Source organism: Eublepharis macularius, chromosome 5 (assembly GCF_028583425.1).
Source record: "Eublepharis macularius isolate TG4126 chromosome 5, MPM_Emac_v1.0, whole genome shotgun sequence".
Lineage (NCBI taxonomy): Eukaryota > Metazoa > Chordata > Lepidosauria > Squamata > Eublepharidae > Eublepharis > Eublepharis macularius.
In genome coordinates this window covers 11,697,004-11,757,951 of record NC_072794.1, presented here as the reverse complement: position 1 = coordinate 11,757,951, position 60,948 = coordinate 11,697,004, and the positions used below count along the sequence as shown (strand labels likewise).

Below are 60,948 nucleotides of genomic sequence, written 5' to 3'. Positions count from 1 at the left end.
TTGGGGGTGGGACCAGGGGAGGTTGGGGTTTGGGGAGGGGCCTCAGCAGGGGAAAATGCCGTAGAGACCACCCTCCAAAGCGGCATTTTCCCCGCCAGGGGAACTGATCGCTGTCACCTGGAGATCAGTTGTAATTCTGGGAATGTCCAGGCCCCACCTGGGGGTTGGCAATCCTTCCTCTTGGAGATGTCAAAAGTTCTATTGGAAAGGATACGCAGAGTTCACGCTGAGCACAACAGTCCGCTTGTTCAGATTTCACAAGCTGAGGAGGAAGTTGCGGCCTGCCAAAATCAACCTCTGGGACGGGCCATCTATTCCCACCCCTTGTTTGTGCTGAGAAATTCCAACCGATAAGACTTTTGCCTGGAAATCCAGCCCCTGCCCCAGTCCGCCACTGGCCTCCTTCTAAAGAGAGACTGTAGCTTCTGGGGAGCTCTGCAGAAGACCGAGGCACGGTTGAGATGGGGGGCTTTTCCTTCTGGCCACTGCTCCTCTGGGGGGGCGTCTTCTTCTCTCTATGCGGTAAGTCAGCAGATCCTCTGCAGATTTCTGCCTGGCTGGGCAATGGCGTCACCTGCCTCAGGGTCAATCCCCACCTGCGAGGACAGGCACCGAGTCCTGGCTGTGCCCCAGCTCCTTCTCCCCTCTTCTCCCCAGATGTGAGCTCGTCGTTGAGACCGGTCACTTCTCCCTAGACAACTCTGCAAACTTGCGGCCCTGCCCTTTCTGTCCCCCTGCAATGAAAAATTCAGCCAACCTCTGGCTCTCACTGCCTCATGGCCACCAACCCTTCCTCGCTGCTCTGCCAGCTTCCCGCCTCTCTCCAGCACTCCACCATCCAAATAGTTCCTTTCTTCCCCCTGAGGCTCCCCCACCCACCCACCAGCTGCCTGTCCTGTGCCAGGCTGGTGCTGGCACAAACTTCTCCCCCTGCCCTGATCCAGCCCTGCTTTTGGACTTTTGCTCTGCCCTCCCCCCCCAGTTGCCCTGGGGCCTTCTGGTTCCTGAAAGGGCTCCCTCCCCTCTGTCACTGTCCCTCATGCCCGGCATGCGGGCAGGATGCCCACCTTGGCTTCCCTCCTTGCAAAAGGCACTTTAATGATTTAAAACTGTGAGCACCCATCAATTTTCACAGCCAAAAAAGGGTTACCGTTAACCCGTGTAAGAGTCAGCCACCTGCTTTCAGAGCATGCCACCCTTTAGGGTCCTCTGAGTGAGTCCCTGTTCAGGGGAAGCGCTGCCCGATTCAAAATTACACAGAGATGCGTCAGGAGAGTTTGCTGCATCCTGATATCAGAGCACAGTGTCCCAGTCACTGCTAAGGTGACAGAGTGACTTCCTTCCAGGAGAACTTGACGGAAAGGAGGCCAAGGCCAGAGTCACAACAGGAAACCTCCCCTGCAGACTGGAGGTCACAGCATGTTTTTAAGGAATTTAATTAATGTATTTCTGCCTGTGCTCTAGTAACTGAGTGGGTATATTTGTGCTGCAAACGGATACTGGTTTTATATCTGTTTAATTGCCTTGGATTCCCCCCCCCCCCCGCCATCTCAATAAATCCTGAGAACTGTGTTGCTTGGTGCGGGTCTTCTGTTCTTCACCTTTCTTCTGCTGCCCTTACAGGGGCCCGGCCCAGAGGCCGCATTCTGCGGGGACAGGAGACACCCCCCCACCAAAGACCTTACATGGTATCACTGCAGGTGGGAGGGAAGCACCTCTGCGGGGGGGCCCTCATCGCCGACCAGTGGGTGCTGAGCGCCGCTCATTGCTTGGAGGAAGTGTGAGTATTGTGCATTTGTTCTCTGGCATGGGCAGAGGGTAGCCTCCCCCGAGCAGGGTGGTGGGCACAGAGTTGGGGAGGGGACTGAAGCCCCCGCTTGGGAGTGGGAGGCCCTGACATCTCAGGTGCTGGGAAAAGCTTTTCTCCGCCCAAGAGCAGCAGCTAGAGGGAGAAAGGTACGCTATGTTATTCTCTGGGGATTTGAGAAGGAAGCAAGGAAAGGGGGTGCGCTTTTTGCTCTGGATTTGGAATCCTTTTGGGTCTGGGGTGCAAAGAGGGTTACCATTAATCCACGTAAGAGTCAACCACCTATTTTCAGTGGCTAACCCCCCAGCACTGTTCACAGGGGCAACGAGACATTACAGGTCCTTGTGGGAGCCCATTCCCTCTCAGAGGCGGAACCAAACAAACGCCTGGTGGGAGTCCGGGCTCTCTTTCCCCACCCAAACAGCAGCGTGGAGAACAATCATGATGACCTCTTGCTTGTCCAGGTGAGTGTTCTTCAGGTTATCATTACTGAACAATAGCTCAGACCAGGGCTTTTTTTGTGGGAAAAGAAGTGGTGGAACTCAGTGGGTTGCCCTCGGAGAAAATGGTCACATGGCTGGTGGCCCTGCCCCCCCGATCTCCAGACAGAGGGGAGTTTAGATTGCCCTCTGCGCCGCTCAGCGGTGCGGAGAGCAATCTAAATGCTCCTCTGTCTGGAGATCAGGGGGCGGGGCCACCAGCCATGTGACCATTTTCAAGAGGTGCCGGAACTCCATTCCACCACATTCCAGCTGAAAAAAAGCCCTGTCTCAGACCCCAAAGAAGGACACATGTATGTTTCCATGTACTGTTCAGGTTGTGCGCATGGAGGCCTTGGCAGAATCTGACTAGGGGCCTGTCTAGCCCACTGTCTTGTTTTGAGCCTCTTGTCATCAACTGCGGCCCTGATCCTGCTCAGAAGCTCACAAAAGCAATTGATCTCCTTCTCCCACCCCAGGACTCTCCTCAGAGGTAGACTGCCCCTAAACATGGAGGTTCCATTCAGCTATCATAACAATGACAGACTTGTCTTCCACAAATTTTTCCAATTGTTTTTTATCAAAAAGGGGAAATAACAACTTACAAGAACATACTTACAAATATAGCTTCAGGTGGGTAGCCATGTTGGTCTGCGTAGAAGAGCAAGATTCGGGTCCAGTAGCACCTTAAAGACAAACTAGATTTCCAGGGTTTGAGCTTTTAAGAGTCGAAGTTTGATGAAGGGAACTTTGACTCTCAAAAAGCTCATACCCTGGAAATCTAGTTAGTTTTTACGGTGCTACTGGACCCAAATTTTGCTCTTCTACTGGGTTTGCGGTAGAAGAGCATGATTTTAGCCCAGTAGCTAGCCACCTGAAACTATTTTCATAGAAGGCGCCACATTCAGCTGAATGGAATGGAAATCCATTAACCTTGCCAAAAAAAAAAACACCTTGCACAGGTACAGACTGATGTCACTTGTCTTATCAAAGACTGGATATTATACCTAAGGGAATGAGAATTAAAAATCCAATACTTATGAACAGTAATGCAAAACTTCTTATTGAGTTAAATCATCTGGTTTAACAGTACATATATATTATTAAAGATCTGAGTCTTCTTAACAAAGCTTTTCATTATATTGAGCGTTAAGTTCCACCACCCATTTTTTTTAGTATCTTGAGATTTGCAAGCCTGTTTGTTTTAACAATACATAAGTCATCTTTGACCCAATAAATTGGTCCTGTTTCTGAGGTTGCAACTCAGATTTCCATATCTTGGCAAGTGTTAAACTAGCTGTTGTCAACAGATAAAGAGCTATACACTGATATTATCATGGGCCTGAAATTACATAAAATAAGCTAAACAAGTTCACTTGGTCCTTTAGCTCAATAGTGAAACCAATAGGCAACATACAATCATTCCCCCAAAACATTTAGCTCTTGTACAGTGCCACCACATATGTAGATAGTCAAGGCTTGCTTGACCATAATATCAGAATTGACTGATTTTTATAAATCCTGGGAAGTCTAAGGGGTTAAATGTGATCGACATTTTACATATGTTGTCTCTAAAAAGCATTCATAGAGAACAAAAACCCCTATGATAACAGTTAGGAATAAATCCATGGGTTTACGTCATAGCCTAAGAATTTCTTCCATTTTTTAATTTGTTTGAGGTTCTTGTTCCAATATTTCTCTAAAAGGAAAGTGCAAAAGGGTGACAAAGAGGCAATTATTGGTTGGGTGGGGATTGGTTGGTTGGTTGTGTGTGTACGTTTGCAAAATAATTCAAATTTACTCATCTCACTCCCCAACTCTCACATAACTTCCGGTCGATAAAAGTTTGTATATACAGAAACAGAGGGATGCTACATCATATTTCTTCGTCAGACATCATTCTGTTATCATTTATTAAATCACAGCAATGGTCACTTTTTAAAAAGCTGACTAAATTCACCATGTGGTTGTGAATTTTGCATGTTAATTACATGTTGTCCTTCTGCCCATATCAGACTCTTCTCCCCTTACCCCGTCCCCTGTAAGAAACAGGTGGGTGAGATGGAGGAATCTTTCATTTAGGTAATGAAGTCTGCAGCTTTACACATGGTTCTCTGTAAGAAAATTTACTGATTTTGAAAACTACAGAGGGGCTACTTGTGGGGGTGGCGGCAGCTCACCTTTATGGTAAGGCATCACGCTACCTTCTTCTTGTTTTCTCTTGTTCCTCCTCTCCAAATTAGCTTGAAGAGAGAGTGGCAACCAACCCACATGTGCAGGCCCTGGCTTTTCAGAGGAACGACAGAGATGTGCCAGCGGGAACCCAGTGCGAGGTGGCTGGTTGGGGTATCATCAGCAACACCGGCAAACTTCCAGATAAATTGCAGTACGTAGAGTTGGCCGTCATCAGCCGGACCATCTGCAATACACGAATCCACTATGATGGAGCCATTACAGAGAAACTGATGTGCACCGAATCCAAGAAGAAAGATTCCTGCAAGGTACTGGGGCTGTGTGACGACAGGAGGGCGTCCTGCCAGTTCTTTTGCCAGGGGCTTCCTGGAAGGATGTCAGAACTCAGAACGGCAATGCTGGATCAGATAAGATGTTCATACATTGAGTGTCCAGCACTGGCCAGCCAAACACTGCAGTTCACAACCAGGAAGTGAAAAATGTTGTCCTTTCCCTTTTAGTTGGTCCCCAAAGGTAGACTGCCAAAGCACGTGGAGGCTCCATTTAGCTTTCACAGCTGACAGCATAAGAAGAGCTCTGCCAGGGTTAGACCAAATAGTCCAGTATTCTGTTTCTTACGGAGGCCAGCCCCAACGCTTGCAAGTGGGCCGCTGGCTGCAATGGGTTTGCATGAATTAATGGAGGACCGGTCCATCGATACGCAGGCCTGGCGGTCCACTAATCAAACCTAGGGGGCCAGAGCTGGAGCAGGCCAAAAGATTTAGAGGACCACGGGCAGCCCCAGGGACCCAGCATGTGGGGCATAGAGGGAGCTGAACCAGCATTCCTCCTATGCATGTCTACCTTGCCTACTTAGAAGTAAGTCCCACTATGTTCAATGGGCTTTACTCCCAGGTAAGCCCTTGTATGCTGGAGAGGGGAGACCAAAGTCATAGTTCACCTAGGAAGCTGAAAAATTTCCGGCCAGTCCTGTCAATAACCACTTAGATGGCTAAATAGGCCTTACCCTCAGAGAGGCAGTGGGCGCTGGCGGCTTTGACTTTTGTGCCCTGCTTTCTGGGGCATCAGCTGGAGCACGGGGGAAATCCATTGGCCTAATCCAGTTGGTCTCGGTCGACATCCTTATCCTGACTGCTCAATTCCATCACTTGACCACTGGCCTGGAGGACGAACTGACCATGAAATCTGATCTTTGGAAACGAACTGGGGTGGAAAGTCTAAAATTCCCAAGGTTGCATTTTTCAAAGAAGAATGAAAGGTTAGCAAAATATAACCCAGAGCTCCCCAAAAGCTACCTGGCAGTGGCCACAAAGACAGCCACAGCTCTGAGATTCCTGGTGTGTGTGTGTGTGTGCGCGAGGCGGGCGGGGGGTGGGGGAGACAGATTTTGCAGGCTTACATCTTGGAATCGCTTTTCTTAAGAGCAGTCCTGCCCTCAGGTCTAGCACAATCTCGGGGAAGAAGCTTTGGGGAGCCAGCTCCCACTTCGTCAGCTCAACCTGAGCTGAAATCACGATGCAAAAGGGACTGGTAGCCTAATGGTTAGAGTTACAGCCAAATCCTTTTTTTTAAAAAAATTTTTTTTATTGGGTTAGAACATTAATATTTTTACATTGCATTACATTCAATTTTCCCCTAATTTTTCGTTTCTAACCCCCTCCCTTTCCCCCCCTTTTATTGACTTCCAACAGCTTTCCCACCCTCTGTCCCTTTTCCCTTACTTCTATTAACTTCCTCTATCTAAAACAAATATATATTCTCCATTATATTAAGCAGTACATCTTTAACTCTTTTACTTATTATGCATCCAAACTATACTTCTTTAGATAAACAATTTATCCCATTTTCCAGTTTTGAATATTTCTATATATCATAAACCATAAAAATTTCCCACATTTAAATCAAACAATTTGATTTATTCTCTATATATTAATCATTTTTTCTTTTTATAGCATTTCTATATAACTCATCACATAGTCAGTCGTTTTAACTCTTCTATACATTCAGTTTGGTGCATATAAGTCTTATCAAGTAAAAAAAAAATATTGTTAATTACTCAATCCTCATGTTTAAACCGTTAATTATTCTCTATCAATATTCTATCAATTAACCTTTACATATCTATATATATCTCAATCAATTAATTAATCTAACTGCTTATAAGTTCACATTTCTCTTCCTCCCCCGGTAAAGTCACCCCTCTCTTTTATACTTTTATTGTACTTCAGTAGTTCTCAAACTGCCACAGTTTTCCTCCCACCTCCCACTTCTTCTCCAGATATTGTTTCAGCTTCTCCCAGTCTGTGTTAAACTGCCCTGAGTCCAGATCTCTCAGTTTTCTTGTCATCTTATCCATTTCAGCCATATACAGCAATTTGTAGATCCAATCTTCAATAGTTGGCACTTCTTGTACTTTCCATTTCTGCGCATACAAAAGTCTAGCTGCTGCAGTCATATAAAATATCAACGTCCTATGATGGGCTGGAATTCCCTCCATTCCCAAGTTTAGCAGCAGGAGTTCTGGGTTCTTATTTATTTGAAACTGTAAAATTTCACTCATTTCTCTTATTATTTCCCCCCAGAACTGCCTAGCTACCTCACACGACCACCACATATGATAGAGGGAGCCCTCATGCTTCCTACATTTCCAGCATTTATTAGAAGTGTTCAAGTTCCCTAGCGCAATCTTCTTTGGTGTCATGTACCAACGATAAATCATTTTGAAAATGTTCTCTTTAATATTAATACATGTCGTTGTCTTCATTGTAGTTTTCCACAAGTATTCCCATGCCTCCATTGTTATTTCTTTATTAAAGTTTATAGCCCATTTCACCATTTGTGTTTTAACTATCTCATCCTCGGTATACCATTTCAACAGTACTTGGTATACCTTGGATATTCTTTTCTTATCTTCTTTAAAAAGGGTCTGCTCTAGTTCCGAGTTCTCTGTTCGTATGCCCCCTTTTGCAGAGTCCGAATTGTATAAGTCTCTAATCTGTCTGTACTGGAACCAATCATAGTTAGGTGATAGTTCCTCTTGCGTCTTTATTCTAAGTTTAGATGCTTCAGTTTTGGTTATTTCTTTGTACGTTAAACATTGTTGTTCATTATCAACAGCTCTCTGATCTATCACCTCGTATGGAACCACCCACCAGGGGGTTCCTTCTTGTAGGTAAATTCTGTACTTCTTCCAGATTGTATATAAACTTCTCCTTACAAAATGATGCAGGAACATCGAGTTGACCATTACTTTGTCATGCCATAGGTATGCGTGCCATCCAAAAAATTTTTTATATCCCTCTAGGGCTAATAGTTTCTTATTCTTTAATGTCATCCACTCTTTTAACCAAACTAGGCAGATTGCATCATGATAAAGTCTCAGGTTGGGCAGTTGCATTCCGCCTCTTTCCTTTGCATCTTGTAGAACTTTTACTTTCACTCGAGGCTTCTTGCCTGCCCAAACAAAATCTGATATTTTCCTCTGCCATTTTTCAAATTGTTTAGAGTCTCTGATGATTGGTATTGTCTGTAGCAAAAACATTACTCTTGGTAACACATTCATCTTAACTGCTGCAATCCTGCCCAACCATGACAAATTCAGTCTATTCCATTTGATCAAGTCTCTCTCTATCTGAGTCCATAATTTTTCATAATTGTTCTTGAACAAATCTATATTTTTTGCAGTCAGCTCAACTCCCAAATATTTCACCTTACTAGTTACTTCACAGTCCGTTATTTCCATTAACGATTGTTGTTTCTGCTTAGTCATGTTTTTGCATAATATCTTTGACTTCTTTTTGTTAATGAAGAAACCTGCCAGGTCACCAAACTCCTTGATCTTATCTATCACTTTTGGCATGTTCTCCAATGGATCTTCTACAATTAACATTATGTCATCTGCAAATGCTCTAACCTTGTATGAATAGTCCTTTATTTTTATTCCTCGTATTTCCTCATCTTGTCGTATTTGTATCATCAGAATCTCCAATACTAAAATGAACAACAATGGAGATAACGGGCAACCTTGTCTTGTTCCTTTACTAATCGTCAATTTCTTGGTCAGTTCATCATTCACTACAATTGCTGCAGTCTGGTCTCTATAAATTTCTTTAATTGCTCTGATGAATCTTTCTCCCAGTTGTAGCTTTTCCATCGTGGCAAACAAAAAATCCCAGTTTAAATTGTCAAACGCTTTTTCAGCGTCTACAAAGAAGAAACCAACCTCTTTATCACAACGCTTGTCATAATATTCAATAGCATTGATCACTGTCCTTAAATTGTCTCTTATTTGTCTGTCCGGCAAAAAGCCTGCTTGTTCTTCCTCTATGACTTCCGAGAGCCACCCCTTCAGTCTCTCCGCCAATATCTTCGCAAAAATTTTATAATCATTGTTAAGTAATGATATAGGCCTGTAATTTTTCACGTTAGTCAGATCTTGGCCCTCTTTTGGGATCAATGATATATTCGCTTCGCTCCAAGTGTCTGGAATTCTTTGATCCCTGAAAACTCCGTTCATCACCTCTTTTAGGAATGGTGCCAGTTCATTGGCCATTGTCTTATAAAATTTAGCCGTAAGTCCATCTGGCCCTGGCGCCTTTCCTAGATTTGCGGATTGTATTGCCTTACTTATTTCCTCATCAGTTACTTCACTGTTCAACTTATTTCTCCAGGCTTCCGAGATCTCTGGAAGTTTGGTTTTCTCCAAATATGATGCTATTGATTCTTTGGTTACTTCTTTTTTATTATACAGCTTAGCATAAAATTTATAAAAGGCTCTACTAATGGTAGTCTGCTCCAGGTACGTTTTATTTTCTTCACAGATTTTATTTATTATTTTCTTTTCCCTTTTCTTCTTCAATTGCCATGCCAAATATTTCCCAGGTTTATTAGCACCCTCAAAAGCTTTTTGATTCAGTCTTTTAAGGTTCCACTCCAATTCTTTATTACTCATTGCTGTTAACTGTTCTTGAAGAATTTTGATTTCCTGATGTATTTTCTTTTTCCCTGGTCTCTTTTTTAACTGTGCTTCTTTGGCCTTTATTTTCTCCTCAATCTCTTGTCTTTTCTCCTCTTTCTTTTTCCTTGCTCTGCCATTTAAGTCCATTAGTATGCCCCTTACAACCGCCTTGTACGCGTCCCAAACTTTACTGGTTGGTACTTCTTTATTCACGTTGTATTGTATAAAAAACTTTGTCTCTCTTCTCAATATTTCCATATTCTCACTTTCCTGTAACAAGTCCTCATTTATTCTCCAGGCTTTCCTTTTTCTCCTTTTTCCAAATTTCCACATAATTGGATTGTGATCTGAGCCTACCATCGGCATTATTTCTACCTCCTTAGTCCATAACGCTAAGTCCTTTGAGGCCCAGATCATATCAATTCTTGATAATGTAAGATGCCTTGCAGAATAAAAAGTAAACTGTTTGGTTTTAGGATATTCTCTCCTCCATACGTCTTCGAGAGTCTCTTGTTGAATCAACTCAAAAAAAAGCTTTGGCAATAGTCCTCTTTTCTTTTGTGCTGTTGTAGTCTTTTTGTCTAGTTCCAAATCTGTCACTCCATTGAAGTCTCCAGCAAGAATTATCTGGTCATATACAAGATCGTCTAAATGCTTCCTTAAATCCTCAAAGAAGCTTTCCTTTGCACCGTTAGGTGCATAAAGTCCGACTACCAACACTCTCTTTAAATTCCAATTACATTCCACTGCTACAAATCTAGCTTCAACATCTCTCATAACAAATTTTGGCTGCAGCTCCTCTTTTATGTACAACACCACTCCTCTTTTTTTCGTGTTTGAGGCCGCTACAAATTCTTTGCCCAATTTTCCAGATTTTAAATATTTTACATCCTGTTTTCTAATATGGGTCTCCTGCAAACAAACAATATCACATTTTTGTTTTAGTAGCCAATGAAAAATATTTTTCCTCTTATTCGGTGAGTTTAGTCCATTTACATTCCAAGATAATACTTTACACTCCATATTCATGGTTTTGTTGGTAAGTCTTTTTCATTGTCCTTGATAAATCTCTCCATCTCCCGCTCAGATCTGATGCGTTTTTTTGCCCCTCCAAACTCAAAGGACACTCCTTCCGGTAACTCCCATCTGTATCTAATATTCATGTCCTTCAAAGTCTGAATTAGCACTCTATATTTTTTCCTGTCCAGTAACACTGATCTGGGCAGTTCCTTCATTATGATAATCGTCTTGCCATCAATCTCCAATGGATCTTGAAATTGTTTTGTCACAATCCTCTCTTTCATGTTTCTAGTTGTAAACTGCACAATCACATCCCTTGGCAGTTTCCTCTGGGTTGCAATTCTCGAGTTCACACGGTACGCCACATCTAGGATAGCCACAATTTCCTCCTCCTCCTTCCCCAGGTAATCAGCCAACACCTCAGTCATCTGTTCTTGCGCTGACTTCCCTTCCACCTCTGGCAGACCACGAAAACGAAGCTGCTTCTCCATGTGTTTAGTTTCTGCAACTGACATCCTCCCCTTCACCAGTCTCATCTCTGTTTGTTGCGTGTCTATTAAATTCTCCATCGCGTCTTCTACTGTTTTAACTCTCTGCTGCGTTCCTTGTAATTCACTACTAATCGTTTCCACGCCTTTTTTCACTTCTGACAGCTCCGACTTTACTGTCTGTGTAACTTCTTTGACCTCTTTAATAAGCTCCAATTTCGTGTCCTTAAGTTCTTTCATCATGTCTATAAGTTTTTTGTCCAAATTTTCTATTGCCGATTGCCACTCTTTTTTCGACATCGTGGGGCTTGCTTTAGCTCGCTCCCACGAATCTGCTCTCTTCCTTAGCTCCGTGGCGTATATTTAAACGTTTTCCTTTTTTTCAAATGTCCCAATCTTTGCCAAAATTAATTTTTTTGTATCCAAAATGTCGGACGTCTTTTCTCTATGGTTTCTCTATGTTATTGTAATCCAAGATGGCCTACTTCCTCTTCCGCTGAAGCCGCGACCCTTCCCCTTTCAAAAATGGCGATTCCCTACTTCCTGTCCGTCGGCAAGGGCCGCTTCCCTCCAGCCACTCTATTGTTGTTACGCACTTCCTGTCTCCCGTCTTCCCACAGCAGGTCTCGCGATGGTGTCTTTTTCCCACAGCTCCAAAACCACAGGTATTCAAAACAATAGTCCGATTCTTGCAATAACTTCTTTAAATTTAGTCTCTTTTAAAATACAACTCCTGCCGAGTCTTCACCTCCTTTTCACTAGTCTGTTGCAGTTTAAAAATCTACTTTCTTTCCTCTCTGTTTTTATCAATCTGTCCCGTTTCAAGAGATAGCGATCTTTACCTTCTCTTCAACTTTCTCGGGTTGTAATCGCTGTTTCGATCTTAAATTCTCCTCTCGACTTCCCTCCCCGATCGAAGCTTGGGTATGTAGGTCTTATGCCAGCCGAATTGGCCCCAAAACTGCCGCAGAGATTATAGCCGACCCGTCGCAAGGTGGGACCTCAAGGATCGGGGGGGAGACTCCTTGAGTAGAGCCCCCCCTCGTCCGAGATCTAACTCACCCTAGGGTCTTGAGCGTTCTTTGCCTGCTCCCCACCTGAGAGCAGTCGGCCGCGGGTTATTTTCACCCCTCCGGCCGGTTAAAACGGCAGTCCGGTCAGCTCCGCAAATGGAGCTGCGTTAGACCTCCATGAATCCCAAACCGGAAGTCAGTTACAGCCAAATCCTGATGCAAGACTTGATTTCTGTGCTTGGAGCTAACCTGGAAGAGCGCCAACTTTCTCATTTGGTTTTTATCTTGCCCTTGCAGGGGGACTCTGGCGGACCCCTGGTTTGCAACGGAGTCGCTGAAGGCGTGGTGGCCACAGGCTCCCGCGTATGTGGCAACTGGAAAAAGCCTGGTATTTACACCCGGATTCCACCGTACGCCGCCTGGATCACCAGCATCTGGGATGCCGCTCGGCCTCAGCCCACTGATGGGCCACAGGCAGAAGCAGTAGCTTAAGAAGGGGCAGGGGGGGGGTCACTTGGGCACAGCACCCCAGGAAGCAAAAGGCACAGGTGAATTTGCTATCCTCTCTAGCATCAACAGGGAAGGGGGGCGCTTCCTTCCATCCCCTTCATTGGGCTTCGCAGCATTGTATTTTTATGGCAAACCAGCCTCCAATTCCAGGCAGCCTTTGGGAGTGGAAGCCCCCCACATGCCCCACAGAAAAAATAATCAGCCTGTAAATAAAAGTGGAAACACACGTAGGACTTGTCTCTGGTGGCGATCTGAACAAGGAGTCGAGGGGCACAGCCAGCCTGGAAGCAGGAAAGATCACCCACACCACCCTCAATTATCCTCTTAGAGCCACCGGTCCTTTATGCATGTCCAGAAGCAAGTTTAAGGGCAAAGTTGGTTAAGTTGCATATCAACACTCTGCCGGTTCGAATACCACGACTGCCATGAACTCAGCAGGTGGCCTTGGGGGAGCCACTCGTCTCAGCCCCTGCTCCTCAGCTGCGTTGTAGGGATAATAACAACACGGATTTCATTCACTGCTTTGAGTGGGGCACTCATCTGTCTAGAAGAGCTGTATATAAGGTCAGTTATTAGAGTTGGAGAGTGCCCTCTAGTGCCATTGCCTGCCTCTGCAACTCTGATCTTCACGGGAGGTCTCCCATCCAATTACTCACCAAGACTGGCCCTGCTTAGCTTCTAAGAGCTGATGAGCTCAGGCTCACTTGGGCTATCCGGCTCAGGGCATTATTAGGGTTAGGAAGAGGAAAATAGGATCGATAGGTTTAAATCTTGGCAAAGCCCTTTGAGTCTCCTGCTGTGTTGTGGAGACTTGCGTGAAGCCTTTCACCAGTTCTTTTTGGGTGTGTGTCCATGTGTCCGTTAAAACCCCTCCTCAGCAAGATTGCGTTGGGGTTTGACAGTATGTGGCCTGTCATTTCTAACAGTTCTTGTTCCATAAATGCAGCTGGAAAAGCCCAAAAACATAGTTTGCAGGATTCCCCCAGTGACTTGGGTGCGGCCAGAGCCAGTGACTTTTTCTTTCTTTTGGTTTTGAAGCAAAATTTCTATGAACTGGATTTTTGCCGCCCAACAGTGAGGCCCCCCCACTTCCCATCTCTGGTGCAGTTCAATGAGTCTGATACTACTGGCGAGAGATCGAGGCAAAGGGTTGCAAGTGCCCCCCCCCCTTGACAAGAAGGCTACACTTAGGAGGTTCAACAGATTTTTCTACTTCTCTGGGGACTTTTGTGACTTACATCAGAGACAGGGTTGCCAATCTCCAGCAGGGGCCTGGAGTTCTCCTGGAATTACAGCTGACCTCTGAGATCAGTTCCCCAGGAGGAAAAAGCAGCTTTGCAGGGGAAAATCTACGGTATGCTATAGAGTCTAGTTGAAATCTGTTCCCAGATTCCTGAGTCCACAGGCACTGCCTCCAAATCTCCAGGAATTTCCGAGGCAACCCTAAACAACAAGATCCAGGGCTGTATTATTCATAAGGCTGACTAGGCCGAAGCCTAGGGGCCCCACAGGGACTAGGGGCCCGTCAATTTTTTTTGGCGGAGGCACCCCCCCACATAAATTACATTTAATTGATTCTCTTATATAGCCTCTAGTAATAATTAACTGCTTCCTTATTGAAGTGAAACAAATGGTCTCTTATATGAAAACAATTATCCATAAATTATATACATTTAATAAATAATAAAAATTTTATTCACTTCAAAATATTACAGTATTGAACAATTATACCCCCGAAATGTGCTTTCCTGAAGAGTTCTACTCGTGCAATAAAAATATTTTTAAAATTGTGAATAGAATTCTTCAGGAGCCCCTCAAAATGGATATAGGGGTATGTACTGCGGTTTAGTACCTACAGTACCAGGATGAGGCTGTCAGTTGTAGAGGGGTGAAAGACTGAAGTGCCAAAGGGCCCCCGAAATACCTGAAAGCCTAGGGGCCCGGCCAGGGGTTAATATGGCCCTGACAGGACCCAACCAAGAGATGCAATAGAGTTTTGGGCCGATCAGCACACACAGCTCCCTAACATACACATGCAAGGTTCTCCCATCTTTAACTCTACAAATCTGGTTTTACAATTACTCTGACCTCCAGTGGCCAGACCAAGGAAGAACTCTGGGCCAAGCTACAAGTGACGAATGACACTTGAACGGCAAGTGGATTGAGTGGAGAGCAAGTGAACAGGGAGGAATACACGTGAGTCTGTTCACTTGCCGTTCAAGTGTCATTCGTCACTTGTAGCTTGGCCTTCTGTTGGCCCTTTTTGGAGTGGCTGTTTAGTTCCATGTGGAACCTGACAGCGCTTTGCCCCCATCCAGGCACCCCTCTCCTTGACTCAGACCATCTGTGGGACCCTCCAGAGCATGTCTCTTTCTGCCCGGGGCCTAGCCAAGCTCCTGAGTTATGATTCTAGCCCTATGTATATATAGTTGTATATATAACTATATAGGAGTTAAGCATACTTCTAGCATATCACTCACAAACCCATTTTTTGACCCAGAAAACATCTCACTATTAGGGTTGCCAACACTGGCTTGGTAAATTCCTGGAGATTTGGGGGTGGAGCCTAGGGACAGCAGGTTTGGAGGAGGGGAGGGACTTCACCATAGAATCTACGCCGTAAAGATGCCATGTCTCCAGGGGAACTGGTCTGTGCAGTCTGTTTTTGTCGTGATCCCCAATCGCCAGACTCCGGCTGGAGTTGGCAACCCCACATTAAAATTCTGTGAATGGCACGTCTGAGGACAACAGCGTCTATGCTTATAGCGGTCAACAGATGTTATTCCGGTAAATCATGATGATAATATATCTGGCATATCCCCCTTCTCATCATTGCTCTAATCTAATTCTTGCCTGCTAGGTCTTTAGAAAAATGAAATGAAATCCTGCCCTCGAGTCATAGTTGACTTAGGGTGACCCCAGCGGGGTTTTCATGGCCAGAGACTAACAGAGGTGGTTTGTCATTGTCTGCCTCTACAACACTCATCTTCGTTGGAGTCTCCCATCCAATTACTAACCGAGGCCGACCCCTCTTAGCTCCCGAGATTTGGCGTGATCAAGCTCTCCTGGGCTATCCAGGTCAGGGATCTTTAGAATAAAAACAATTAAAATTCCTTCCCACACTTTCTAGATCTTTCCCCCTATTGCTGGCCCACTCAGTCAGCCTGCCCTGAGCCAATGCAGGCTCAGGTGCTCACTTTCTCCAGTGCCTTGGGGACAGTAGGAACTGCATGTGGAACAGGAAGGCATGGGTTCAAGTCTCACCATGAAGTTCTCTGGATGTCCCGTTGTTAAATCTGAACTGCTGTATCTCTTAGGGATGTTGTGAGACCTTGTCAGGGTCAAACATGGAGACCGCCTTCAGCATGATAGAAATAAATGCGCGTGTGCAGACTCACACATATACAAATAAATAATTACAAATTAATTTGTGTTTTATGGAAAAAGTGGAAACGTGTGCGTCATGCTGGGGCCTGCACTTCTAAATGCAGAATTGGATTAAGAACCTAAAATGAGCCCAGCTGGATCAAACCAAGTTTGGCTTACTTAGTCCAGCATCCAGGTTGCCCGTAGTGGCCAACCAGATACTTCCAGGAGGCTTATAAAAAGGAGCAACTGGTATTCAACTAATGTATCCTTGAAAATCCTCACGTTGTCGCCAGAGCTGGCTGGGAGAGCTGGCCTGGTGTAGTGGAGAGAGGGGCAGACTAGGATCCAGGGAGACCCAGGTTCGAATCCGACCACATTTCGCTGGGTGACCTTGGGCCCATCACAAACTCTCAACCTGTTGTGAGAAAACTGAGAAGAGGACAACAATGTTCTAAGCCTCTTTGAATTCCCAACCGGGGAAAAAAGCAGGATGCGAATAAAAAAATACAAATACAGGGAGGCAGGAGACTCAGTTGCTTGCTCCCCCTTCTGTGGGTGTCTGTCACAGTCCCAGGAGGGCAGAGATAAAAAGGCTGACCCATGAGTGGGGGGGCAGGTGTCAAGAGGATGGCAGAATCAGGCCCCGGCTACTATCATGAGAGGCATCAATGGAAGGCAAGCAGCATTCCACAAGACAACACCGTCTTCAGAGACAGGTGCTCGGAGCTGAGCATGGCACGTCCTGCAAATCTGAAGATGGTCTTGCATAAAAATCTTCAGACAAGTTTGACTAAATAAAAGCCTCTCGTTCAAAAGAGATGTAATTAATTGCAGCACCGGAAAATTCACTGGAGGCTTTTCCCCCAGAGTTCCCAACGTTCCAAATTTTTCTGTTTGAAAAATTGCTGGGGAGGGGGCACTTTGAAAAAATCCATTTTTTAAAAAAATAACACCTTCATTGGAGGAGAGGACCGTCAAGAAGGGCGTCTCCATGGGGCCCAAGAGCTGGCAAGAGAAAACCAAGCAGCAAGTAGAGTGTGTTTCACGCCCTGTTGAGTGGAAGGTTCAACCCAGGTTATAAGGTGTCACCCATTCTGGATGGGATAACACTCCCCTTGAAGGAACAGGCCTGTGGTTTGGAAGTGCTCTTGGACTCAAGGCCTACTGCTGGATAAGTACACAGCAACTGTGGCTGGGGGTGCCTTTTACCAGCTTTGACTAGTTAGCCAGCTGCAGCCTTTCCTGGGCAGAAAAGACCTTGCCACTGTGGTGCATGCCCTACTTATATCCAGATTAGATTACTGCAATGGCTTCCACCTAGGGCAGCCCTTGAAGGGTTCAGAAATTTCAGTGGGTGCAGAATGCTGCAGCCAGGATGTTGACTGGAGCAGGTGGTAGGAAGTCTTTATCACTTCAGTCTTGGCCCGTCTACACTGGCTCCTAATCGGTTTCCAAAGTACTCGTGCTCATCTTTAAAGCACCACATGGTTTGGGGCCCACCTGCTCCCTTATGAACCTACCCGATCACTGCAGTCATCTTTGGAGGCCCTGCTTTGGGTGCCCCCGATTTCTGAGATTAGGCAGGTGGCAACCTGGGAGAGGCCTTCTCAGTCCCGGCCCTGAAACTCTCCCCCACGGAGACTCATCTGTCCCCTTTTGTTTCATTTGGCATCCCCCTCGGCGATCCCTTCTTCCTGCCCAATATTTTAATCATTGTTTTAATGTTTTTGTACATATTTTAGCTTTAGTTTTAATGGTGTGTTTTTGGTTGGTTTTGACAGTTTTTAAGAGGTGATTTTATCATGCATGTTTTAATTTGTTACCCACCTTGGTGGACCCAATGAAAGTAGAAAGGTGGGGAAGACATTTTGTAAAATAAGACTCCCCGCAAGTAGAAAAGTACCCTGCCAGGGAGATCTTGCTAGATGCGTTCTGGCAGGCATGCCAGCTTCCTGTGTGTAGGGACTTGATTTCTTCCCTGGAAAGAAACCATTTGCCTGCCAAAGAGCTCCCCATAAAGGCAAATTTGCCCCTACATCAGGCTGCTTCAGTGCTTCCAATTAACTTCCAGTTTCATTAGCACCCATTTTCTGTTGATCTCGGCTGTCGACCAGATAAGTGGGGGGCACTGATCCCCACGTTGACAGCTAACAGGAAGAGTCTATTTTTCTCCCTGCTGGGCTAGAACTCCCAATCATAAACTGGGCCAAACTGGACCAGCCATGGTGGTGGTGAGTCACTGTTCTCCACATTACTTGTAATCAGGGCTCATTTTGAGTGGGAACGTGCAGGAACATAGTTCCAGCAGTTCTCTCAAGAGGTCACGTGAGAGGTGGTCCCGCCCACCTGATTTTGGGCCATTTTGGGCCCATTTCACCCTGGATCGGGGCCGAAACGGCCCAGATCGGGTTGGTGCCAGGCGAGGGAACCCTCCCCCGCCCAGCACTGACTCGGTCCCAGCTGTTTCGGCCCCATTTCAGTCTCCTTACTGCAGCCCCCAGACTCTCATGGCTATTCCTTTGCTGAGGCCCAGCAACCCCGGGAATGACTTCTAGGGTCAAAAGGGACTGCAGAAATGAACGCAGGAAAATGGCCGTATTGGGTCAGCCATTGTGGCCCATTTCGGCCAGGATCAGGGCCAAAACCGCCAGGATTGAGTTGGTGCCTGGTGAGGGACCCTTCCCCTGCCCAGCACTGACCTGATCTGGGCCATTTTCGGTCCATTTCAGCCTGGATCAGACGGTTTTGTCCCAAATTGGGGCGAAAACACCCCTGATCCAGCCACTGCCAGGTGGGGGAACACTCCCCCATTTGGCAGCAGCCGAATCCCAGCCATTTCAGCCCCGATCCTGGCTATTTTTGGCCCCTTTCAGCCATTTTGGGCCCAATTTGAGCACAGAATGGCCAGGATTGGGCCCCAAACAGCCAAGCTTAGTCCTGCAACAGCCAGGATCGGGCCTCTGACGGGTGGTGGATCACTCTCCTACACAGCAGCGGCCCAATCCTGACCATTTTGGGCCCCTTTTTGGCCATTTTCAGCCCCCTTTTGCCACTTTGGTCCCAATTTCGGCCTTGAATGGCCAGGATTGGGTCCAAAACAGCCAGGATAGGTGATGTCAGGGGGTGTGGCATATGCAAACCAGTTATGCTAATGACACACTTCCAGTGATGTCAAGGAGCATGGCATATGCTGATGAGTTATGCTAATGAGTTCTTCCAGCTCTTTTTCTACGAAATGACCCCTGCTTGTAATAACAGTCAAAAAAGGGCCGTTCTTGGGAAATTTGTTAAAAATAATTTTACTCAAAGTTTGATTTACAAAACAAACAACTGGTAATTTTACACTGCCCCATACCCCTTCCCTATCCTCCTCCTTCCATACAAGGAAGTTTTCCTCTTTCTGTGCATGGCAGAACAGCAGCGGTGAAGCCACCAAAAACAGGTTGGGGTTGGAAGGGGAAACAAGATCACACTCAGGGGATATGCCCCAGGAATGTGTGGAATTGGCATGGTGATCTTTGGGATGTGCGCTTCCCCTGGGCAAATCTCTTTGACTTCGGGGGCTAGAAAAGAAACCCCATAGAGGCACATCGAGCACATACAGAACTAGGAACTCTTGCAAAGACTGAGGCAGCGCACCTGCATGTAGAAAGATAGTGCACCAGGAAGAAAGGTTTTCAGCACCACCTCCTGCTTGGTGTGCTGCTTTACCGCATGCAGGGAGGTTTGGTTTTGTTTTTTTTACAGTGCAGAAACACGACACCTCCCCCCCACACCCCAGTGCAAGCTTGTGTCCCTGAATTCAACCACCTCCTTCTTCACAAAAGGGATGCTGACCCAACCCAGAGTTCCAGTACCAGATGCAGCCATTTTTGGACAGAGGGGACAGATCCTGGTACAGAGGTGGGGAGCAGTCTTCAGCCGCTCTATTCGCCATCGCTTCTGTGTAGTGAGAAATGTCTGCAGACAGGCCTCCATAAATCCTCTTTGGTGGTTTTTCATCTAAATCCATCCCCCCCTCCCAAGTAAACCACAAAAGAGTTCAGCCCTCCTAGTTCTCCCTTTCATCCCCCAGCCCAGGCTCAGGCCAATCTCTTGCAGTGCCCCAGGATGTGGGTTTGGGGCTTCCTCTCCCACGGCCATCTCTCTCTGCAGTCCTTCCTCCTTCCCCACAGGGGGTGCTGTCACGAGTAGTTAAGAGGCATCTTCCTCCAAAGGCCGCCACAGAGGCAGTTCTTGATCCACCGCTGTTCCCACTGCTTCACGGCCGTTGCCTTGTTAGGGGATTTGAGCATCGTGACGCAGCCGCACCTGCAGGTGGCAAAGGGAGGGCGATGCTGTCAGGACCAAACAGCCCCCTCGTGAGACCCTCCCTCCCCCCCAACCCCATTCCACACTGCTTACCTGGTACAGGATTTGCACTCCTCAGTGGGGTACGCCCCAAGGTGAAGCCGACGCAAATGGTCAATTTTGGGCTGCCCAGGTGCCCTGAAATGGAAGAAAAATGTCACTTTTGCTCACTATAAAAGGAGCCTGGCTCCGTCAGAACCCAGCCCGATCCAGTATCCAGTTGGTGTCCTAAGAGATGAACTGTCTCTGAAGTGGCAGTGCCACTTTGTCTCTCATGGCTAACACTTTCCCTTCCTTGGATTTCAGTCCATAAAATCCTATTCTCCCTCCCATCCGAAAGGCATACAAAGCCTGCAGCCATCACTTTATCTTGTGGCGGTGAGTTCCACAAGTTGTTGAGTGAAAGAAGCAGTTCTGTTGGTCTTGAATTCACCGGAAGCCAGCTTCCTTTCAAGAGGCCCAGAGAGTAAAAAAAAAAAAAGGAATGGTCCGTACCTCATTTTGGTCCCCAGTGCCCGACCTTTAGCTCCACTTACCGTTCATAAGAACAACCACAGGGTTAGACCAAAAGTCCATCATCCCAACAGCAGCCCAGCTAGTTGCTTCCAGGAAGCCCAAAAGCAAAGGTTTACTGCCACTGCAACTGGAGGCTCTGTTCCGCCATCATCGCTATGGACAGAGCTATCCTCCATGGATTTGTCAGATCTGTTCTAGGAGCAAGCCAACGGTCCGCTGAGCCTGTCAACCTACCTGGCAAAGGCATCAAACTGCAGTGAGGTGGCGTGACCCACCAGTCCCGGGGGCTTCCCGAACTGCAGGCGGACCGGCTGTTTGTTCTGTAGCCTGCTGATGATGGCGTCATTGGCTGGGAGCCAAGCAATGTTGGGGATGAGCAGCTGGCTGGGTAGGAGGCAGCACTCGTCAATCAAGGCGTCGTCCGGCTCACTGGGGTGGTTCTCATCGCGACCTGCCCAGAGGAAAAGGCCCTCTCTCAGATCTCACCTTAAGACTTTTCCATTTCTCTGCCGCCCTTTTCTCAAGACTTCACCTGGAGCGGCCTACAAATCTGAAATTCTTCAGTGCGGAAAAATGGGAGTCCCGGCTGAGAAGGTTAAAATTGCAAAACTTCTGCCTAACTCCTTGCATGCAGAAAGCCATATCATCAAGGGCCTAACCTCCCCCCCCCATCTTTCTTTCCAATATGCTCATTTCTGACCTGCTGGGCTTTCTAGGCGCAGGGACTTCAATCTCCGGTCTCCTCAAATTGTTTTGTTTCTTAGAAAATAATAATCAGAGGTGGACTGCCATGGGACATGGGGGATTAAATTAATTAATCAGCTGCTGTCCTGGTTCAGTGACAACTCTCCCCAGCTATACACTCCAAACTTTTATCTGAGGGCCACTAAGACTGAGATTTCTCTGGGGACAGAGACAGGAGAAGGCCTGGTGAGGGGAAGCCTTCACCAAATCCGGCCTTGTGGACATCCGCTTTGCCCGGGCCTCCTTGTGCTGCGCCTACTAAACTCCAAGCTCTCTCCAAACCCCTGCAGTCAGCAGAGCTGAATGCAAACCACTCACAGCAAAGCCAGAGCTTGGTCAAGAGGCGGAAGAGCAGGGACATGCTATCCTGCGTGTCCGAAGTGGCTGTGTAAATGGGGAGGCAGCTGGGTTTCAGGAGCCCCCAGATCCGGATCACGACCATCAATTCGCGCAGCATGCTCAGCGACGCACCGTCACGCAAGAAGCTGTGACCTGGGCGGACTGGGCCAGTTCCCTGGGGAGAGGGAAGGAAGAGGAAAAGGCTATCAAATCTCTGACCATCGTCAGAAACGACTGGTTTATTAAACTACAATTGGAGGAGAATTTGCAAGCACAGCTGGTAAGTTCGAACTGGTTGCAGATACCATTTTGACAGCATCGGCTCACACTGCTTCTGACTGGTTACCACCTTAAAGTACTTGCTGACCACGCACTAGGCATACATCTGGCTTTACACAACAGCAGCACAGAACACTCGGCTGCCTCTTAGCTAGTCAAGGCTGGGGTGCAATAACTGAAAAGCAATTTACTGAAAAGCAGGTCACAGTCAGGTCAACTTCTGGAACAGACATGAGACAAGATACCAATAAACCCTTTTGTCATGCACACAGTGCAATCTTAAGCAGAGTTACTCTAGTTTACGCCCTCTGAAACCAATGGGCTTAGACGGGGTAATTCTGTTTAGGATTGCACTGACAGCATCTTCCAACAACGAGATTCTTCTCCCACTTGCAGTAACTCGCCGTCTTCTCTTGAAGCGAGGCATTCCCCACATTTGAGACAAGAGGGAATGCCTCTTCTACAGCAGTGCCTGCCTTGTGCAGATTTTTGTTGCAAATATTCAAAAACAATTAGCACTTTCAGACTCATAGGCGGCCTGTTATTTGGGGGCACTTTTATTTCAAAAAGAAAACCGACCCGACGGATTCAGGGTAACTCAACGATACCGCCCTCGTCAAAGCAAGGCAGGGAAGGGACGGCACCTGATTTGGGAGGCTGGCGAGGAGGTAGAGGACAAAGTCGCCCACCCACTGGATCAGCTGTTGGAGTGACTGCAGCGTGGTCATTTCCACGACAAACTCCTCCGTCTTCAGGTTTATCATCACCTTGTCAATATCTGGAAAGGGCAGGGAGAAAGTCAAGTCACCACGCAGCAAGGCCAGGGACCGGAAGCAGCTGCGTGAATCCCCAGAAAACATTTTGCTCCCCATCCATGAACCTCCTTCCCCTGTTCTTTTCATACGGGATCTTGGGAGCTCCCAGTGAAGTTGATTGGTGGGTGATTCAAGAAACTGAGCGGTGACATTATATATCTTGCTTGTATTTTTGTGGCGGCTTAAGTTCTGCGTTCTGTTCTTTATGCACTTTCAAATGTCTTTTCTTTCTTTCTTTTTAAATAAAGTTTTTTTAAAAACTTGGGGAAAATAAGAAAGGGAAAAGGAAGAACTTGTGCAACTCACTGCCACAATATGTAGCGATCACTGCTTGGCAGGGCTTTTCTTCTGGGAAAAGAGGTGGTGGAACTCAGTGGGTTGCCCTTGGAGAAAATGGTCACATAGCTGGTGGCCCCGCCCCCTGATCTCCAGACAGAGGGGAGTTTAGATTGCCCTCTGTGCTGTGGCGTGGAGGGCAATCTAAACTCTCCTCTGTCTGGAGATCAGGGGGCGGGGCCACCAGCCATGTGACCATTTTCAAGAGGTTCTGGAACTCTGTTCCACCACGTTCCAGCTGAAAAAAAGCCCTGCTGCTTGGACAGAGGGCTTTAAAAAGAGGGAGAGGCAGCCAGTGATGCTGATGAACACAAGGCTGAAGACAAGGAAGTCAGCTACATTCAGAGTCTGGGGATGGCTTGAGAACACCCCAAAAGCAGGGGTTTGAATCAAGGTCCCGCAATCCCACTCCGGCTCACTAACCAGCCACCATTACTCACTAACCAGTCACCATTATCATGAACGCACCGACGTCAGTGATTTTGGAACAGATCTCAGTGAGTCGGTCCCCGGGGCTCTTGTCCGGGGTGTTCAGGAGAGGGGGGCGGAGGAGTGACTTCAAGGTGCAGCTGATGGCAATCAGGAAGAGTTTAGCATGGTAATCGCACACCCGGGCCACCGTGGCAGAGGAGAGCTTGCACAGGGAAGCCTTCATGGCGATGATGCGCGTGGAGAGAACCTGCCAAGCAAGGACCAGTGTCGCACACAAGACTCTTTCCATGCAGTGCATGTATCAAAACATCACAACGTCCCTTCCTACGGATACATCTGCCGTACACACTGAAAAACCAGGGTGGCTACTCTTTGAACGGCAGAGCTCCTAACAATAAAAGTGCAGCTTTGCAAACACACTTTCTGGCAAAAGAAAACAGTCTGAGTGTTATCAGTACTACCATTCCCAGCCACGCCACTTTTTTTTTTTTGGAAGATCAGTGCTAAACCAGTTTCAAGCAATTTCACACCAGGTTAGAGGTGCAGGTTAAAGAAACTGTTTGATAAGTGAAGCAACAGCGCCACCTGCTGACAGCTAAAGAGATAATCATTCCATGAAAGTCTGAGCTTTTGGGTTAACCCTAAAGAACTCTGATGGAAAACTGCAAGGGGCAGGAAATGGAACATTTTTTAAACAAAAAAAATATTCTGCTTACTAAATTGATGTCCAGGATGGTTAACAGACTGGCAACAATAGAATTTTAGTTGTAGATTTTCTGGCTGTACGGCCGCCGTGGTCTTGGCAAGACCACAGCCATACAGCCTGGAAAATCTACAACAACTAACGTTCTCCGGCCATGAAAGCCTTCGACAATATAACAACAGAATTGACCTTGATGCCTGGGAGGGTACGATTTGAACTCTCAACTTCACCTGCTGCAAGGCTGCATTCTGGCGCATGTATTCTTCATGCAGCTTTTCCACCAGGTTCTGCACCATACCGGGCTGGACGTGAAGCAAGATGTCCCACCAGTCATAGCCGGTGACCATGCAATACTCTAGCAGGAAGAGCAAGTGGCGGAGAGACATGTTCATATCCAGGACGTGGCCCATGGAGGGGGAGATGCGGAGCATGCTCAGCTGGGGAAGAAAAGGATTGTTAGAAGCATCCCGAGAACTACTGGATCATGTGCACTTAAAATAAATAAATAATGGTTAGACTTGCACTCTTGCTCTAACTTGGGTTTGATTCCTCCTGCTTAGAAGCAAGGCCAGAGCACTTTGACAATCCTCGAATGGCTTGGCTTCCCTGCTAAACCCATGCGGCACAGGGAGTCAAGCAGAGGTCCCTTGCTGAATACGCCACTAGGACCACTGTTTGCAGTTGCAAACAGTTTCTGCCGTAACTGCCCATGGAATGTGGCAACTCCAGAGAGTGGACCCCAAGCCACAGGTTACTGAATACCTGCAAAGGTTGCTGGTGACTCACTGCCCAAGGGAGACCACGAGAGAGCGGCTGTGGCATAGCGGCTAAGCACTCTGCTGGTTCGACTCCCACTATTGCCGTGAGCCCTGCAGGTGGCCTTGGGTCCGCCACTCCTCTCAGTCCTAGCAGTCCTGCGTTGCTAATAATACACTGACTTTGTTCACCACTCTCAGTGGGCACTAATCTTTCTAGAAGGGCAGTCTTTAAGTGTTGTTGTTGTTGTTGTTGTTATTAGGTTCTCTCTCTTGCTCGCTCTCCACTTCCTGGCATCTTTTCTGGCTCCCTATGCAACCTACTGTCAGTCCTTGGCAGGTAGAATCCCCAAGTTCTCCACAGCAAACACGCAGGTGTATTATTAGAGAGACTTTATTAGAGATCCATCAGTTCAAGGTGTTCAGAAAAGTGAAATTGGCAGAAGTGAGGTAACTGGGTTTGATGATATTAGTTATAGGGAACGTTCCCGCCATCAGGATAAGGGCTGTTAAAGATTCATTCATTCATTCATTCATTCATTCATTTTTAACCCGCCCACCCCGCAAGCAGGCTCAGGGTGAGGTACAACATGGAGTAAAATACAAATTAAGATCAGTTATAAAAACAGATAAAATACTGTGCCCCTTTTGGAGCAACCAGCAGGAGTGGACTCTCCATACCCCTTGTAGAGGGAGACTGGTGGAAGGCTTGGCTAAAATTAGCCTCCACCATATGCCTGGCGGAACATCTCTGTCTTACAGGCCCACCTAAATGATACAAGATCCGGGCGGGCCTGAATGTCCTCAGACAGAGAGTTCCACCAGGTTGGGGCCAGGACCGAAAAGGCCCTGGTAGAGGCCAGCTGAGCCTTTTGGGTGCGAAGGAGCGAGGTGGGGTGAAAGGGAGAAGCTAGGTTTAGGCTAGGCAGAACAAAGAATGAAATCGTCTCAGTTCCCAAGAAGGATACATTTCGAGCTGGCCGCAGCAAGCCTTCAAGGACACGTGCTGGAGGCAGCGGGGAAAGCGCAAGTAAATACTTGTGAGATAACCCACTGCCTTAACACCAATAAGAAACTTCTCATGCCCTCAGGGGACCAGCACATGACACAGAACACACTCATGGCAGATATGCAGACAGGCATCTATGACACCTACCTTGCCGTGACTGTCGATCCCAACCAGCGCCAGCGATGTCCACGACATCTGCACAGCTTTGAAGTGGACCGAGGGACCGGCCGCCCGCTGCCTCTTGATGGCCGGTTCATCAACCGGGCGCTGGGAGCCGTAGGAGACCGCCATCGTCTGCAGCGTGAGGCGGTGGATGATGTGAACGCTGCCATCGTGGAAGGCGAGAGCGAGGCCTGCCGAGGAGGGAGCACGGAAGGATGGACTCGGTGGCAACGGGTCGTTTTGGGAAAAAGTGTCCTTGTTGTAACTGATTCTGAACAATAGCCTCCGAGTGCAGACCAGAGAATGCGCACAATGGGGCCATATAAAGATAGGGAGCTTTTTTTTTTTTACAGCTTGAAGGGAAATATGAAATGCAAAACCAAAGAGAACACAACCCCCAACGAACACTGGAAGGCTAAAAACTCCTACAATTATAGAGGCGACGTCTGCTTCTTTCAGAAAACGATGCCACCGAGATCTCGCAAGATGTTGGTGGCCATTTTGCGGGTGGCTAGGGAACCCCCACCAAACAGTGCTGAGGTCTTCAAGCCTTGGTCAGGGTCAGCACAGAGGAGGACGGAGAGACAGACTTTAAAAAGGTTAAAGATAGCAGGGAAGAGAAGTCAGTCTGGATGGAGGGAGAGCAAAAAAGGTCGAAAGGGAGAGCTGGAGATGGAGGAGGGGAACACAAAGATGAGCGAGCAAGTCAGTGGGGAGGCTAGAGGCTGAAGACGGAGGGGGAGATAGAAAGAGTGGGTGAGAGAGGAGGAAAGAGGAGAGGCTGCAGAGGGGAGAAAAAGCAGAAAAGCAAGAGGGGAAGAGAAAATTGCAACATAAAGAGCTTCCCTCCCGCCACGAGTCATCGTGGGTCACCTAAGTATACAAAAGGAAAATGAATAGCGGCTGCTTATTAAGACAGTGAGGGTCTTAAACCAGGGGGTCTTGTGGTGGGTCTCCTACTCGCAGCATGATGGTGGTAGCATTTGTGATCTGTGGTCCTGTAGAGCCACATCGTAGACGGTCAGAGAGAGGTATTGCAGCTACCAGTTCAGGATGAATCAGGTATCATGTGGAGACAATCAGGTTCCACCCGATCCTATACAGCTACACCAGTTCTGTCCCTCTTTCCATGCTGTCCTGGACTGAGCAGACCTTATGAGTGTCTACTCTGACAGGCAGCAGTTCTGCAGGGTCTCTTACAGAGAAAGGTCCTTCCCAGCACCCACCTGAGATCCTCGGAAATCGGAGATGCCGGAGTCCTAGGATCTTTTGCATGGAACACAAATGTTCAACCACGGAGCAGCTGGGATGGAAGTATTTTTCAACCCCATCCCAAATTCTGCGTTCAAATCCGACTATATAAAAGGCAAGCCGTATTGGCGACGACCCACTTTTTATCTTCGCGCAGGCGCACTGCCAATGACTCTGGCCTCGAGGCTGCTGCGAAAGACCTGCTTGCTGCCAGGAGGAGGCCCGCCGATTCAATGGCCTAAGTACTCCTTCTGCTGAATCAGTTTTCTAGAGCCCATTGTATTTTTTCACACAACAGGTATTGTTTCAAGTATATACATATTACAAACAAAAAACTTGCTCACCCAACCCAGGGAAGAATTTGGTGTCGCTTGCCACTTTCAGGTCTGTGTTGGTCAAGGAGATGGGCAGCTTGGGCAATGCCACGGCTGATACCCGATCCAGGTCGTTGGTAGCCGAGAGGATCCGCCACTTCAGAATCATCGGCGGCTTGTCCCCCACTTCAAAGAAAAGACAGCAAGGGGTGGACAGAGAAGCATCCTTCCCCCTCCTTCCCCATTTGGCACAGGCGGGCCGCAAAGACTGGGCACTAAAGGCATTTCTAAAGGCATGTTCTGCAACCTGTAAACTTCTATACTTGCGGAGAGAGTGGAATATAAATTGAATAAAATAAAAATTTAAAAATACATGCAACACTGGGTCGAATCCGCTCTTGCTTTGCAAAAAACAGATCCCAGAAAACATGGGGATGATTTCTCAAGAGAACTCGTCTCCCCCCGCATACACACAATTCCTCCAAACGCGATTTATTCAGAGAAGCCAAAAGGGACTGAGCGATGGATTTTTAACCCACTTCTTCACAACGCAGTGCAGTTCAAATAGATACAGAAAGCGATTATTTTACAAAAACCCCACACAACCCTCTCCAGCCTCTTCTTCCATTACTCTGCTTTCAAAGCTGCTTGTGAGGGGCCACAAAAGAAAGGCCCACGGACACCCCCTGCCCATGGGTGCAGACCTGCCACCCATTTCACCAAACGATCAAGTCAGGCTGCCCTTCAGAAACGTCCATCCCAGACCTGGTTATCAATCAAAAACGGCACACGGACTCACCAGGGCCAGCGCCAGCGTTTCTGGCGCCTGAGGTGAGAAACCTGTTCTGCACATGTGCGCACTCTGCGCACGCAAGCTCCAGCCCTGCACAATGACATCACTTGTGGCGTCATCATGCAGGAGCACCCCTTCACCTGCGGTGGACGGCAGCGGCAAAGGGGCGGAGAGGCGAGCGGGGACAGCGCCTCCTTCTACGTTCAGCGCTCGAGGCAATTGCCCCCATCGCCTCAATTTATGCATCGGCCCTGGGAATCACACCTGGAATCCAACCTGAAATCAGGAAAGATCTTTTAAAGACCAACAAAACACATTTGTCGTGAAATCCTAAGCAGAGTTACTCCAATTGGGCTTAGACTGACGTAACCCTGTTTAGGATTTCACTGTTAGCCTAGCAGGCCCCCTGTCAGTCACACAGCCTCTTCCGAACTAGAAGAATTTAGATTTCTGTTTTCAACTGAACTTGCTCTGCTGCTTTTTCCTGAGACCTTGCTTGACCAAGAATGCCGTGTGGTCTGAAAGCCTGAATGGTTCTCCCCCACCCCGATTTCTCTTTCCACCCTCTTACGAGAAGAGCCTGCTGTGGTTTTGGAGATGACTTCTGCTTAAAAGCCACCTAGGTGGAAAAACATTTCAAAACCCCTCATCAGAGACACGATTATGCAGGGCATGAATTGGGGCTCTCCAAGGCTCAGACTGGTTCTGTGCCATCCTCAAAGGAGGGGGAGCGGGTGGTCTTGTTTGCTGGGCAGAAGCATCCATTAAAATCATCCTATCTTTTTCCCATCTTGAGAAAATGGCTGCCTGCTTCTTCACAGGGAGAAGGAGGCAGGCAAGAAAACGGTAATTTGGAACAACCAAATCGGAGGGGGGAATGAAATTAAAGTTCATATGACGTACACATGAAAATATCAACAACAACATTTGATTTATATACTGCCCTTTGGGATCCCCTCAGAGTGATTTACAAAATGTGTTATTATTATCCTCACGACAATCCCCCTGTGAGGTGGGTGGGGCTGAAAGAGCTCTAAGAGAGCTGTGACTGTCCCAAGGTCACCCAGAGGGCTTCAAGCGGAGGACTGGGGAATCAAACCCGGTTCTCCAGATTAGAGTCCTGCCGCTTTTAACCACTACACCAAATAGATGAATACTTTGCACACAGGGCTGCCCTCAACCGTTTCAATGCCCAGTTCTTCCACTGCCCCTCACCCCCTCACTTTGCATCGAGGCTACTCAGTCCTCCCTCTGCATCAAACTCCTTGGGGTCCCATTCTGACACCAGCCTTCTGTGCTTAGCCCTCAGTGCCTCCGTCAAGTGCAGAAAGCAACTGGCATTCAGTTGTTACCACTAGTCCCCAACACCAAACTTTGGGATTAGCTGGGCCAATTAGAAGCATCAGGAGCCTTCGCATCACAGCAAGACCATCTACCCTGTAGCCACAAAGGAAAGCGAAGCTGGAAGTTGTAGAACTGGCTTTAGGCTTTGGCAACTCTTAGCTGTGGCCTCCCCGTGGACAATATGAGCAGTCAGTGTGATGCGGTGGCAAAAAAGGCCAATTCAATCCTGGGTTGTATCAAAGGGGCCATAGCATCGAAATCGCACGAGGTCATAGCCCCCCTCTATGCTGCCTTGGTCAGGCCACACCTGTAGTACTGTGTGCAGTTCTGGAGGCCTCACTTCAAAAAGGATGTGAACAAAATCGAGAGGGTGCAGAGGAGAGCGATGAGGATGATCAGGGGTCTGGAGACTGAGCCCTACGAGGAAAGGCTGAGGGCCTTGAGAATGTTTAGTTTGGAGAAGAGGAGGTTGAGGGGGGACATGATTGCTCTCTTTAAGTCATTTGGAGGAGGGGAGGGAGTTGTTCCTGTTGTAGGACCCGAAGCAATGGGCTTAAATTACATGCACAAAGGTACTGGCTGGCTATTAAGAAGAACTTCTTCACGGTCAGAGTAGTTCAAAAGTGGACTCAGCTGCCTAGGGAGGTGGTGAGCTCCCCTTCACTGGCAGTTTTCAAGAAGAGGCTGGATGAATATTTGTCAGAGATGCTTTAGGCTGATCCTGCACTGGGCAGGGGGTTGGATTAGAAGGTATGTATGGCCCCTTCCAACTCTGTGATTCTATGAACTGGGTCAGAGGCCAGGTAAGAGACTTACCTGTGGGCGACAGCTTTTGGAAGATGTTGTTAACTGGCAGACCCTCTTTGCGCAGAGACCAGTACTCTACAATGCTGTTGTTTTGATTGGAGGCACACAGCAGCATCTGGGGAAGGAGGGGGGGCAGAGAAATGGATAAGGTAACACTGCATGTATTTCTTGGGATGGTACCAAGGAGGCCCAAGAGCCCCCAACAGGGCTTACTCGTTCAGCATGAACTGGGGCTTCGCCTTGTGTTTTATACAGGCCATCTGAATCTATCGAGGACCTCCTTTCTGGCACTAGAAAAACTTCTTTCTGCTCTCTCTGTCCCAAACATAATTTTAAAAACCTCTATCATGCCCCCCAGCCAACATTTCTCTGAATGAAAAAACCCCAAACTCTTTCCACCTTTGCTTGGTGTAGTGGTTAAGAGCAGTGGGACTCTAATCTGGAGAGCTGGGTTTGATTCCCCACTCCTCCGCTTGAAGCCAGCTGGGTGACTTTGGGTCAGTCACAGCTCTCTCAGAGCTCTCTCAGCTCCACCCACCTCACAGGGTGATTGTTGTGGGGATAATCATAACATACTTTGTAAACCGCTCTGAGTGGGCGTTAAGTTGTCCTGAAGGGCAGTATTGTATATAAATCAAATGTTATGATGTTATTATTATTTCCTCACAGGGAAGGTGTTCCAGCCACTCTGCCCTGTTTGCCCGCTAGGGCATTTTTTCCCACCTCAGCAATGTCTTTTTAAAGATGCCACACTCCAAACTCCAAACGCCAGCTGCACATCCGATCAATGCAAGGGCATCACAATACTGGCTGTTTTATTTTCACTCCCTTTCCTAACCGTTCCTGGGATCAAATTTGCATTTCTCAGCACCATTACACTTAATAAATGTTGGAGACAGCCCCCAGATGCCCTCTTTATAGAGCAAGCGTGGGAGTTAAAATCTGAGAGAGAGAGAGAGAGAGAGAGAGAGAGAGCGCAAGAACGAGATTGGGGGCCCACCTGCTCTGACATATCCCGAGCAAAGAATTTCAAGTGGGTGATGGCTGGGTACTTGTCCTTCCGAGCTGGATCCGTGGTGCAGCGCATGAAGAGGGAGGGAAGGATCTCCGTGTCGATCTTGCACTTTTCGTTGACCACGCTGACACAGACTTTGTAGAACTGGACCGGAGAGGCATTGCTGCCATCCGAGGTGGCTACCACAATGTTGCCCCCGCCCGTGAAGGCAATGTCCGCCAAGGCCACCCGGCAGCGCAGGCGGCAAAGGCTCTCTGTGGAGGTCAGGACCTGCCCGTTCGGCTTGAGGAGCGAGACGGTGACCAAGCCGCTTATGGTGACTGCAATCCAGCCCTCCATGGGCTTCCCACCGAACAAGGTCAGTGACGGGGAGAACTTGACCCGGGAAAACTTCTCCCCAAAATTCGACGCTCCAGACTGAAAATGGAAGACAATTTTTAAAAACGGGAGGAGTTGTCGACATTGCAAAGGGTGTGGAGTTCCCCTTGGCACTAGTATTACTTAAACACTTTCCTGAGAGTAAGCTCCACTGAACAGGATTCTGAGGAGACCTGCTTAGTATAACAGCGCTAGTTACTTAAGCCCACTAGGTATAGATGAGTCAATTTCCCCCTTAAAACTGTCTCCTATTTTAAACTTAAATGGCTTACGACGACATTCCTGTATCACCCCTCCAGTGCTCCCCCATGCCTAAACTTCCCCAATTGCAACTAAGGCATGTAAGAGCCAGTCTGTACAATCTACAGAGTCAGATTACAAAGGTTTTTTTCGTCCTGTGCCGCATATGTCTTCTGGATGGGTCTGTGTATTTGAATTCTCCCAATCTCTCTCTCTCTCTCTCTCTCTCACACACACACACACACACACAAACAATCCATGCATGCACTGAAAACAAGTTAGTCTGAATCTTATCCCTGAAACGCTAGTTTTCTGCATGAAATGAAATTTTGACTTTCTTTCTTTTTTGGCCTGGAATGCTTGCAACAGGGAACCATCTCGGGAAGGGGAGACTTTACCGTGTGGTTCTGCATGTTTGTACGAACTGTCCTCTCTCCTCCCACGGGGAAAACCAGTCCTTTGTTAGGGAAGACTTGGATGGATTCCCCTTATGTCCTGGATCTGAACTGACCACTCCGTTTAAAAATACAGGAATTTCTCCCACCCCTTCACTTGTCAGGCTAGCCAGAAATGGTCTGTGTTTGCCATTTGCAGCAAAGCGACTTGGCTCGCTCACTTGAGCTGCTTGATACTGGCCCCATTAATTTTATCCAGCTGATAACTTCCATCTGGGGTGGGGACACGGATAGAGGGAACTTGTGCCTGAATTCCAAAGGAACTGTTGACCTTAGATTATAAGGATCCTAAGAGAATTTGTCTTGAGGTATGCGGGGTCAGGCTGAATGACCCTTCGGTGTCCCACTGCTGCTCTGCAATTCCCTCCCTCCTGCTCAGTGCCAAAAACTAACCTTCTCCACGTGCAAAGCCAATTTCACGCCATTGTGCAGCCAGGAGAGTGCCACAATAGGGTCCCCCTCTACACTGCAGCCCACGGTGCTCTCCCAGCTGTTGGCCAAGTGGTCTGTCATGCTCCAACATTTGATGTGGCCGTCCGCATCTGCAGAGAGAAGCCTGGACCCTGGAGCACAAAAATACAAAAATGTTAGAACTGCCTCCATTCGATGGGGGATTGAACTGATGTGACACGTGGCCAGCAATCAGTTCTGTGAAAATAGTGCTGTGTTGTATTGTCTTTTAAAAAGATAAACACGTTTCTACCCTTGTGGTGTGTGAATTTTCCCTGCAAGGCTGGGCAGCGGACAAGAGCTTGGGATGCCTGGAGGATTCACTCAGAACTAGCAAGAACCTGGCATCTACACCCATTTCTCCCCATCTTAGAACAACCAGGAAAGCACTGCAGGGGGGAAATAGTAAAGAGTCCAGTAGCACCTTTAAGACTAACCCACTTTACCGTAGCATAAGCTTTCGAGAACCACAGCTCTCTTCGTCAGATGCACGACGAAGAGACTTGTGGTTCTCGAAAGTTTATGCTACAATAAAATTGCATCTGATGAAGAGAGCCGTGGTTCTTGAAAGCTTATGCTACAGTAAAGTGGGTTAGCCTTAAAGGTGCTACTGGACTCTTTTCTATTTTGCTACTGCAGACTAACACGGCTAACTCCTCTGCATCTATGACTGAAGGGGGAGAATCAGGACTCTTGCCAGACAAAAATTCTTCCCCAGGGTGCATGTGGGGCACTTGCACTTTTGCAACAAAAACCTGGAGGACAACTTTGCATGCAAAGCATGAGTTTATTTATTTATTTATTTATTTTTATTTTATTTATGCATGCCACTTATAGTCTGCCTTTCTCACTGAGATTCAAGGTGGATTATACAGTGTGAGACTGGTACAGTCAATTTGAAGGACATTTCCCTAAACAATGCCATAGGGCAAATAAACACAATTTTACAAAGACGTAGCAATCCAATAGAAGAAAAGCTGAAACAGAACATAAGTAATTCTAGGGCTGACATTAGACCACATGAAGCACAAGTAGCTCATCGGAGCACATATTTAAGACCACAGGTAGTACGTAAAGCAACATAGTGGTGAAGTCTATGGTGCCGCTGAAACAATATATACCAATAAAATAAATAAGTGAATATTACTTATTTACTCTGTCCACTGCCAACACAGACTTGTCTCCTCTGATTGGCAGGAGCTCTCCAGGGTCTCAAGCAAAGAGGGACCTTTCCTAGGACCAGAGGCCCCTGAACTCAAGACTGAACCTGAGCCCTCCTGCATGCCAAGCAGTCGCCCCTTCCCCCAAACGACAGGTCTGTCTCTCACCAGACTGGTCCCACTCCAAGCAGGTGATCATCTCCACGTGTCCAGAATTAATGGAATAGACGTCCCATGGATGCTCCGTGTCAAGCATGTGGATCATGTGGGTGAGGTCTGTGGAGGAGAGAGGAAGGGGAGTCCTCAGAGAGGACGTTACAGTTCTCGTTTCTGCAGGCTGCTAGAGCCCAGCTCCATAAGAAAGGACCTTGCTGGATCAGGTCCTTCTATCCCATCCCGTTTCCAACAGCGGGCAGCCAGCTGCACCTAGGAAGCCCCAAGCCGGCTTCTCCAGCATATGGCACTCCAAGGCCACAAATTCAATCACCTGTTATAGACACACTCAACCTATTTCTCTGTTTCACCTTTAAAAGTGATAGCTGCCCCCACAAGCTTGCAGAAAAGAGTTCCACAAGTTAACTATACGTTGCACAAAGAATGTCTTTTATCTGCCCTAAATCACCCACCCGCCAATTGTATTGGGTGACACCCCCAGACTCGACAATTATGAGTTTTGCCATCTCTGAGATTACACCACAAAGGAGAGTTACGGTAAAAAGCCAATAACCAAAAAGAGAACCCACTGTAACTACTCCAGTCTAAGACACAAGATTTATACAAGATATAACGAATCAAAATTTCAAAGTACAACCAAAGAATTTGGAGCAAGCATCACCATCATATATAGTCACATCATCTACAGAATAATTGTATGAACCACACATTTTTTTACTATTGTACAAACAAAAGTCACATTATTTGTACTATTGTACAAACAAAATTCACATTATTACTAGAATATAAAAAGTCAAATAAAGAATCACTGGATTAAGAATCAATTCCATACATGTTAAAATTCACATTATTACTAGAATATAAAAAGATCTCAGATAAGTCCAGTAAAGTGTCTCGTGTCATCAATGTCTTCAGTGCTGTTGATTCTTGTACTCTTTTTTCTGGTTTCTTTTTTCTTGTAGGGGAAAAGACACCCTCACAGCCTCACCCAATGAGAAGCCGGCTAGATATGTGACTATATATGACGATGGGGCTTGCTCCAGATTCTTTGGTTGTACATTGAAATTTTGATTCATTATATCTAGTATAATCTTGTGTCAATAGACTGGAGTAGCTACGGTGGGTTCTCTTTTTGGTTATTATCTCTGAGATTACTCTTGGAAACAGAGGCAGCAGTCAGCCAACCCCTCCATCATGCCTAAGCGCTGCAGTTTGGGAAGACCACTCCCCTTTGGTGTACTTTGAACCTTTGTGCAATACCGAAACATTACAAATACATTTTAAGAAAATGAAGTGGGGTCGGTCTCTTTACTCTAAACTTTGGAACCTGCAAAGTCACCCGGGAAAGGGATGTGGGGCCGGTTTGACCTTTTTCCTCCTCGTTCTTGAGGTCTGTGGTAAAAGCAATCAGGTTGCGGCAAGACCAGGCACAGACCAGCGGGATGGAGGGGCAGTGGTTGCTCTTCGGCCGTTTCTCCCACTCACAGATGTACGCCAAATCCATTGTAGCGTCCTGAGGCTTTGCAGAGGGGGAAAAAAAACTTATTTGGAGACTTTCGTGTCTGTTAAATTTAAACAAAGCTTTTCAACCTTCTCCCCTAATACCAGAACTTTGGGGCACCCAATAAAGGTGACAGGCAATAGATTCAGGATGGACAAAAAGAAGTGCTTCTCTACTCAAAGAGTAATTAAATTGTGGAGTTTTCTGACAGTGGACATAGTGATAACCCCAAGTTAAGAGCATAGACAGATTCATGAAAGAGAAGTCCAGCCATGAGAGCCGAAACTCAGAGAAAGAAGCATGCCCAAGGAACACCAAGAATGGGCTAGTAGCAGAGGTGAGAGTCAAACTGAGGACTTCTCAATGTGTATTGTGGGGAATAATAATAACACTACCTTTGTTTGCCACTCTGAGTGTGGCACTAATCTGTCCAGAAGGGCAGTAAATAAGCACAATGTTGTTGTTGTTGCTTATTATCTCTGCCCTCACACGGCCCCAGCTGTTATTACTTGGAATAAGTCCCATTGTTTTCCATAGAACTTGTTTCTGAGTAAAGCGTGCATCAGTTTGCAACTAAGGTTGACTAGTGAATAGGTGGGGAAAGCTGTACTACCTGCTCTTGGGCCTGGGAGACATCAAGCACCGCCTTGGATGATTACAACGAGAGCTTGCTGACATTGAGTTTCTTCACAAATTCAGAACAGTGGACTCCCCAGGGCTGAAATGGGGGCACGGGACCCTTCTCTCACTGCAGATGCTTATTTTCTGCATTCCCTCCCCTGCTCTAATCAAGCTAACTTCATGTCACATTGTACCTCCACATCCTATCTTACTTCTTTGCAACACCCTTCCCACCTTCTTACTGGGATAAAAAGACTCAGATTTCCATTCCTACTCCGGAAAATCTTGTTAGTCTTTAAAGTGCTACTGAACTCACACCTTTCTCACCCCAGAGGACGCATCCCCTCATCCCTCTCAAGGCAGTCTTGGATGCTCTGCCCACGCAGCACCTTAGGGTTGACAATCTCCAGGTGGAGCCTGGAGATCTCTCAGAATTACAACTGATCTTCAGGCTATAGAGATCACTACATCTGAAGAAAACGATAGCTTCAGAGGACAAGCTCTATGGTACACCATAGATTCTTGATATAACCCTCCCCCAAATTCCCCCTCTAGGCTTGCCAACTCCAGGTTGGGAAATTTCTGGAGATTTGGGTGTGGAGCCTGTGAGGAGGGAGGGGTCGGGGGGGGGGCAGAGGGACCTCAGTAGAGTATGATGTCTTAGAGTACACCCTCGAAGCAGCCATTTTTCTGGATGTAAGCTGTAACAGCAGGAGATCTTTAGGTACCACTTGGAAACTGGCAACCCTACCCCTCCATAGGCACCGCCCCAAATCTCCAGGAAATTCCCAGGCAGGAGTTGGAAAAACCTACACCAGCTTTCTCATCTTCCATTTTAAGATGATGGGCGTGTAGAGAACTAACTGCAAACCTGTAGCATTTCTGCAGATGTAAAAAACCAAACAAACATGCAGCCTAACCAGATTGTACACTTCCTCTGTATGGCTTCCAGATCATAAACGTTTTATTTTTTTAAGAAAACAATTAAATTATATTTCCAAGGTGCAACAAATAAAATGAATGTATGTTCGCTCAGGTTCTCCGCCATATTTGTACCAAGATTTGAATTGCGATCATTTTGCAAATATAACCCCCCTCCCGAGCTCCTGGAAGTGGCGGCTGCTTAGCAAAATGCCTATTAAGAATGATTCCCTCCCTCCCCATTCATAAAAGCGCCACGCTTGCTTGTTTGCGCCCCTCTCCGTATCAAATGGACTCTTCCATTCCTCCCGCTACTTACGCAGCGCCCATCCAAGCTATCCTGCTGTTCTGCGCCTGCGCCAATTCTTGCCGGCCTGTTGAGAGGTCTTTTTTGTGTATTGTCTAGTTGAGCGTTCGAGCCACCTTCACTATATTTTTAAAATGCCGCCGCAGTCCTTTGCATCTTTGACAAATTATCTCTTTCGTTGTGAGATCCCTAAGTGCTGTTCCTAGAAACTTTTTATTCAGGCAGTTTAATAGGCTGACCTCAGTGGAATAGAGGGCCTCACCGACCCGCTTATCAGAGATCGCTTCCTCGGGGAAGGCCTTGGGAGCGGTTCGTTTGCATACGTCGCCTCCCATCATGCATCGGAAGACACAAGAGGGGAAAATTCCTATTAAAATATAAACTTGGAAAGTTTTATTAAAATTAGAGAGATGTATTGATAGAAATAGAATAAACTGAAGAGAAAAGGATGAATATAAGATTTTTAAAAAATCACTATGACTTCAAAATATAGAAGAATGAGGGTTTAAATACTAAAGCTGCAACACTAAAGCTTGTGCTCGCTTCGGCAGCACATATACTAAAATTGGAACGATACAGAGAAGATTAGCATGGCCCCTGCGCAAGGATGACACGCAAATTCGTGAAGCGTTCCATATTTTGCCTCCCTGCCAACCAAATATTTTCCAGTGTTCTCTGTATGCTATTCTGTTTTGCAAACTTGAGAGGTGTTCCATATTTTGAAAACCCTGAAGGATCCAAAGAAGGAGATGGAGGACACCCTACGCCATCATTTTGCTTACATGCACGGAAATGCAGATCACAGCCTGCTGCGTTCTGTATAAAGCCAATTTCTCATGCAATCAGCGATTCTATTTTCCACCCATATTCACAACTTATACTATTTTACAGGCCAGGTATCTTCCTTGATCCTTTAACTCTCACCATATAAGAACCGTGATTCTTACTTGCTACTACTATTGCCTCTGTCAAAATGCTCATATTAAGAAGGAATTGAGAAAGCAGGGGTGGAGGGCGAGACCTCAACAACTTTTGAAAAGCTTCTTGCCCATGCAAAATATGCTTGGTTTTACTATACATGCCTATAGCGTGTATAAATATGTATCGTGACCAGGTAAAAGCCGGAACAGGCCAAACGAGCATTAAACAAAGAGTAGTACCAAAAAACCCAGTGGGATTTGGTAAAGACTCTTGAACCACACAAATTTGTGGCCTGTTCTGCCTCAGGCCCAATTCAGAAGAAGCAGACAGATAGAGTCTGATGAGGAGAGGAAATTGAGTTACTTTATTCGAATAGAGGGAAGACCATGGATACAACGGCAATAAAAGCCCAGTAAAACCAATCATTCTTCAGAGGTCTGAGAAACATTACATCAACTTTTATCACCTTGGGTTCATTATGTATTCAGTAAGTTATTGGCTGAGTTAGTTATGTGTACATATGACTTAGCATCATTCCATTGGTTTAGCATAATTAGGGGTTGTCCCCTTACTCAATTAACACTTGTAAAAGTTGTTTATCATTTCAAAGAACAAACACTCTTTCTTTGGCAACTTTGATAACAGTTCAAGTATCCATTGGGCAGATGTGTGTCATTTTCACGACTAGTCTGGTTCTGTTCCCATCCTTGATGTAACTAGCAGAACAATTTCCCATTGTTAATTTATTCCATTACATGATATAGGTGCTGGGCAAAGAACATTTCCCCGCATTCCTGAAACAAAGGCTTTAATACAAGTGCCCCAATCTGTGGCAGGATGTTGGCCATCTATCTCTTGCAATGTTGCCAATGAGGGAACTGAGATTCTACAGGCCTGGATCTTAATTGTTTTGTTCTCACAGATTCTAGAAATGCAGTTTCATTTTCTACTGTTAGCACTTTTGTTAGCTTGCAAGGACAAGAGAAAGATGGGTAAGGGGCTTCTCTTAGTGTGGCTGTGTAAAGACAAAAATCATAAAACATGATTACATCTTCATTCATATAGTCATCTTTCTGATACATGTTTGTGCTATATCTAGAATTGCATAAAATATCACTCAGGGACTCTGAGGGCCCCTGCTTACTACTCAGAATTTAGGGGTGGTCAGGGCTGTGTCCCACAATCCCCCCTTTTCTTGTGGGTCAGTGAAAGTTATTCTTCACTGAAACCCACTTAATTTTGATCTTGTTCAGCTTTCAGCCACCATTATCATGCGTTCAGCACGGGGTGGCTGCTTAGGTATCATAGAATGAATTGCATATTTTAACCGTGTGCTTATGAATGGAATGCACTGAACACAGGTACAGATGCAAACAATAATCAAGATCCCAATAGCAATGTAAACAAGGACTGCTTTCAGTCCAGATCCCAAACCATGAAACCAATCTCCTACCCAACCCCAAAAATCACTAAACCACCCATTGCTGATGGGTGATTTGCTTGGCCATATCTTGCAGCTTCTTGATGTGGGATTCAATTGTCTGTGAATGGTCACTGAGGTTCCAACAGCACGTGCCTTCAAACTCCTCACATCCATGGTTGGCTTTCGAAAGCAAATAGTCAGTAGCCATGCGATTTTGTATAGTTGCATGTTCAGTTGCTTTAAGATCTTGCAGCGTATTGTTTAGTGCCTTGGAGGTCTTGTTCATACCTTTAACAACCAGACAAGCAAAGGCATCAATGTTGCAAATGTTCCCTACGGCAAGTCCGGGAACACCGACTAGGAAACCAGCCAGCAAGTCTGCTTCTGTGATGGTGAGGAGTGAGACATGGGAGTTACAAGTTTTATCCAGGACCAAGCTGCGTTTTGGACGGGTGTCCTGCACTTCATATTCAGAGATATAAGAGAAGGCTAAGAGTCCACACAGCATGAACCATCCGGTGGGGAGCTCAGCATTGCCTTCCTTAGATCGAAGCAGGTATATCAGGTTGCATTTAACTTTGAGTCCATGGTCTAGGTTGAAACAGCTCCTCTTTGGATGGGTACACGTAGGAAACAAAGCAGGGGCAAGGGGCAGGTAGTGGAGGAGGAGGAGGGTGAGGGTAGGAGGGAGGAGGTGGGAAGTGAGCCACGCCAGGGAAGAGCCACCCAAATGACCCCATTTGATCTCTGGGCCTCGTCGGTGGGCTGGGTGGTTGGCTGCTGCACGGTGGGTGCGTCCCTCTCAGTGGAGGACTCGGCGGGGGCCATGGTGCGTGAGTACCTTGCTGAGCCCAACAAGCCCCCCCCCTGCCAACTCGTTGGAGTGTTGGGTGAGGAAATCTGCCCGATGGCTGGACCTGTCCATCATCGCTACCAACATCCTGTCCTGCCCTCCCACCAGCGTGCAGAGTGAGCGGTGTTCTCCCACCTGGTAGATTTCCTCCGTCCCCGCTGCACATGTCTGCATCCGGACCTGGTGGACATGTTGACCTTCATCAAGGTCAACCTCAAACTAATGGGGAACCCTTCTGTGGACTTGGACCTACCCGGGCTCTGAGCCACCCTGGAGTTGTAAACCCAGCTCTTCCACAGCGGGCTCAAGCCTCCCTCAGTTCTCGGGGCTCCTTCCATGGCTGGTGACCCTTTGCCCTCCTCTCCCAGACAAGTTCCCATTCCCTCTTTCAACCTCTCCCTCTCTGGATGGTGGCCAAACGACCCCTCCATACAACTTGTCCTGCCCATCCCATCCTTCCTGTGAAAGTAGGAAGGTGGGTGTTTTCCGATGCTCTGTTTTTTGGGGTTGCTGACCTGCAGAAGCTGATGGGAGATGTGGAAGCTGTCCAAAAGCATAAAAGCAGGCTCTAGTAATACCATGGTTATTTCAGTGTCGAAAGGGAGAAGTTTTTCTCCCTCTTTGCTGCTTTCAGCAGGTTTGCAGGGGTCGTCCTGAACCCTTTCCCCTAGTGCACAAGCTGCAGGCACAGTCCCAGCTTCCAAACTTTCTGTAAGAGAAAGGGGTTAGGAAAGTTGGAAGGGAACATTGAAATTAATAGGGGAACAGCAAGGGAGGAAGGAGCCTTGAAGAGAATGGGGGTCATCAGGGGAAACTTCACTTCAGATTCCTATGGGATGAGATTCTGTCCCCTCCCAAACCTTTCGTTTATAATCCTGGTGATTCAGATATCCCCTCTGTGACAACAATATTTTTTTCACGGAGAATCTATTCAACCTTCTGTCTCCATTTATTCCTGTGGTAATAGAGGGATTACTGGAGGATCTTTATAGGATGGCTGATCAAAAGTGCATTAGTGTGGCTTGTAAGAAGGAACTTGTGTTGTAAATAAGGTCCCGATCACAAACTTAATCCCATGAAGTAGAACAAGTCTTTCATTTTGTCTGCAGGCATACCAAGTTCACCCCGTAAAGCTTCAGTTGGGAAGTCTGAGATGGTCTTATTGGCCCCTGGAGGTCCGGTGCTAGACTGAACCTTCCAGAGACTTTGCCGCGTGAGAGAAGGCTTTGCAAGTTCTCCTGCACTTGGCAAATTCCTGTTGAAAGAGGTGTACACATTGAATACGTACAGAGATGTGGGGTTGTTCTAATTTTTACCAGAACCCGTCTACTCTAAATGCTGGCTTTAAATCCTCAAAACCTCCTCTGAAGGCCAAGCGACGTCAGATGCGATAAATGAAATTATGCCCCTGTGAATAACAGGCCAGGCCGAGAGGCGGTTGCTAAGCGACGGGGCACAGCCTCCTCTCTGACCCCCCTCCCCTCCGGTAGTTGTTCAAGTGATCACACCTGTGAGAACTGAACCATTTTCTCTGCAGAGAGAAATCTGAGGGGGAAAGGTAGGACAATCTCCCAGCTGAGGAACTCCCGTCAGAGGGAGAGGCAAGGGCGAAAACCTGGTTGCTGGCCTTCTTCCAGTCCCCGTTCCAAGGGATGGCTTAGGAAGTCCTAACCGGGCCGCCCTAAGCAGAGCCCTGAGACACTGGGGAGCAAGGAGGGCCATCCGTCTTCAGGAGGAAGGGATGCCCATGGGCTTGCAAGGCCCCCTTCTCTGGACGGTTGCGCTGGGAGTGGCCCAGCTGGCTTTTCGAAAAGAAGGCTGCGGTTGCTAACAGGCAGCGTGGGTTCCTCCAGAACAAGTTACGTTGGACTCTCCTTATTTCCTTTTTGGACAGAGGTCCCACTCCTTTGGTGGAGCAGGGAATGTGGTGGACAGAGTTTCTCTTGACTCTAGTAAGGTATTGGATGGGATTCCACACGATCTTGTTGACCAGTTGGTAAAATGTGCTTCGGATGGTGCTACTGTGAGGTGGATTTGCCATTGGTGGCCACATCACGCTCCAAGAGTACTTGCAGGGTTCCTCTGCCTCGTGGAAGCGGAGGGCCTCAGGGACCTGTCCTGGGCCATTGTGTTCTTTAACATCTTTTTAAATGACTTGCATGAGGGAATGGAGGGGATGCTCATTAAAATAAGCAGACAATACTAGATCAGGAGGGAAGCTAATCTAGTAGAAGATTCAGGAAGATATTGACAGGTTGGAAAGCTGGGATGGGCTAAAACGAACCAAATGAATTTCAATAAAGATAAAGGGGCCTTAGTAGACCATCCCCTAAACATGAGTCAGCCATGAGATGCAGCAGCTCGGAAGCAGTGAGATGCAGTTTGCGGTTGCAGCAACACACGTCTGCTGTCCAGATCACGTGGAGGAGCAGTTTCCCTTTGCTCTGCTCTGGTTACGCCTCATTTTGAGTACTGGGTTCCGTTTGGGGCAACACCGTTTAGGAAGGCTGTGGAGAAGCCAGCATGTGTTGGAAGGAAGCTAAAAAGATGGTCTGGGGTCTGGAGCCCAAATCCTCAGAGGAAAGGTTGAAGGAGCTGGGTCTGTTTCTCTTGGAGTGGAGATGACTGTGAGGAGGTGAAACGACAGCCCTCTTCAAGTATATGAAGGGCTGTCACATAGAGAAGGGAGTTGAATTGTTTTCTGTTGCCCCAGAGGGTTGGACCAGAACCAGTGGGTGAAAAATTCAAGTAAAGTGTTTGGCTAAACATTAAGAAGCACTTCCGGAGAGTCGAAGCAGTTCCTCAGGTGGGTTCTCCTCCTCCAGAAGATTGGAAGGAGACACTAGATGGCCATCTATCACCAATGCTGATTCTGTTCCTTCTCTTTCTGCTTCTGTATGGCTTCTAGGCTGTAATTTAGCAACTGTGGCTTACGAGCCATTCTTCTCTGTTTGGTACTAATAGCCTTTCTGCTCTTTGATATTCTTCCAGATGGCTTCCTCCTCAAGGAGCAAACATCTGTTGATGTGAGATTCCCTCCCATTTCTCAGTTTACCTCCTTTCCTTTCTCCCGCAGCCAGGGACGGATCTCAGCAAAGGGATATTCAGGCCCCCAATGAGGATATCAGGGCCTCCTGGCCAGACCTTCTGGCCTGGAAGGGGTTTCTCCTCCTCCCACCAACCCAGAAGGGGCCCCCAGCTCTCCAGCCCGGGCGACCCCCAGGTCTTCTAGGCAGGGGAGAAAAGCTGTGCTTGGGATGCTCCTCCACGCACACACAATGACCCCATTGCCCTCGGGCAAGCTATGAGACATGGTGGCTCATCTGCCTGCATTGCGCACCTCCCTTCACTCCTGGCAGTCAGCCAGTGGAAAGATGAATTGCTCTCAGAGAGTTTTCGGTGAGCAATCGGACCCTGAGCTGCTCAAAGCAGTTGCAGCAGCAGAAAGGCTGACATGATCTGGGAAATGGTGGGTCGAAATCCCTCCTCAGATACCAATTCCCCTTTCGCATTCCCCTTCGGAGCCATGTGGGGGGGGGGAGGACCCACACGGGCCTATGTTTCAGGGCTGATGTTAGGGACGCTGACTGGGAAGCACTTAGGGTTGAATGCTCACAGGTCTCTCACATCTGCTGGCCATTGGACCAGTCGTATTCTCGCACCCTAAGCTGCCTCACAAAGTTGTAAGCACAAGCAGGAGAAGATGTATGCCGCTTTGGATCCCTCCCAGGAAGAAAAGCGGGGTATAAATGAAGCAAATCAATCAGTGAACAAAAATTGCACCCAATTGGGATTGAGAATGCCTCACAGCCTCTGCAAGGAGTTGGTATAGAGGAAGAGGCAGAAGAGAGGAGGTGAAGCAGCAGGAGGCAAAAGGGCGTGCTGCAAGCAGGCCAGGGCTGTGAAGGGGAGAGCACAGTGGAGCAGGAGCAGAAACCGAGCTTCGCCCATCCTAGCCCAGGGGAGGGGAGTGCTGCCACCTCCCCCATGCAGAAAGATGGCACCCAGGAGTGCCCAGGAAAGCCCAGAGTCAAGGTGCCCCTGAGGTGCCCATCCACATGACCCTTCCAGGATCCTTCCAGCCAGTTCCTGCTAAGCCCAGAGCTTTCAGCGGCCCAAAGCCAAGGCAGGCGCCCAAAAGGAGAGAGGCAGCTGCCAGGCCCACTTCTCACCTTCTCGCTCTCTCCTAGGCTTCAAAAACGTGTGGTGAAGTGGTGTGGGGGGGAGAATAAAATCTGCCCCCTGCCCACAAAAGAGCAGCCGCCAGCAGCACCTGGTGAGGAGATGCTCCAGGCCCCTGGGGAGTGTGTTGGGGGGCCAGGCTGACCTGTCAGTCCTGGGAGGGGGGAGGTTGGAAGGTGGAAGGAAACATCAATCTGTCCCTGTCTCACTCTCTCCTCCGTCACTTTCTTCCCAATTTACAAAACCCTGTAAACCAGCAAGAAGATCAGACATGAGAAGAGATGTCTACAACTACGTCCGGGGGCGTCGGCAGGTAAGCCCGTCAGCATCCATGCCCCCTCCAGAAGGCTCAGGGCAATTTTCATTCCCTTGGTGGGCCTCCATGGACCCCCAACGCCACCCATCTTCTTCCACTCCCTCTGGTGTTCTGCAACCTCTCTGTCAAAGAGTAGGAGACCACAATCCCTTAAGAAAGGCCGCTTGGAGGCCAGGTCACGCCAGACACACAGGGGCCCTGCCTGCCCATCTGACTGCTGGACGCAGGGTGCCTGCAGAAGAAGAGGGCGTTTGGGAGCCCCAGGTCCTGGTCCCTTTGGTGAAGAAAGCTTCTTTGCTGCTTCTGCCTCCAAAGGGTGCAGTCTGCTCCCCGTGTCCTTAGGGAATGCCCAGAGGGCTCCAGGGTGGCCAGGGGGGATGTTTGGCCAGGGAGCAATCCCAGCTGGCTTGGCCTGCTGTTCTTCCCTGGGCCAGGAAGGCAAGGCGTGGTAGGAGATCCACACACACCCGCCTTCTTCAGAGGCCCGTTTGGGAACAGAGTCGGCCACTCTCAAGCGAGACGGACTCCTTGTGAATCTGGATGGAAAGGTTGAGACGCCACTTCCCCATCTCTTCAGGGTGGGTCCCAGGAGGGTCCCTGCTCCCCTAACAGCCTGACTCTTGATACTTCCAGGGAACGATCAGCAAGGCAGGCTTCCTGGAGAAGGTCATCTGCCTAGCGGAGCAGGGGAAGGGGAAATACCATCTCCCCTGCCCAAAGGAAGAGGTGGTGGAGAAGATCAAAGTGGGTGGTATGCAACACCTACACACCTTTCGCCGTGCCCTTAAGACGTTATTATTCCAACAAGCGGGGCTGGCCTAAATGTGTTTTAATTGAGTTGTCCTGCTTCTGAGTTAAACTATTTAATATGTTTATATTTTATATTCTTATTGTTTTATATTTGTATGTTTTATTTTTGCTGTACACCGCCCTGAGTCCTTCGGGAGATGGGCGGTATAAAAATTCAGTTGAAGTTAAAGGACCAGCTTCCAGTGGCAAGAGGGTGGTGGGAGATCCTGGGGGGGGGGGGAGGGAGATCAGGGCAAGGCAAGCTTGTGGCTGGAGCAGACAGAAGGGCAGGGGAGATGCTGTGAATGATCCTGTGGTTAGACCGGGGGGGCCAAAAGAGCCCAGGAAAAGGGCCTGGCCACCCTTTCAAGGAAGGAGCGAGAGAGAGCAGAGCAAGGGCCACTGGCACAGGTGGGGTGGGGCTGCTGTCTTCCCAGAGGGGCAACTTGCCCCTCAGAAGGCGATGGCAAGCGGCGCCAGGTGGAGGCTCGTGCCCAGAGTCTTGCTGCGGACAGGGCAGGTAGGGGGCAGGAGAGAAGACTGTGGGGGGGGGGGCAGGCAGCCTCTCTGCGATGGACTCCCCTCTTCCGGACATCCTTGCCTGCTGGCCATTGGCTGGGACTCAGCATTCTGCAGTTGTTTCTGCTTCCTATTTTGTGGCATTTTACATTCTGGGTGATCTCAGGGTTGTGCTTTGAGTGGGTGGAGTTTGAGTCCCGCAATGCATTCCCTTCCCAGAGAGTAATTCCTGCTCTGAGGATTTGTGTGCAGTGCTAAGGAAGGCCCAAGAGCCAAGCCCCCCACACCTGTGGGGGGGGGGAGTGGGAGACAGGAGCGTTTGTGCAGCTGGAGCAGCCCTGCTAGAGGCTACGGTGGGCTAACTGCCCGCTGTTTTTGCCTCTTCCTCTCTCCTAGGAACGTCATGATGTCGGACTTCTTCACCACCTCGCCCCTGCTTCCACTGTGCATGAAGGCTGTGACCAGCCTTAGGTATGCCTTCCTTGGGGGAATGATTCTTCCTGGCCAGCAAGGGCTCAGAAGTCATTTGAGCCCCCCGAGGGAAGCCTGGCCCTTGGACCTAGACGCCCTCTTCGGCTTCTCTGTCCCGACTGGCATCTCTTGGGCTTTGCTGCAGCTTCCCCTCAGTCAGTGTGTGGACCTGGGGCTTTGGCGAAGTCTTGGCTCGGGGGAGGGGGCAATCCCAGAGAGTTCGTTCCCTCCCGCACACGGCAGAGTCCAATTGTTTCTCCTCTGCCTTGCCAGCAACTTCCTGCCAGTGCTTCCCATGGACCTGGAGAGGTCGATTGTGACCTGGGCTTTCCGGGTCATCGTAAATGGAAGCCCAGGCCACGAAGATGCAGCCGGCCAGGTATGTTCCATCCGGAGGGGCTTTCTGAGAGGAGGGGTTGTCCTCTGTTGAGGAACCCAGGGCTGCCCCAACTAGAATCTCCCAGCAGGGACCCCCAGGAAACCCCAAAAGGGTCAGCGGGCAATCAAGGTCTGGTAGTGACTGTCAACAGCCTCTCTGGTTACCCCCAGAGCTTAGAGTTCTAGAGGCAAGCCTCCAGCCCTCAAGGCACTAAACAAGCAAAAGTCAGCCCTGCAAGGTAGGCACCCCACAGACTGAGTTTCAAGACAAATGATCTTGGTAGCATGTGGCAAAATGGCCAAAGAATGGAATTGGGATTTGAGCACCAACACCATGAATTCCACCCCCAATTCTACGTAATAAAATGTATTAAAGAAGCCCTAGCCAAGTTATCACGAAGAATAGAATAGTGCAGCAAGCAAACAATATCTTCAAAGGCTATCTCACTAACCTAGCATAGACTAAAGCCTCTAACCTAATTCCAGATGTTGCCTTCAGGCAATCAGCAGGTTTCAAGATGCCAAGTCCAAAAGGAATCCGAAGGTGCCGAAAAGGCTCTCTTTGAAAGGCACTCTGCCCACGGGATGCCCGTAAGTTAGCCCATCAGAGGGCAAGCCTCCGAGACTAGTTTGGCAGTTCCTATTCCTTGCACGTGTGAGGGAAGAAGAAAATCCTTGGGGTGGGGGGCAGGTCCCAAAAAGCTGTGTGCTCCTTGGTGGGAATGCACGAGCCGGGCAGCCCAAGTCCTTCGAGCTCCAGAGCCGAACGGCTCCAGAGACAGGCAGTTCCTTCTCAGTTGGGAGCCTTGGTACCAAACGGGTTCCAGCCTCCCAAGGAATTCTTCTGCTTCACCGATTCCCCAAGGGGACACAGGAAAGAGGCCTCCACTGGAGTGCCTCCACCAGCCAAGAGCCAAATTCCAACTGACAGCTTTTTTGACAGGAAGACAACCAAGGGAGTTTCCTGACCCCCTCTTTCCTTTTAGACTCTGCAGCGCCAGTCCGAGGAGGCCGTGCTGGAAATGGTGCAGGGGCTGTATAGGGGGCTGCCCACTGTTCTGCATCTAGTGGGACTACTTGGCGTAAGAGTGTGGGAGAAGAGGGGATGGAGCAAACAGGGAAGAGAGGCTCCCCGGGGGCCAGGAGAGGCAGTCCCAGAATGCGTGCAGGCAGAGATCCCACAGGAGCAGAGTCCCCTGAGGGGATTTCTCTGCAGAGGAGCAAAGTCTTGGGTGGGCACAGCTGTGGGCACAGAGCTCGGGGACTGACTCGGAAGCGTTGCTTCTCTCCACAGCATCTGTCCTACTGGATGCAGAGCAGTCGGGCAGGGGTGAGAGCCAACGCCCTCTCCCTATATAGCAGTCTGCTCTCCTATGCCTGCCGCCTCCTCGCCTTTCATGTAAGTGTCCCCACTCCACCCCACTCTGCCTGGGCTTTGAAGGGAGGGCCGGGAGGCTTGGTCTTACTTGCCAAGGACCTTGCCTAAGTGGGGGCTGCCTTTACCTGGCTCTCAGCCCATGCTCCTGCCCAGCCCCTTTGGACTCCTCCCAGGAGAGGCTCGGCTGCCCTCTCCTTGCCTGCAGCACAGAATCCCAAGAAGAGCCGTTCTGCTGTGTTTGGAGTGGGGGCAGAACGCCAGGGGTCAGACTTTGGAGCAGAGGACAAGGCTCTGCGGGAGGTGGGGAATGCAAAGGGAGAGGGGTCAGTGCAGAGGAACCCGGCAGAGCGGATTGAGCCAGTGCAGGTCGGCAGCCAAAATGAGGCTTCAGAAGATCTCTGCGGTTAGAGGGGGAGCTGCCTTAGACCCCAGTCCACCCCACAGGGGTTGCCCTAGATGAGAAGGGCGATCCTGATGACTGAAGAAATCCACCCGATGCTACGAAAGGCTTGGCAGGCATTCTCTCAGGCTTTCTAATGGGAGAACAGAGAGAGAGGCTGAGAAGCGAGGTGGTGGTTATAGACCAAGTGGATTTCCCTGAGAATCGTATTCTGGGTCCCAAAAGAAAGGCGGCAGAGGCCGCTTCAGAGCAGAGAATCCAGAGAGCAGACAGAGGCCCCTGCCTTGTCCCTGGGCCGCCTCGACAGGATGGGTGTCCTCAGTGCTAAGAACTGGGGCCCCATTCAGACCCTCAAAAGACCACCAGGCGGGATGTCATGAGTCAGCCCCAGCCTCGACTGCCCACCTTACCTATTGCCTCAGAGTCCTCCTCAGAAGATGAGCAGGAAGGGCCAGAAGGGTCTTCTCTAGAGCCAGAAGACCCTGCAGAAGCAATTGGAGAGGAAGAGCAGTCAGAAACCACTGCTGCTGCTCCAGAGGGAATTCAGCAAGAACAGCCAGAAACCTCCACAGAGGCTGTAAGAGACAAAGACTCCCCCAGGGCAAAAGCGAAACCCGAGCACCTGGGGCCAGCTGAAAGGAGGAAACTTAGAGATAAGACAGCTCTGCTGGAAAGACGGAGGAGTGGCCGTTTAGAGGCACAGCATCGAGTGGAGCTGTTAGAGAGAGAGGCAAGAGCTGTTCCTCATTAGGACAGCAACATCTTCAGCAGCAAGCCCTGGCAGCGCCGCCACCGGCCCCGCCCAAGTGCCCGGTGAGCCCGCCCGAGAAGTTTGCTGGCAATGTGGAGGAGTTTCCTGTCTTCCTAGCCCAGTGCCAGCTGTACATCAGCCTGCGCCCACGAGACTTTCCGGATGATAAGACCAAGGTGGGCTTCATCCTGAGTCTTTTGAAAGGCCAGGCGGCCAAATGGTCTACCCCTCTGCTCCTAGAACCGTCACCGCTGCTGCAAGACTACACCGGGTTTGTGGAGCAGCTCCAGCAAGCCTTCGCTAACCCCGTCAAGGCTGAGAGCACCAACCAGCGCATCCAACGGCTCCGCCAGGGACGGGGGTCCGTGGCCACCTATGCGACAGAATTCCAGCTATTGGCTCAGGACCTTGTGTGGAACGAGGCGGCACTGCAGGACCAGTTCGTGGAGGGCTTGTCCGATGAGGTTGCAGACGAGCTGGCCCGAACAGAACGCCCCAGTTCCCTTCAAAACCTTGTGGTGCTGTGCCAGTGCATTGACCAGCGCCTGGAAGCCCGGAGACGGGCACGCAGCGAAGGGCCCCGGTGGGGAGGGGTGCCCTGGCCGGTGCCTGCAGTCCCCTACTCCGCCCCAGCCGCTCCAAAGGGGGCAGAAGGAGAGGAGCCCATGCAGCTGGGCGGCGCCCGACCCCGCCTGATGGCCGCAGAGAAAGCAAGGCGACGCACCCAGGACCTTTGCTTGTACTGTGGTGGGGCCGGCCACTATGCCAATGCCTGCCTGGAAAAGCGCCGCCCCGAAGGTGCAGCAAAAGACCAGCCCCGGCTCACGGCGACCCACACGGACCGGGGCGAGAGGTTTACACCAATGGGGCCCTCGACATCGGAGGGGGACATCTCCTCCTCCACCTAGACATCCCGTTGCCAGATGGGCGGCACTTGGAAACCCGTGCCATGGTTGACTCCGGCGCTTCCCGGAATTTCATGGACCAGCAGTTTGCCCGCCAGCACCACATCCCGTTGCACGAGAAACCCGTTGCTGCCCTGGTGGAGACCATCGACGGGCATCTACTGAAATCCGGTCCAGTAACCCATGAGACTGAGCCGGTGGAGGTAGTTGTGTAAGGCCACCGGGACCAAGTCCAGTTAGATGTAGTCTGCATGCCGCACTTCTCAGTGGTGCTGGGTCTGACCTGGCTCATGGGCAGCAACCCGCTCATCGACTGGAACCGCCAAGTCGTCCAGTTCCCGACCAGGAAGCCGAATCCCTGCCCAAAGTTGCTCGCCAGCGCAGACGCCAGTGTCCAGGGATCCCTGCTGCCACCCCGCTATGCAGAGTTCGCAGATGTGTTCGAGGAGAAGGGGGCTGATCAACTACCTCCCCACAGACCCTACGATTGTGCCATAAACCTGATTCCTGATAAATCCCTTCCCAACGGACGCCTGTACTCGTTATCGGAGCCAGAACGAGTAGCCCTAAAGGACTTTTTGGCAAAAAACCTAGCACGGGGGTTTATCCGACCCTCAGCCTCTCCGATGTCTGCACCAGTCCTGTTTGTCAAAAAGAAGGGAGGGGACTTGCGTTTATGCAACGATTACCGGGCCCTTAACCAGATTATGATCAGAGACCGGTATCCACTACCTCTGATCCCTGATCTCTTAGAGCGGCTCCAAGGAGCAACTCGGTTCACTAAACTAGACCTGCGGGGAGCATACAACCTCATCCAGATACGGTCAGGGGATGAATGGAAGACAGCCTTTGGGACTTGTTACGGCCAGTTCGAGTACCTGGTAATGCCCTTTGGCCTATGTAACGCACCAGCGGTCTTCCAGCGTTTTATCAATGATGTGTTCCGGGACCTCCTCGACCATTATGTCATCGTATACTTGGATGACATCCTGATCTACTCCCGCAACCCCACCAGGCATGGGGAGCATGTGCACTCGGTATTGGAAAGACTTAGACAACATGGGTTGTATGCCAAGCTTGAGAAATGTGAATTTGACTGGGAAGAAGTTGAGTTCCTGGGACACCGAGTGTCCAACCAAGGAGTTCAGATGGATCCCGCTAAGGTCGAGGCGGTACTTTCCTGGCAGGCTCCCCGAAACCGTAAGGAGGTTCAGCACTTCTTAGGGTTTGCAAACTACTACCGACAGTTCATTCCTGATTTTGCTGCACTGGCCTTCCCTTTGACACAATTGACACGGCCCAGCCTGCAATTCCAATGGACCCAGGAAGCCCAACAGGCCTTTCAAACCCTGAAGACCTGGTTTACGACCGGACTGATCCTTGTCTACCCAGATCCGAGCCTCCCATTCATCATGCAGGCTGACGCCTCTGACACTGCTTTGGGGGCAGTCCTAGCACAAAAACATTCCTCCCACGAGGTGTTCCAACCATGCGTCTTCTACTCCCAACAGCTCACCCCAGCTGAGCGGAATTACACTATCTGGGAGAGGGAGCTATTGGCCATCAAGGCTGCCTTTGAGACCTGGTGGCATCATTTGGAGGGAGCTCGGCACCCTGTGGTGGTGTATACAGACCACCGTAACCTAGAACATCTGCAAACCACCCGGAACCTAACACAACACCAAATCCGATGGACGTTGTTCTTCTCCCGCTTTCAGTTTACCATTCAATATATCCCTGGCTCACAGAACAAGTTGGCGGATGCCCTGTCCCGGAAACCTGAGTTCAGCCGGCAGGCAGGAGAGAAGCCGCCAGCCACAACCATTCTGGCTCCTGCGCTCTTTGTGGCCACCAATGCTCCAGATGCCCTGAAGGATCGGATCCAGCAAGCTCAAAGCAAAGACCCCTGGGCACAACGCATCACCCAGGTGCTACAGGACCCCGCTCAGCCAGACCCCCCAGGCTACCTCCTGCAACAGGGCCTCCTTACATATGAAGGCCAAGTCTATGTTCCCCCAGGTGTGCTACAAGGGGAGGTACTGCAGCTTACCCATGACACTCTAGCAGCTGGTCACTTTGGGAGATACAAGACCTTGCACCTGTTATCCAGGGACTTCTGGTGGCCCCGTATGCAGATGGACGTATTTCGCTATGTGCAGTCCTGTGATACGTGCCGGCGGGCCAAGGACCTTCCAGGGAAGCCAACAGGACTGTTACAACCGCTGCCCACGCCCGAGGGGCCCTGGGAAACCGTTTCCATGGATTTTGTCACGGACCTGCCACCCTCTAAAGGGCATACATGCATTGCGGTGTTTGTCGACCTGTTCACCAAGCTGGCCCACTTCGTACCTTGCCCATCGCTACCTACAGCCAAAGATCTGGCATACCAGTATGTCCAAAATGTGTTCCAGCACCAAGGAATTCCATGGCACCTGGTTTCAGATCGGGGGGTGCAATTTACTTCGCGTTTCTGGAAGGTCCTCCAGACACTGCTCGGAACCCAGGTCCACCTGTCCTTAGCCCATCACCCACAGTCCGATGGGCAGACGGAGCGAACCAATGCCACTTTGGAGCAGTACCTGTGCTACTACATAAACTACCAGCAGGATGACTGGGTGGACCTCCTTGCCATGGCTGAGTTCGCGTATAACAATTCAGTGCACGCCTCCACACGTCAGACCCCGTTCCTGGCCACCTACGGACGCCACCCACGTTATTTTCCCAGAACAATGCCGAACTCATCGGTACCATCAGCAGATGCCTTTGTCCAGGAGCTGCAGGCCCTACACCTGGTTCTGCGGGAACAGTTGGACCGAGCCAAACGGGCCTACAAAGCAACCGCCGACCGGCAACGACGGGAGGGGGACCCTTTGAAGGTGGGGGACTCGGTGTGGCTTTCCACTCGGCACATTCGGTCACAGCGGCCCTCCCAGAAATTGGACCACCGTTTCATCGGGCCCTACCAAATTACCACCCAGATCAATCCTGTGGCCTACCGGTTGGAGCTTCCGCCAACACTCCAGATCCATCCTGTGTTCACCTGCTCCCTGCTCACCCCCGTAGCACCTCCACATCCCCTCCGTGAACCTGTACCGCCACCTCCCCCGGTCCTGGTGGATGGACAGGAGGGGTATGAAGTAGAACAACTAGTGGACTCTTGCTGGCACCGGAGCCATCTGCAGTACCTGGTGGAATGGAAGGGCTATGGACCAGAGGATAGATCGTGGGAACCGGCCGAGAACCTCCATGCACCCCGTTTCATCCGCCAGTTCCATCGGACCTACCTCAGCAAACCCAGACCCTCAGGAGGGGGGGCCTTGGGAGGGGGGATGGTGTCATGAGTCAGCCCCAGCCTCGACTGGCCACCTTACCTATTGCCTCAGAGTCCTCCTCAGAAGATGAGCAGGAAGGGCCAGCAGGATCTTCTCTAGAGCCAGAAGACCCTGCAGAAGCAATTGGAGAGGAAGAGCATTCAGAAACCACTGCTGCTGCTCCAGAGGGAATTCAGCAAGAACAGCCAGAAACCTCCACAGAGGCTGTAAGAGACAAAGACTCCCCCAGGGCAAAAGCGAAACCTGAGCACCTGGGGCCAGCTGAAAGGAGGAAACTTAGAGATAAGACAGTGCTGCTGGAAAGACGGAGAAGTGGCCGTTTACATGCACAGCACTGAGCGGAGCTGTTAGAGAGACAGGCAACAGCTGTTCCTCATTAGGACAGCATAAAAGGAAGACGCCGAGGAAACCAAGCGTGGAAGCAACTCAGTTCGCCACTCCCTGCTACCAGAGCCCTATGGCCTGGACGCTCTTGCCTTGCCTTGTGCCCTGCTCTACTGCTTGATTGGACTTTGACCCCGGCCTGCCTTCTGACTACCCTTCTGCCTGCTTCTCCCTCTGACTGGCATATTGGTCCTCACACTTAGCCTGACTTCTTGACCCTGGATTGCTGCCTTCTGGACTACTGACCTCCTGCCTGTTGTGTTCAGCCCTGCAGTACCAGTGAGCCTCCTGCCTGCAGTGCCCAGCCCTGTGCGCGACACGGGACCTCAGAGTCAAGTCCAGGGCTCTTTGTGGATTGGCAAAAGACGCCTCTTCTTTTCCCTCCCTCTAGGACTTCTTCGAGCCCGACATCGGCCACCTTCTGGCCCCGCCGGCCCTCTCCCCGGTGGATCCCGAACCCGGGATTCGGGATCAAGCCAGGGAGTCCGTGGGCCAGCTGTACAACACCTTGCTGGGCCAGAAGCGTAAGTCAACAGGGACGGAGGAGGCCAGCCGACTTTTGAGATTGCTCCACCAACTATGCATGCAGTTTCCCTTCATGTCCATGGACTTCATGCCCCTTCTGCAAGAATGCGTCTTCTGAAAATGTGGCTCTTTTCATCTACTGTAGCTGAGTCCAGCCCCTCCCCAATGCGCTTCTTCCCAAGACCCCATCCTTTGAGCCCAAACGGAAGGGGGACCTTCATGCCCCACCCCCGCAGCCTTGGCCTTTCCCTCATCCGTGCCTCATTTCTCAATTCTTGCCTCAGAGCGCTGCCACAGCTATTCAGGAGGGGGTCAGGCAGAAAGGGGGGCTGGAGGGACGGGGGCTCAGAGGGGGCGAGACAGAGAGAGAGCCCTGGAGGAGAAGGAGGGGAAGCTGTGCTGGTCAGGGCAGCCAAACATGAACTTGTGCTTTCTTCCTGTCAGGGCTTGGAGGGAGGGGCCACCGCCTGAGGTGGAAGGCAGAGGACGGGCAGGCCTGGAAGTGCCCATACCAGAATGTCATCTGTATGGGAAAGGTAAGGAGAATGTTCTGGCAGTGCTGACAGGGCTCTTTTTCCAAGCCAGCTCTCTTGAGAAGGGAGGGTCTTGGGCGAAGGGTGTCCTTAGTCCCCTCCCCTCCAGAAAGCAGGGCAGCCACGGGCAGGAATTCTTTAGCCAGTGGTGCAGAGAGAAACTGGCAGTTAGGACTCACCCTCTACATGCTTATTCACATTTCGAGGGCACGTTGCCATCCTTTTACCTTGCCATTAAGAGCGGAGCAGGATGAGAGGCGGAGCTTCTGGTTTCTCTGTCAAAAGGGGGCTGGGAAGAGGTGGGGGGGCAGAAGCCATGGGGGGGCTCCACAGGGTCAGGCATCAGGGCAGCTTCCCTCGTGTCCGGGAGAGAGCCACCACTGAGGGGGACTTCTCTTTTCAGCACTTCCGGGCCTGCCTGAGTGAGGAGCAGCTCTCTCAATGCCTCCTGGCCTGCTGGGACTTCATCGTCTGCCTGGGCCCGGACTGGGTGAGGCAGGGAGCTGCCTTCGTGGTCCTCTCCCTCCTCGGCCAGGCCCAGGCAGTTTTGGATGACGAGGAAGAGGTGAGCAAGTGGGTCGACTTAGTGAGGGGCGTTCAGGGTGGGTGGGTGGAAGCAGCCCCCTCCAGATGCAATGGAAAAAGAAGAATTGGGATGATTCAGGGTCTTTTTGGTTCACATCTACAGGAAAGAGAACTCAGGCCGGGGCTTGCGCTAGTCGCTTATGACTACAGTAAGGGCACTGACGTCCCCCCTGAACTCTGCCTCCTCCTCTAACCAGCAGGTAAGGCCATTTCCCCACAGAATGGGTGGGTGGGGTTATGAAGACAGCCCGACAGCCCAAAGGAGTGCTTCTCCCCAGCAAGGCCCTCTCTGGAAGTTTTCCTTGGTCCACGGGAGCCCCCTTCCCTCACTTCGGCCCGAGGGCTGAAACCGACCCTTGACACAACAGCCCTGCCCAGGCCAAAGACGTACCTGCTTTGTTTTCTGACAGAAAAATGGTCCTCAGTGTAGCGCGCCCTTGAGAAAGGGGTCTCTTGGTGCTGCCTGGCTCCCTGAGCTGAGGCTCTTTGTTTTCTCCCTCTGAGAGGTGGGAAGGAAGAAAGAAGCTGGCCTCTCCTGAGAAAGGAGATCCTCGGTCTGGGCCCTCCCTGACATGGGCTCTGCAGGGACTCAGGCAAGGGAGGGAAGGGAGGGCGCCACACCGCCTGCTCCTTTCAAGTGGAGATCCCAACAGTGATCCCAGCCTCTTCATGCAAAGCTGGGGCTGAGCTGCTGAGGAGGGATGCCAACACAACTGGAGAAAATGGCTTCCCCCCCTCCAAGCAGTCGGCAACCTGAGTCATGGCCCTTTGCCTCTCTCCCCCTGAAAACAAGGAAAGAGATAGAAAGAGCATCTCTCCGGCAGGTCCTGCCCTGATCTGAAGCTGAGAGCTATTTTTCTTGTTGTTGTTACTTAAAACAGAAGCTTTCCCAACCATGAAACCCCAAGAAAGGGAACAGAGAAGGGAAGGGGGGAAGCAAGAACAGGGAAGGGCTGCTGCCTGCCTTTGACTCTGGCATAGGGCTTAGTTTGCCAGTCCGGCAATGGAGAAGCACATGGGGTGACTTTGGGCCAGTCACCCCATCTCTCCCTGTGCTCTGCCTCACTGAGTAATTGTGATGGGGGGAAAGAAGGAGGAAAGAGCCATGATTGCTGCCCCGGGTTCAAGCCCAGGTTTTCTCCTGAAAGAGCTCCGGAAGCCGGTCTTCCCAAAAACCCTTCCCTGTTGGCCAGTTACTCCAGACAATGCTGACCTGCATGAACTAAGGCCGTCTGGGGCTGATCCTGACAGACAAGTTGTGGAGTGGGAGGCAATCCCTCATTCCTTCCTAGACCGGCCCATGCTCTGGTATCATTTCCTCTGACTGTAGGCATGTTCACAGGGGCGTGGTTCTCAGAAGGAACATGGCATGCAGAAGGTTGGACCAGTGGACTAAAAACTACTGTTTCTGGTTTGCTTTTTGTAGGCCACGCAAGGATGCGCAGAGAAGACATTTCACATACCACAAGCCCTTGAAAGGGAGCTTCTCTGGGAGGCATCGAGAGAGGTTCCTCACTCCTGTCCTGAGAGATACTAGCTACTCACCTCTGCCTTCACTCCTCGGCGCCCTCCGTCGGGCTCCATCAGAGAGGCGGCCGTAGGAGAACCATTTCCAGCCTAGGAGGCAGCAACCTCCATCTCAGCCCAGCCTCCTCGGGGCTTGATGCACGTTAGCAACATCTGCCTTCTTCAAAGTGCGCTACAGTGTTTAGAGAATTGCCTCCAACCTGGGCAGAGAGAGAGACCAGCAGCTCAGCCCAGCGTCATCTGGGCCTGGAGCCCGTTACCAAAACCTGCCTCCTTCAAACTGGGCTGCTGTGCGGAGGATTGTCTCCAGCCTGGGCAGAGAGTGAGCAGCCTCTCAGCCCAGTGCCCTACGAAACATCCCATAGGAGATGCGGATGAAGCGACGGGAATATGAATTTCTGATGGATTTACTACGTACAAATGGAATACGATATAGATGGCTGATACCAGAGGGACTACTTTTTAACTTCAACGGACAAAGATTCAACATTAACTCAATTCCTAAAGCACAAGCGTTTGTTCAAAAGAATTTGATGGCAGGCCAGAAATCCAAGGAAGGCAAGGGAGAAGAAGAAAACGTAAGCTCGCAGCTCCTGCATGGGTGGTGGACAGTCTTCAGTGGTATTGTGAGCAGTCAGCCCGGCCTCCGCCATTTTAATAGCAGTTTTCATATGACTGCTCATGATATTTAAAAGTATACAAGCCTCTGGGGTTTAAAATGGCTGCAGCACTGCCAACCAGAGAGCCCCTGTTGTTGCCAGATCCTGCCCTGGAGAACCAGGTGTGTACAGAATGCCGCATTGGAATGCAGGGGCATTGTGATGCAACTGGTCTCGCTGTCCACCCGTGCTCTGGAAGGTCCAGAGCAATAAAGGGCCATATCCACACAGCTTACCTGTATGCAGCATGTCCTGGTAAATCGCGCAAAACCCGCGGAAGATCGCGTTTCCTCGCTTGAGATTTGCACGATGTCGCGTGACATCGTGCAAATCTCACGCAAGGAAATGTGATCTTCTGCATTTTTTGCGCGATTTACCGGGACATGCCGCATACAGGTAAGCCGTGTGGAAATGGCCAAGGTCTCGCTGAGTCACCTCCACTTAACACATTCCTGTCCCTTCTCCCGTGAAGAGATTTCCTATCCGTGATCGAGGAATTAATCAATTGGCTTTCATAAGCATGTACAGTCGTTCCTGGCACATTGTATCCCCTCCCCAAAAACACTTAACCTGGCTCCGGTACTTCATCAGGAAAACTGTCCCTTTTGTGCAGTGCTGGAACTAGTTTTGCATCTGCTTGCACACACCCTGACAGCCATCAACCAAAGTACTTGAATCCTTTGTTACACCCAGGAACCGACCATTAGACTCTTTGTCCTAACGGCCAGGAGAACTCTCCTCTGCCTTAGGCACATTTTACCTATAAAGGTAGGGCCCTGGCCCCATTCAAATCATTCAAGCTTCCTGGCTTCTCCCTTAGGATTACTTTCCCTAAGTTTCTCTTTGTTCATGCTTGCTTGCTTTCCTGGATCCACAAGCGCTGTTCCACACCTCTCTGGGCTGATGACGCAGGACGTTTGAAGCTTCTCTCCTACAGACTGGACCCCTTCCCAGGATAGGTAGATATGATTACTCCCTCTTGCTCTATTCCCATGCTTCTGGCTATCATTTCCTAGGACTCTCTCTCTCTCTGTGTGGTTATTTTCCCCAGTAATTGGCGTGTATGTGCATGAAGTTCTGTACCTTAAAATAAAAATTATTGACTGATTTGAAGCAACAGACTCGCTTGACTTATTGGGATTGGCACCCCGTAGACACAGGTAATTCGATTCCAGTTACCGCCTCTTGTATAGCCGTCTTCCTTGCAAGCTAATTCCCTCCCATAAATCATATTTATTCAAGGAGACCACTTCAGGTAACAGTATGGCCGGCAAGAGTGGCCTTGCTGCCACCCCATCTGGGATTTGGGCAGTTGGGCATCTATTGGCAGCAGTGGCTCTCGTCCACCTCATGCATAAGGGCTACCCCTTGCTCGGACCCAGGAGGGATGGGGAGGGTGGGTGGAAGCACTGGGATGGTAGTCTGGGCCCTATTGTGAACTTTTGCCCATGGCCCGGCAAACAGAAAGACCATCCCGGTTGCAAGGTCTCTCCTCTGATGCAGAACCTGTTCCTCCGGCACAAAGCGGTTCTACCCAGATGTCCCTCAATGAACTGAGGAACACGTAGCGTCAGAGGAAAGCCCTGCCTACAAAGGGAGAAAAGGGGCGGGGGGCGGGGGAATGGGAGCAAGGTTTAGGATCTGAGCCTCAGTCTATATTTCTGTTTATCCATCTTGGTTCCAATCTTGTTGGGAAAACTGCAAGACTGTACATTATGAAGCCAAAGCTGATTCTGAAGTCTTGGTACTGCCGTGGATCTGAGGGGAACACCCACATATGCAGAGAAATCCAAACTTCCTTTCTATTGAGGAGCATAATCTGAAACAGGCAGAAAAATCTAATATGTAGGGTTGGCCCTTGACATGCAGGTAACTTTGTCTGCCATCCACCTGGTTCCAGCGCTGTCTTTTTGTTTTCCCACTGGATCAGTTCTTCAGAATCAGAGACAGTGAGGGAAGAGGTCTGACAGTCCGTACAGTCCGTACAGTCTGACGTGTTCTCAACCAGAAACAGCGTTATCACTTCGGAGGGGGAAAGACCTTTGTTAAAAGATATGTAGAACATTAGATGCTTTAAAACCTTTGCCTTCAGACTGTCCTCTCAAGAGTC

General features: G+C 49.4%; 2 protein-coding genes and 1 non-coding gene across 3 annotated transcripts; 2 read left to right on the top strand and 1 right to left on the bottom strand.

The window, feature by feature from the left end:
- Window positions 1–340: 340 nt before the first annotated feature.
- Window positions 341–15,894, top strand: CFD (complement factor D). The gene is made up of 5 exons (XM_054979258.1): window positions 341–522; window positions 1,624–1,780; window positions 2,127–2,271; window positions 4,530–4,787; window positions 12,255–15,894. The coding sequence occupies exons 1-5, from the start codon at window positions 462–464 to the stop codon at window positions 12,447–12,449; spliced, it is 816 nt and encodes a 271-aa protein (XP_054835233.1). The 5' UTR covers window positions 341–461; the 3' UTR covers window positions 12,450–15,894.
- A 3,245-nt stretch (window positions 15,895–19,139) lies between these two features.
- MED16 (mediator complex subunit 16) lies at window positions 19,140–38,098 on the bottom strand. The gene is made up of 15 exons (XM_054979246.1): window positions 38,020–38,098; window positions 36,026–36,176; window positions 34,652–34,759; window positions 33,267–33,436; window positions 31,786–32,217; window positions 30,795–30,900; window positions 27,872–28,027; window positions 26,262–26,467; window positions 24,581–24,787; window positions 23,684–23,894; window positions 22,709–22,842; window positions 21,765–21,960; window positions 20,937–21,153; window positions 20,241–20,324; window positions 19,140–20,147 (listed from the first exon to the last, which is right to left on the bottom strand). Exons 2-15 carry the CDS (start codon window positions 36,159–36,161, stop codon window positions 20,021–20,023), a joined length of 2,490 nt encoding a protein of 829 aa, XP_054835221.1. The 5' UTR covers window positions 36,162–36,176; window positions 38,020–38,098; the 3' UTR covers window positions 19,140–20,020.
- A 444-nt stretch (window positions 38,099–38,542) lies between these two features.
- On the top strand, window positions 38,543–38,649 carry LOC129331532 (U6 spliceosomal RNA). The gene has a single exon (XR_008597185.1). It is a non-coding gene; the product is annotated as a U6 spliceosomal RNA (small nuclear RNA).
- Window positions 38,650–60,948: the final 22,299 nt, after the last annotated feature.

What these genes read in the sequence shown, in the direction of transcription:
- MED16 (XM_054979246.1), bottom strand. Translation starts at nt 36,161, where the DNA reads ATGGATTTGGCGTACATCTGTGAGTGGGAGAAACGGCCGAAGAGCAAC. An exon ending in CCAAAAGCTGTCGCCCACAG is followed by an intron (nt 28,028 to 30,794) that starts GTAAGTCTCTTA and finishes TTTTCTTTGAAG; the next exon opens with TGGGGGACAAGCCGCCGATG. An exon ending in GACCAAGCTCTGGCTTTGCT is followed by an intron (nt 21,154 to 21,764) that starts GTGAGTGGTTTG and finishes TCCTCTGGGCAG; the next exon opens with GTCGCGATGAGAACCACCCC.
- CFD (XM_054979258.1), top strand. Translation starts at nt 462, where the DNA reads ATGGGGGGCTTTTCCTTCTGGCCACTGCTCCTCTGGGGGGGCGTCTTC. An exon ending in GCTCATTGCTTGGAGGAAGT is followed by an intron (nt 1,781 to 2,126) that starts GTGAGTATTGTG and finishes CACTGTTCACAG; the next exon opens with GGGCAACGAGACATTACAGG. An exon ending in AGAAGAAAGATTCCTGCAAG is followed by an intron (nt 4,788 to 12,254) that starts GTACTGGGGCTG and finishes TTGCCCTTGCAG; the next exon opens with GGGGACTCTGGCGGACCCCT.